At 37.6% G+C, this 69,579-nt stretch overlaps 1 protein-coding gene across 1 annotated transcript; it reads right to left on the reverse strand.

The window, feature by feature from the left end:
* Window positions 1-42,153: 42,153 nt before the first annotated feature.
* LOC114286871 (uncharacterized) lies at window positions 42,154-45,380 on the reverse strand. Its single transcript, XM_028230099.2, has 2 exons — window positions 42,953-45,380; window positions 42,154-42,753 (listed from the first exon to the last, which is right to left on the reverse strand). Exons 1-2 carry the CDS (start codon window positions 44,990-44,992, stop codon window positions 42,328-42,330), a joined length of 2,466 nt encoding a protein of 821 aa, XP_028085900.2. The 5' UTR covers window positions 44,993-45,380; the 3' UTR covers window positions 42,154-42,327.
* Window positions 45,381-69,579: the final 24,199 nt, after the last annotated feature.

Below are 69,579 nucleotides of genomic sequence, written 5' to 3' on the forward strand. Positions count from 1 at the left end.
TAATCTCTATCCAATTCAGTAGAATTCGACCCAAACTTAGTCAACTTCGACAAATACGACTCCTTAGGAACCTCAAATTGTGCTTTGGAACTAGCTAACTCCACCATTCGAATTAAGAGGAGCACTATCCTCTATAACCGCATCTGCTTGCAGAGGTAAAGAAATCCTCGCCATTTTGACCTTCTTCTTACTCCGAAGCAATAGATTAACCTCTTTCGTCAAAAAAGAACCCCCTGTCAAACGCTCACCCATCACAAAACCAGAAACCCTAGCAGAGCTTCTCTCTCATACCTCTGATTAACTAGCGTATTTTTACTTCACTTCCTTAGTAAATGCTCTTGAAGCCTTATCAACATTGGGACGGGCTTTGAAGATGGGTGTACCAGAGCTTGTTTACAATTGATCACATGCAACTCTCCTAGTCTCTTGGGGTGAAGTCAGCTACTTAACCTGACCAATATAGGTGACGGTAGGTGTGACTAACCACTAGTCTAATCTCAATAAATAAATTCCACATCCTGACATTCCAACATGTGACTCGCTGCCCGAACTTTCTTGTTTTTATGCCAGCAGGGGTGGTTTGGGTGGATAAGAAACATAGTCCATGAAGACTAATTGAGAATGGGCCCATGGACCAAGATCTAGACCCAGCCCAGAGTTAGGGAGGGAAAACCAATCTCAGAAGGAAAATCCGAATGAAAGGGAAAATTCCTTTGATTCTTGGTTAGCTAACTAAAGGCGGATGGGGCAGGCAAGGAGAGCGGCATTGCTATAGGTTCGATTCATCAATGTCGTCAGTCACAGATTTAGGTTGTCATAATACCCGCAGATGAAGCTTTTTTTTACCATAATACCCTTCAAGAGTTGTTGTTTCATCGAATGCTATTAGGAGAACTTTTCAAAACGTATGTGTGAAAACGAGTATGTGACCAAAACTTAGATCTTTCCCCCAAGCATGGGCGGTAGGTGAGGTAAAAAAAAAGTACGTACAAGATGTAGCACCACCATCACAAGAGGTATTGTTCAGATAGATAGAGGGCAACCTTATCTATGAAATCTTTCACAATGTCTGGGCAGATATCCAATTTCTTTAATATAGTCGACTAACGAAGCTAATGACTAGCTCTCACGATGTGTAAGAATTTGTCTACGATTTGATGGAAATTCAACCGAGAAAGTACGCTACAGAATAGCCCAATCTTTATTTTCTTTACACGTTTTGTGATCAAAAGGTAGGAAAGGATTTGTTAGCGATAAAAGCACACGAAGCGAGAACGCATCCCACTATAGTTCACTCCAAAAAGGCTTAGGAAGGAGTAGCACACTCTCCTAGGAAGGATTGCCCCGCCAACCATGATGAATGAGTTACACAGGCTCGTTAGTTACACCGTTCTGGATAAAGAGATGTGGGGTAGGCTCTTTCCTTCTTTCAAGCAGCGTAGATGCTCATGGTGCGGCATACTTTTTTACAATTGATTCTATGGAATGGTCAAAGAAAGGAAGTTGACTGATGCTACTCCGTCATCAGCCTAGGCTATCCCTTTCACCACCCTTGCTCTAGTCCCTGGAGTAGTTTTCCAGGAAGAAATAGCAGCTTAGGTTAAGTTTCCATAATAGAGTAGTTCTTCCATGGCATGATCAGAGCAGAAGACTCTCTCCATGCATTGGTCCGGTCAGTCAGGAGAAGGTTTTTCCCACCTATGCGCAAAACTTACATCATTGATAAAACCCCCGTGATTTTGGCCTAAACTCGATTTCCCTTAAGAAACGGCCCCTGAAAGATGCCAAAAAGTAAAGTAGTGATTTTGGCCATGGCGAGATCAAAGTTTTCCATTTCTGACATGTCGCTATAAGGGAAATTCATGTCGATTGGTTTTCCCGCTATATGAGACAAATCTTTCTCGAAATTTGATGCCTCTTTTGGAGAAATAGGCTTTAGTGATTTCACCTATAGGCGAGACAACACTTGATCGAGAAATCGATCCTGTATGAAGGAAGGTGCCATCCGTCCAATCCTGCGTTTGATCTTCCACTTGAGTCTGTGATGAATTAATGTAGTAAGGTGTCACGCTAACCTATCCACTGGATAATATGAAAGAAAAAGATAAGGCAGTGCATCTAGCCATCTAGAAGGAAGAACAGGTACGTGTGGAACGAAGGGAGAAGGAAGGCGCAGAGGACTCTTTGCCCTCGAAGTGTATCAAACAATTCAAGTATAGTTTGTTGCGGGTTGGTTTCCCTCTTCAAATACACGATATGGACATAGGCTTGCATTTAACTTCATACTGAATGAGAACTTTTGGTGCTGCTAGCATCCATGCCATTCCCTTTCGATTTCGTTCATATGTGAGACTTGATTGATCTTGTGTTTATGTTCAGTCAATGGTACCGACTTTGTGCTATCAGTTTCGTATGCCGCATCGTTAACAAACTGCACTGAGATAGGAGAAAGAAACGTCGATCAACTGTAGAGATATGCCGCACTTGACGAAGGACGGTTGATCACTACACAATGGGTTGCCTGCTCTATACTTTTTCATGTCCCACCACCTGACTCACCTATCTTTCCTATTTCTTCTCGTGTTTTTGGTTGTGTTTGTTTTGTTGGGAAGGTTTCCTTGTGAGTTCTTTCTTCTTGACAAGTAGAGCAAGGTGGTCGTAGATCAAAGCTGTCTCACTTTAGCAAATGTATCGCTATAGCGATTCTATAGAAGTGGAGTTGTCTCGCTTTGATAGCTGCTCTATGGCATCTATTATAGCAGTTGTATCATTATCCGAGCTATAGGTAGTTCATAGCTCAACGTAGTTGTTCCTATCCTACCGATTTTCTAATAAAGAGTCTAACTGCCTGCTTGAATTGCTGTACAAAAGGAGCTATGAATATTAGCTAACTACCTACTTGAAAGTGGAAGTTGATTTGCTAACTACCTACTCCCCTGCTTGGAAAGAATGAAAGATAGGATTGGGCAATTCTGCCGGTTCCATCGCCTGGAATCTTGTCATTTGAGAAGAAGATAACATTGGAGGACATAACTATTCCCACCATGTTCTGAAGTGCATTTGGAGAAATGTCATTCGGGACATGTGCTTCTTTCAGAATGGAGAGCAGAGTGTCCCTGTGTTTGCCTAAAGTAAGGAGTAGCGAGAGAATGTTGATATGAGCTGGAGTCTTCTTTAGTTGCTCGACGACATCGTACTCACTCTTCTTCAAGACCCTGAGCACTTCTGCAGTCTCTTTTCTGTTAAAGAGGGAATAGCTTCTTCTTCTTCCTTGGCTACTTCTCCTACTTGGTAGCTTTTATCACTTTTAAGTAAAACTTATTATTTTTTGATTGGCTTTTACGACAGGAATAGCCTTATTGTAATCCTTTTTCAAAAAAGTCTATCAAAATAGATTCAATGTTGTAGGGAACCGGCTCTGTATGCTGCTAGTGCACGGGATAGAAAGCCATCATATGAAGCATCTTCGTCTTGCCTTTTGTGTTGCGAGTGCATGCGTCCACCCCAGTCAATGGTTGGCAGGGCTTTCACAGGTACCTTGTACGTAGTTAAGGTGAAGCTTTGTTTGATTTGATCCCGAACCACTCGATCCCTATTTAGAAGCCCATGCCCCCTTTGCTCATGAAGACATACTACCAACTGGATTCCTTTTACAATGGACCCACTTGATAATGAAGAAAGAGGGTTGTAACCAAAGCCTCCAAATATTTATTCCTAAATTCTCATAATTTTAAAACTCCCTCTTTCTTACGTAGCAACCTTCTTTGATTGCCTTTCATGTTTTCTATTTTTCTTCATTTTCTATTTGTTTGATTAATTAAAATTAAAATTAATTTCATTACTTATGGATAAAGATTTGAATTTCAAAATTCCTCCATATAGATAAACATATTAAAACCAAAAATTAATTTTATAGTCTACAGATAAAGATAAAAATTAAACAATTAATTTCATAACTTATAGATAATTTAAAATTTCTTCCCATAAATAAACATGTAAAAGTTGATAAATAACTTATAAAAATTAATTTCATGGCCTACAAATAAAGATAAAGATTAAATATTAAACAATTAATTTCATAACTAATAGATATTTTAAAATTTATTCCCATAAATAAACATATAAAAGTTGATAAATAACTTATAAAAATTAATTTCATGGCCTGCAAGTAAAGATAAAGATTAAATAATTGATTTTTAAAAAAATGAAATTATTCCTTTCCCCCCCTTCATTTTGTACTTTAATTAATTTCATTATAGATAAACATATAAAAATTCATAAATAATTTATGAAAATTTATTTCATAACCTATAGATAAAGATAAAAATAAAAAAAATTATTTAAAAAAAAATTAATTTCATAACTTATATATAAATAAGCATATAAAAATTGATAAATAATTTACAAAGATTAATTTCGTGACCTACGGATAAAGATAAAGATTAAATAATTGATATACAAAAAATTAAAACAATAACATTTAGATAAAGATATGATTTGTTAATCTATATATCTATCAAAAACATATATATCTAAATCTTTATTTTGATTTACTCATATTTTTTTCTCCTTCTATCACATATTATCTTCTTTTTTTTTTAAAAAAAAATTATCTTATGAATCGCCCTTATCTATAATTTCTTGTCTCTTATTAAATTCTTAACCTTTTCTGGATAATTTTTATTATTCGTTATTATCTACCAAGTGATAAAGATTAAAAAAAAAATTATTTTCTCTGAATGAGAAGAGTATTAATAATGAAATTGGTTGGCTTTGAATGAGAATCCTCCATATAGATAAACATATAAAAACTGAAAATTAATTTTATAGTCTACAGATAAAGATAAAAATTAAACAATTAATTTTAAAAAATTAATTTCATAACTTATAGATAATTTAAAAAAATTTCCCATAAACAAGCATATAAAAGTTGATAAATAACTTATAAAAATTAATTTCATGGCCTATAAATAAAGATAAAGATTAAATAATTGATTTAAAAAAAATCAAAATTACTCATTTTTTCGCCCTTCATTTTGTACTTTAATTAATTTCATTATAGATAAACATATAAAAATTCATAAATAATTTATGAAAATTTATTTCATGACCTATAGATAAATATAAAAATTAAAAAAAATAATTTCATGACTTATAGATAAATAAACATATAAAAATTGATAAATAATTTATAAAGATTAATTTTGTAGCCTATAGATAGAGATAAAGATTAAATAATTGATTTACAAAAAATTAAAATAATAAAATTTAGATAAAGATATGATTTGTTAATCTATATATCTATCAAAAACATATATATCTAAATATTTTGATATACTCATATTTTTTTTCTCCTTCTATCACATATCATCTTTTTTTATTTAAATTTTTTCATCTTATGAAATGTCCTTATGTATAACTTTTTATCTCCTATTAAATTCTTAACATTTTCTGGATAATTTTTATTATTTGTTATTATCTACGAAGTGATAAAGATTAAAAAAAAAAAATTTATTGGCTCTGAATGATAAAAGTATTAATAATAAAATTAGTTGGCTTTGAATGAGAAGAGTATTAATAATAAAATAATGAAGGTTGCATGGGAGAAGGCGGCACAAAAATCTCACAAAATTAACTTTCGTCACTATATTTAATAATTTGATATTCTTTCTATTAGTTATTAAAAATAGTTTGCATTAGATCATTGTCATGTTTTTTTATTTTATTTTATTTTTTATAAGGCCGTCATTCGTTATAGTATTTCTTTAATCCCATCTTTAAATTCTCTCTTTGAAATTTTTGTTTTTTTTGCAATAATAAAGTTTAGAATCAATTTCTTATCAAATTTGTTTTCTTGGTCCTTATTTTATTGAAGGATCGAAACGAGTAAAACTTTTATATGATATATGAAATTAATGAATATAATACAAAGATGATAGGAGAGTATTACATAATTGTCAATATCTCTATGTTATTATTGATTTAGAGTTGATTTGCTAGATTATACTATCAATTTAGAGCTCATCATATGATTTAATTCAATGTCCCTTACTTTATTTGTATTCGACCATTTTTTTGTTGAGAAACCTATATAATTTTTTTTTGGTATATAATGATTAAAGCTATCATTTGTTATATTTCTTCAAGTACAATTCAAATAATTTTTTATCATTTTTTTTATAAATAAAATGGATTAAAATTATTTTCTCATATAATTTCTATAATCTTATGAAATTTTTATCTTGATTAATTTTTTTAAAATGATGTAGGAACTATGCGAGTATTATTCAAACAATGGAGATGAATTTACAGGTTCTGTTTAAGTGTGCAACCCCCTTAAAGTTGCACACCATATGCAACCCAATTGTTAGCCGTTAGATTACAATAATTGATCAAGACCATTGAATTATTTAATCGTGAAAAAGTTGAAACTGGGGCAACCGGTTAATGCTTGTATTTGCATGATTGCATCCCACTCACTCTCTGTATTTCGTCTCTATCTCTCTCTGTGTAAGGTTGAGTCAGTGTAACCCTTGATTTCCATTAACAGCGAGAAGCCCCTGCTGGGTTGGTTCCATTGATGAAGCTCTGTAGGGAACAGTATAACGGGCGATTTCCAACAACAACGGAACTATAAGGCTGTGTTGGTTCCATTGCTGAAGTGAAGCCCTTCTCTGTAACTAGATATAAGGTATGGAGTTGTCTCCCTCTCTCTGTATCCCTTTTTGTCTCTCTGGCCTCTTCACTTCAGCTATTTTCCCTCAACTAAACCCCCATCCTAACTTCAACCGCTCTACGCTTCGCTCAAACGGAAACCCCTCCATTGGCAACTAACCTTTCTCTTTCTCAAGCGAGTGTTTGTGTTTGCATAAACAACTAAACCGTGTGAAAATGTCATGTTTGTATTTGTGTTAACATTTTTCGGTCATCAAGTAATTGTTTGTACTAATGTCATGTGCAGTATGGCCCCAGCGGAAGTTAAAAGGGAAGGTGATGATTATGACATTCCAAATGAAGCAGATGACATTCGTTTGATGAATGAAAGTCGAGTGGAACCTTATCATGGTTACGAAGCTGGTCCGAGCAATGAAGAAGCAACCAACATGAACATTGAAGATGGCAGAACCGATGTGAAAACAAAAATGGTTGACGATGCTCATCGCAATGACATGGTTGGTGATGTTGAACGTGTTATCCTGGAACAGAAATTTGATTCGGTCGAAGATGGAGAAACTTTCTACAATGCGTATGCTAAAGCCAAGGGATTTAGTATACGAAAATCCAGATTTAACACAAATAAAGAGGGAAAGGTCGTTAGTAGGCTGTGGTTGTGTTCAAGGGAAGGTCAGAGATTACCAAAATACTTGGACCATGTTGTTGAGAAGAGTAGAGCTCCCAAGGCACTAACAAGAGTAGGTTGCAAAGCCCAATTTCGCATACGGTACGATGCAGATGCTGGTGAAGGGGGAAAGTATGTTGTGACTCACTTCGTCGCAGACCACAACCATAAATTGGCGGAACAACACTGTGTGATGTATCTGAGGTCATATCGCAGTTTAAACAGCGCTGACAAAGCTCAAGCAATGGCTATGCGCAACGTTGGTGTGAAGACTAGCCAAATCATGGACTATATGGTAAATCAATCCGGGTCTTATGAGAATGTTGGTTTCATCTGTACGGATCTGCCCAATCATATTCAAGCTGAACGTAGAGCAGAAGTTGAGGATGGTGATGCGCAGGGTGCGTTGGTTTACCTATGTGCAAAACTTGATGTTGATGCACATTTTTTTACAAGTATGATGTGTGTAATAATAACAAGTTACAAAATCTGTTATGGGCAGATTCGAAATCGCGGGCCGACTACGCAAAGTTTGGTGATGTGTTGATATTTGACTCAACTTACAGAACCAATGCATACAAGAAACCTTTTGTCATGTTGGCTGGTGTGACTAGCCACTTTAGGACCACGATATTTGCATGTGTTTTTCTAGCTAATGAGACAAGTGAGACATACACATGGGTTTTGGAAACATTTATGGAGGCGATGGGCAATAAAGCACTTGTGTCCATACTGACAGATGGGGATAAGGCGATGCGAGAGGCAATCAGAAGAGTATTTCCAGACGCAAGACATCGATTATGTAATTGGCATCTTGGGAAAAATGTTATTTCAAATGTTCACATAAGTGGCTTTGCACATGCTTTCAAGCAGTGCATGGACATGGAAACGGATGAGACAAACTTTGAGCATGGCTGGACGACAATGGTCGAAAAATTTGGACTTCAAACCAACAGTTGGGTGTTGGAGACATATAAGAAGCATCATATGTGGGCTGAGGCATATATGAGTGGACATTTCTTTGCTGGAATGAAGAGCACTCAGTGCTCGGAGTGTATGAATGCTTATTTCAATCCCTTCCTCCAACACAAATTAAAGCTATATGAATTTGTTAGGCACTATGATCGTGCTATTGCAAAGATAAGGTATAACGAGGTTGAAGATGATGCTGAAACAAATAACACTTTTTCGGTATTGATTACTCCATTGCGAGATATAGAGAGACATGGAGCTAAGCTATTCACCCGAAATATATTTAGAATGTTTCGTGATGAAATCTTAGAAGAGGGGAAGTTGAATGTCAAGGACGTGTTCCCTTTGCCGGATGGTCAGAAATGCTACTATATTCATAAGTACATATTGAAGGATAGCTCATGGATAGTAACACAGAGTCCAGTGGATGCTGCAATGAGATGTTCTTGCATGAAGTTTGAGTCGTTGGGGCTACCTTGCTGTCACATGATATATGTTATGAAAGCCGAAAATTTAACGTAAATTCCCCCAACTTGTGTGCTGCATAGATGGACAAGGGCTGCAAGCAAGGATGGCCAGCAATGGCCTCAACCCTCAATTGATAGCACTACAACACAGACAGCCCGGTATGGGATATTGAGTTCTTCCTACAATGAAATGTGTTTCTATGCCTCGCAATCAACGGAAGGTTTCAAAGAGGCTAGGGATGCATGTCTTCCGATGACGAGCCGGATAAAGGAGTTATATGAGAGGAATCTGAACGATGGGAATGGAGACAAAGGGAAACATTCATTCCCTTGACAATTTGGAGTAGAAGATCCTGATGTTGTGAAGACAAAAGGGAACCCGGGACGGGCCTCGTCCAACTGTCGAAGACCAAGAAAATGTGGGAATTGCAAATGCATTGGGCACACAAAGCGAACGTGCCCTAAGGTTCGGTTTAGCCGAACAGTGGGTAATAACTCAGATGCAGATACAACCCACATAACTGACCGTGAGTACAATACGGAGTCATTGCCCGTTCGCTGCAAAACTGGGTTGGTGGATCCAAGTACACCGCACATTAAGCAATGACGACTATTTTTCGATGCTTCTCCTGATTCCAAGTAGCCCATGGGCCAATACGTTAGTGTTGAAGCAGCAGTGTGCAAAAATGATTCGACCACAATTGATGAGGTGAATCAGGTAATTGTATAATTTGTATGATTTACTTATTCCCTTAGGTCATGTTTGATTCACAAGACTAATAGTGAAGTATTAATAATCCTATTAAATTAGTGTGGTATTCAATATCCAATTGGATTAATATCCATTGAATTAATAATCCCACCCCTACCCCATTACTAATAATCCTACAAATTTGTTGGATTAATTATCCATTGGATTAATAATCCTAAACCAAAATGTTAAAACAAACATAGGATAATTGGGCCCACGGATTAATAATCCCAATCCCATGCTCTAATCCACCCAATCAAACACACCCTTAATCTATTAGGTAGACAGTACTAGCTATTGAAAACATATGTAAATAATGTATGTAGTTTTCATTTTGCACGGATTGCTGTAAATTGGTTACGTACAATGCCAGGAAATGGCACAACGTTACTTATGTACAAGGCCACGAGTTGTAAATTTCCCATATTGTTTAGAGTGATGTTGTCATTTGTGTTTGCAGTGACTTGTGAATTTGAACACTAATTGAAGGTGAGATATATATGGGTTGTCTGTGTATTGTTTTGGGTGGGAAATTGGCTTATGTCTATATTCCAAGATTCCTATTGCGGGTTGCTTGTTTCTGTTCCATATTTGGTTGGATCTAACTGAAGGGTTTTTTGCGGTGTGGTTTATCAACTAACGATGTATTTGGCTTCGTATTGATTTGTTATGACTTGTTTCGGTAAATTAGTATTATATTTCGAGTAAAATACAAATTTTGTCCATGTGGGTTTGCAAAATTACATACCAGCACATGTATTTTGTATATAATCCAAATGACAGTTAATTTTGGGTGTAACTTGGAGAAAGTAACCCAACGAACTCGTTACTTTATCTCCATGCCGATTGCTATATGAATTACGAGTAACGAACAGGAGTTGTGAAATTATTTCATGTTAACTATGAAAGTGATAGGTTTATTGTTAGTAAAATTATGGTCGGCCTATATCGACAGCAACGAAGCAGTAATTTAAAGTTGACAAGTTAAAGAAGAAAATCAAGCAATTGTGGTATTGGTTCGAATGCCTGAAAAGGATGAAGACTTTTTTCGATGAACTGATGGTAACAAAGTAGAAAGTAACAACGTACAAAGTAGAAAGTAGAAAGTAAGTTGTTGTGCTGTTGTGTTGTTTGTAACAAAATAGAAAGTAGAAGGGAAAAAAACTACTCAGTAGTTACAATGTAGAACGTAAGTTGTTGTGTTGTTATTCATGTCCTCTCTCTCTGCAAACATTCTGCCCTTTATAGCTATTATTTCCCACGACCCCATGATCTGTAGATTCTGTAACTGCTTCTGTGCAACATCTGTAACTACACGGTCATTTCCGTGTCTTGAAACCATACAAAACCTTCACTTATACCTGTCGAAGTGCATATAATTGAAGTTGCCACCTGTGCCCAAGTCCTTTTAGCCTTTCCTCGACAGATACAGACTCCCAATTCGTTCATGTTTCCTCTTGGAGGCTGGCCACTAAATCCATGAGCACCGCTAGTAACTGCTCCAGCGTGTAAGTCAGGTGGCATGCAAAATTCAATGTTAGTTGATAACCCTTGTCTTCAGGTGGACTTGCTATGTGTCCTCAATTGAATGGAGCAACTGTTGGTAGGATGTGGGAAAAATAGGTGCAAAGAGGAATTTTTTAAAAATAATCAATCATAATTTAGCTGAAAATATGAGTGAACTTTTTTTAAAAAAAAAGTAGTTTCTATTTTTTTGATTATAAACCCCAGATGTATATTTTGTTTTTGATATAAATAAGTTGTGTATTTTGGTTACGTAAAATGTAGGACAATAATTGTGTTTAAGTCATTACAATATAGAAAAAGGTTATTTCAAACATATTTTCAAGTTTACCGACATTGAATATATTTTGATTAAATTACAGGGAAGGAAAATTCAATATTTGCCAAAGTTTGATGATTCAAAGTTAGGGACAGTAACAGTGAGTGGCCAAGTGTTGTGGTTCAGTGGCCTAGTTTGCAAGGATTGTGGTTGTGTTTGGTGGACAATATTCTGTCGATTTTTGTCTCATAATGATGAGGGACATGCCCCACAATGGTGAAAAGGAAGGTCGACAGGGAAGAGTCAATATTTGGCAGAGTAGACTTGAAGATTCGAAGTCAGGGGGTAGTTACAGTGGCAGTTATGGTGTAGACGTATGGGATCATGCAATGATGGGCCACAAAAATAGTATACGGGTATCGAAACCAACGATCTCCCTTCTAGGCTTTCCAAGTATACTAAACCTCCACTTCTATCTGTTGATCTCCCTTTTCTTGTGTTTATTTCATGGCCACCAACTGTTTCAAACTTCTGTCGACAGAGCAAGGCTCCTGCTTTGTCTCATGCTTCCTCTTGAAAGTGTGCCCACTAACTCATAATGATGAGGGACATGCCCCACAATGGTGAAAAGGAAGGTCGACACGGAAGAGTCAATATTTGGTAGAGGGGACTTGAAGATTCAAAGTTAGGGGGCAGTTACAGGGGCAGTTATGGTGTAGACGTGTGGGATCATGCAATGATGGGCCACAAAAACAGTATACAGATATCGAAACCAACGATCTCCCTCCTAGGCTTTCCAAGTATACTAAATCTCCACTTATATCTGTCGATCTCCCTTTTCTTGTGTTTACTTCATGGCCACCAACTGTTTCAAACTTCTGTCGACAGAGCAAGGCTCCTACTTTGTCTCATGCTTCCTCCTGAAAGTGTGCCCACTAACTCCATGACTGGTGCTAAAAATTTCCCCCATCACTTCTAAGTGACCCACATGCAGAGAGCCCACTTTCAAGTGGTGGACATTCCTTCAGACTTTGCCACGTGTCATCGATTAAGTGGACCATCTGTCGACAGAGACTGGCAAGACTTGGTGCAAACAATGGCCCCATTGTTCAAGTTAAATATCATATGAATTAACCTTGCAGAAGTTATTGAGACCCCTTCCAATCACCACCTGCACCACCACCCCACCCCCATCCCACACGCACGTGGGGGCTGGTGATTGCAGTGAGAAGGAAAAAAAGAAGAAGAAAAAAAAAATTTAAAAAACTGGCCAATTAGAGAGAGAGGGGGTCATGGGGGTGCCCCCCTTGTGGGGGTCCAAGTCATATGATATTGAACTTTAACAAAGGGGCCCAATAGCAAATTTCTTAGTACGGGCCCAAAACAAACATAAACTACAGCCCAATATAAGAGCATTTAAATATACTGGCCCCATCATAAGCTATAAAAGACCCACCTTTTCAACTTCAAACCACTTCATTTCCCTCTGATTCGAACTCCCCAGACTGTACTCCTTCTTCTCAAGCATTGCCGTTTAAAACCAGAGCACCACAAAACCCTAAGCCATGGCGCCGAAAAAATCTCAACCATCTCCATCTGAGGAGAACAATGAAGACCTACTCCGCTTCCCAGACCCTATCAGAGCACGTATCGCTCCTCTAAAATTTGGTGCAACCCTATTGCCCAGCACAAGCTCTGTCGCTAAGGCTACTCTAGGTCCTACCTTTGCGTCTTACTTCCCAAACGAGCTAGCTCCATACTATCCCCTTGGTAATGGTGAGAACCTTCTTCTCAACCAACCTGGACTTAAGTGGACTAACTGGAATGTCAGCAAAAACCCACTCAGATCGTGCAGGTCACCAGACTCTGTTTGGCGAAGCTAGGCCAGGAGAATTGAAGGTCATGACGCTGAAGTATGGAAGCACCAGGGCATTAGTGAAGCAATTAAACTGTCGACTAAAAATTAGGACATGGACAAAGGGCTGATTGCTGCTGCTGCATGCTTTTTGTCGCAATCTTGTAACTCCTTACTCCTCAATTTTGGTATGATTTCCCCTACCATCTTAGATGTAGCTCACTTGACTAGTCTCCCAATCTTGGGCAATCCAATTCATGCTCTCCTTGAGCCTCCAAAAGTGACATTTACTTTAAACACTGACATGTGCTATACAGATTTCGCCAAAAAATACAAAGGCGAGCCTGGTTCCCCTGTCTAGGACAAAAAAAGAACTGCTTTTTACTTACTTTGGCTTTGTGAGTTTGTTCTTTTGTGTCCCTGGGTACAAGATCACGAAGGAATACCTCCCCATTGCCTTGTGTATGCAAGATGGCCAACTTATGGCTTTAGCCCCTTATCTTCTTGCCACCCTTTACAAGGCCCTATTTTCCTTTGTGGACAAGAAGATTTCTGGTAACTGTGGTGGCCCCTTCTGGCTTTTCCAGGCCTGGTTGTATGCCTATTTCCCTGAGGCACGACCCCGACCAGCTAACACCTTGAAACCAGTTTTCCACTCGTATGCTGAGCAATTGCTCACTTATAACAGCCAACCCATCCTCACTTTCAGAAATCATCTTACCATGTTTTACAACATTCCTTCGAAGAGACCTTCCAACTTGTACATGCCATTTCAAAACTTTCAATTCTCCTCCAGTAAACTTTGTTTCCTCTTCACAGACCCTTCTGATTTACACAATGAGCAAGTCCAAGAACAAAATGAGACTTGGAGATGCATTCTCACCTCTAGACATGTCTTGGTTGGCTGTTCCATATCCTCTAACAAGATGTCCAACTGCAGTTTTGAGACATACTGCCCCAATCAATGTTCCAGGCAATTAGGTCTTTCCCAGGGTATCCCTTATCCTTATTTCCACCCAACCATCCATGAGGAGATTAGGTCCAGAATCTACTTCAAAGATCCTAGGCAAGCTGAATCCATTCTGACAGAGAACACCAAAAATTTCCAAGATTTTGGCCCCTTCTTCTTCAAACCTGCTTTGGACTGCTCCACTGCTTTTGACCATTGGTGGGGACTTATGACTGCCATTATTTTCTACAAGCCACTTGAAACCTGCCTTCACGATACTTGTATTCATAATCAGGGCCCCGTATCCTCGCCTTCCAATCTTAAGGCTACAGGTATCTTTCCTTCATATACTTCATATCCCTGACTGTGTCATGCATTTTTTTTTCTCTACAACACTAACTTGTTTGACCTTTGACAGCCAAAATTGGGCCTGCTGCTGAACCATTGGTTAGGGACCAACATAAAGGCAAGCCTTCAATGGATCCAACTACTCAGAAAAACACCCCCTCAGTTCCGAAATTGATGGCAGACTCTTTCTCAGCCTCGCAAAGACAAGCACAGAGAGGAACTACCACCCGTACCCCTGCCGAGACAGAGGTCACGGCGAAGAAGAGAGAAGAGCCTTCCACTGCTCCTGCTCTAAGTACAGACCTAAGTGATTAGGATATCCCTCTCAGCCAAATGGTTGGCCAAACAACATCAAATCCTTCAGGGCAGCTCTACCAAGTATACCTTCACTTCACATATTTACATCATCTCAATTTCCATTCACGCCCGACTGATCACTTACTTTTGTGCAGAGAAAAAGAAGGAGATTACTCCTTACTGCTGATGATGAGGATCCTTCCACTTCTCCTCAACACATTCATCCAATTCCCAGTCCCATCAGCAATGTACCCAGAGAACCCACTGTACAACCAACTCCACCACCACCTGAAGCATCTCAACAAACTTCCTTACAACCTGCTTCATAGTCTTTGCCACAACAATCTACACAATCTGCAACACAACATCCTTCCATTTCTCCTCAACACATTGATTCAATTCCTAGTCCCATCACCATCACCAATGTACCTAGAGAACCCACTATAGAACCAACTCCACCACCACCTCAAGCATCTCAACAAACTTCCTTACAACGTCCTTCACAGTCTTCGCCACAACAATCTACACAATCTCCATCACACAATCCTTCACAGCTAGAACCTCCTCCTATTGCTCTCAGGGATGCCACAGTTGGGGCTGTCTCGATGGAGGTTGATTACCTAGGGGGCACTGAGCCTATTATTGTCCCTTCTGTCTTTAGCCCTCAACCATCACCATCCAACCCCTCAAATTCCCAAACTTCAAACAAAGAATCAGAGAGGATTGATTTTGACATTTCAATCAACAGCCAATCCTCTCTAACAGATGACAATACAAATTCCCCTCAACCAGAAGTTCACAACAACCATGGTAAATAGAAATACAAATGTGACTGTTCGTTTGAAAAAAAAAAACTTCTCTTTAAGTAACTGGTATTGTTCTCCAATTTACAGGAATGGACATAATACACGACTCATCTGCACAACTAATGTGTGAGAAAGAACTTGAAGGTCCTCATGACTTTCCCCTGTTAGCAGAACTAGAAAAAGAGCCTGAAGGCGCTGATGCTGCCATTTCATTAGTACCCGAAACAACTCCTCCTGCTGCCACAACCACAGATGAACAAGGCCAACCGTCTGGGCGCACGTTATCAGGACAGGTACTACCATTTCCAACCTCATCCAATTTAATCTTTATTACTTGCAAGCATATATTCTCACCAAACTATTAATGTTCACAGGCCATCGTTCCATGTCAGGATATTTGGGCCGAACTTTCTGTTCTTCAACAACATCTAGACGAAATATCCCCATTGCCTCAAAGGCTACATCTCTTTCATGCTGAAACTCAACAAACCTTAACCACATTCGTCAACCTCATTAACACCCCAGTTGAAGAAATCATTCTCTACAAACCTGATGAAACCTTGGCCTATCTTTCTACTATTCTAAACCTCTCCCCTAATCCTTTCAACCCCATTCAACTAAAGTAATTGGCCAAGATCATCACGGAATGGCCAATCCTTTCAGAGATGGTTCAGACTTGCTCGAAGGATATTCAAACCAAAAAAGATTTCCTAAACGAAGCCCACACCATATCTACTTCACTCAAACTCAGCCAGCAAACCTCTGCAGCCATTCTTGAGCAACACTCAGCACTTGAACTTGAGGAAACCAAACTCATGGCAGAACTTGCCTCTGTCCGGCAAAGAAAGGCTCATCTACAGCAGCAACATGATCAGCTTAATCAAGAAGCAAGGATGATGCTCTCCCAAATTAGACATCGTTCTGCATCAATTCAGACAACTAAAGCTGAGTTGGACCAAGCCCAAGCCATGTTGGCGGATGCTCAATCAGAATGGGGTGTTCTAGCCATTCTCTTCCCCAAATCCTAGGCTAGTTTATATATGTATTCTTTTGTATTGCACAGCTAGGAATGATTTGGAAAGCTAGGAATGATTGCCTTTTTAATGATAAGATTGTTGATGGGCCTGAATTGGCTGAGATAGTGAAAGTGAGGGTTGCACTTTGGTATAAACAAAGTCATAGAGGCCTACAGTATTTAGTGGAGGGCATTGTCAATAATCTGGATAGGATCAAAGTCTGATTGAGGGGGTGGTGTTTGGTGATTTTTGCTGTAAGGGTGTAGGATTTTGGTCAATCTGTGGTATGCTGATGGAAGCAAGGGGAAGTGGGTGTATACCTGGTATTAGCAGATCTTCTTGGTGGCTAATTTTGCTCTGTTGTGCTTCAATTTTGCTATGCTTTGCCTTATTTTTGGGTTGTTGCTCTGCCTTAGTTTATGGGGTCAAGCATGCTCATTTCTGGTTGCTACTCTGCTATGCTTCAACTCTGCTTTGCTATATATGTACTCTGCTGCTGCTATATGGGATCAAGGAATAGGCTTAAGTCTGCTGCTGCATATTGGCCTTTTTGCAGTTGTTGGAATGATGTTTTGGTGTGCTGTATTGGAGGTCTGCTATTGGCCTTGTTGTAATTGTTGGTCTGCTGCTGTAGTTATTTTTTAGTTTTGGAGGTTGAAGGATCAAGCTCAAGTCTGAATGGTGGCTGCCGCTGTGAGGTTTGGATCAGGTCTAATGGATCAGGCTCCTAGCTGGTGTCTGCTGTGATCTGTGTGAATTCAGACTCAAATAGGGTGATACTTGGTAGGTGATTTCCTGGCAGTAGTATGTTTTTAGGTGATTTCCTGGTTTGGTTATATCCATTCAGTGCAGAAGTGCAGGATCTAGGTTGTGTAGCTTGAGTTGTAGGGCTGCAGTGCATGTCATGGTTCTTCTCTGCTGCAGCTCTGGTGTTGTTGGGCTTCTGTCTGGAGGTCAAACAACAGTTCACTGATCTGGAGCTGCTGTCAATGGTTCAAACTGCTGCTGTAAACTGCAGATTTGTGATGTTAACTGCAAATTAAAATCCAAACTGCTGCTGTATGTCTTTTGGTGGTTGCTGCTAAGTAACATATTTGGTCTGTTGTTTCACCTCTGCGTGCTTGTTTTGGTTGTGTAGCTGTTGGTATCTTGTTCATGATCTGAAGTTGGCCATGGTTTTTGTGGCTGCATTGTGCTCTTGGTCTGAAGCCTGGCCATATGGTCTGAAGTTTGTTCATGCTGCTTTGGAGTTTCATTTGGTTGCCCTGTTATGCGTTTTTGTGAGGATAGGCTTGGAGTTGCATTCTTATTGTTTTCCTTCTGGTTTTGTTTCTCTTCGTTGGTCTCTCACCAACTAGGAGGTTGGAGCTTTTTTAGCTCCAAGTTTCTCTTTATTGATGTATCATTCACACCTTGTATGTGCTTTTTCATGAATAAAGTTTTTTGTTTTGGCGATCAAAAAAAAAAAAAAAATGAATATCAATACTCTGTTTTTGAATGGTCTATTGTATGGTTTTTTTTATTTTTTGTGCACTTTTTCTCCGTTTGTGCATTGTTATGAAGTAATCAACTCCCCTTCAAAGTTTGCCACATGGTTGGATAATACTTCTTCACATATCTTCTGTTTATATATCTTCTATGTGGTTGCCCTTCCAAGGATTCGTTTATGTAAAGGATGTCATACTTCTTCACACCAGTATGTCTGTCATGTACAGATGTTTAGTAGTTTTTATTTAGTATCAAAGTCTGCATGTTTAGTGTGTAAAGTCAGTTAGTCAAATATTTTTGAAAATATGTCATCTACAATACACAACTGGCGTAAAACACTTACTTACCAACCGATATACTGGAAACAACTCCAACCTCATGTTGCGTATCTTTATTTAGAATCAAAGTCTGCATGTGTAATGCATAAAGGTCATTGACGAAAACATTTGTCAAAATATGTCATACACAAAACACAACGTAGCTTTAAACACTTACTTACCAACAGATATACGGGAAAGAACCAATCAGTATGCCTCTCATCATTGTGTAAATCCCTCTGTCGATTAGTCAATTGCACCACCACCAAGTTGATTGGCTGGAACATTGTATGTAAGACACAAGGCAAGTTGATTAGAAAGGTTTCTGAGTTCAGGGGTACTAAAAAACGCAGATTCATATGTGCGCAGCCAGCACTTACAGTGTCGGATAGCCACAACCCTGGTTTGAGCGTGCGCATGTCACGCCGGGTACCAACTTCACATGCCCGTCCATGAAGATTCATGGAAACAACAATGTCCCTACAAGCAATAATGATCCTTAGAACGATAGTTATTTCACAGTAGACAGTCATTTAAAATTTGCAAGTACTAAATGAAACAATACATTTCATTTTTGCTATCATCAAATACATAGTGGAGAAGTTTTTGTTCCTTCGTCGATAACAACCCTTTGCTATCCAACATCCTCAACGAGTCCTACAAAAATAAACAGCCAACTAACACTACACATTTCATAAAAAAAATTGAAGCTTACATTACAAGGTCGGTAGTCATAAAAAATAACGTGAAATGATGTATAAACTGTGAACCTCAGAGTTTTCCCAACTTGTGATGTTTGGTGCGGAGTTTGTTACAAATGTATACAAAGATATGCCAGCAGTCATAGCTGCAAACATGCAATTGTTTGACAACTAGTACAATACAACACAGATGATTGTAAAATTAGTGATTCACATTATTAATGTGGGCATGAATTGGGTATTCAGAACTTGTGGGGCATTAAAGGCAGTATTTGTACCTTGTTCACCTTATTCACACCATCAACATCCACAGGTGAACTGATGTCGTTAACTCCACTATTTGTTTTGCTATCGATGCACAATTGCATATCCCCGACCTCAGTGCCTTGAACTCCACTTCCGCGCATTTTTCCTTTTCCTTTTCCTTTTCCTCTTCGTCTTCCTCTTCCCTTTGCACTTCCTCTAACGATTCCAGTTGCTCCCAATGGTTGGCCAACCTTAGTAGGAGAAGTATGCACATCGCATGCCACGTTCTTCACGCCCATTGACTGAAGGTCTGGACTGTATTTATCTTCAATTTCATATATTTCCCCCGACTGAAGGCCTCCCTTCTTCTGGTTGTCCCCACCTTCTTCGATGTTCAGCTTGTGCCCATCATGGAAATGACTTTTGTCCCTTGCCAAGGTTCCCTTCAAATTTTGTTGTTGGTGATCCACCCCTTGTACATCTGAAATATTACACTCCATTGGGTTAACTTTGTCAGATGGTTTGACCACGCCATCGTCATGCGCCCTGACTCCAACAGCAGGGTCCACACCCTGTTTGTCCACGTCTGCCGGTTGTGGTCTAGAGAATATACCTTCGATGAGGTGGTGTAGCATTTGCTTCAGTTCACCTAAATTGGTTTGTTCAGTGAACAGTTCGTTGCAGCCCAAACTAAAACGTTGAAGCAGTTGCTTCAGCATTTCCTTCAGTTCAGCAACATTGGGGGAGAGGTTAATGATACACACATCATTGCCTTCCACCTAATCATACATACACATTCGTGAACTTAGTCTTATAAATCATCTTCAAATGATGTGGCTCAACTGTGTCAAAATTGCATAATGATTGGATAGATTACCTTATCATTGTCAACAACTTGCTTTCCTTGGAAATGTCGCAACATCTCCATTAAATATGTTTGGTTGTGGAGAACTTGTTTCATCATTTCCTTCAGTTCGCGAATGTCGGACTCTAAATTGCTCATACGGACTTGATCGTACTGTCCTTTTTGTTGGTTCTCGACATGGCATGCATCAATGTCAATATCATCGGCGTCGCTTTCGTCGTTACTGTAATCAAACTCCACCTAATCATAGAAACGCATAAATGAAGTCTGACATTGTATGTTGAAGACAAGTGGGTCGATGGTGTGAAATGTGCATAGTGGTTGGAGTGCTTACCGCAATTGTTGGGAAATTTTGCTTCCTTCTGATACATCGCAACATCTCCCATATTTGGGTATCACCCTAATCATGAAGCCGAGGCGTGGACCGCGTTGTAGCCAACGTACTTATCGAGCTCAGACAAACACAATCAAGGTACAATAGCTGTGGACATTAAGGGGCACACTATAATTAATTTATTCTTCCCACAAAAATCAACTATATTCAGTAAAATTGACATTCATTCTTCTAAATTTTGCAGCGGAACGTACATAGAATACCGATTTTGTTTACAATGCCGTCAACTTTATAGGCACATATCATGCAATGTTTTTTGGGAAAAAAAATGTACAGCAAACCAAGGACTTTATTGATGAAACCAAGAAAAAAACGTTATGTACATGTTTGTATATATGAATGGCTGCAACCCAAAAGACCTTTCCCAAAATCAATACGTTTGGTTTGGTAATGGTCCTATCAAGGTTTCTTCTATATATTCTTCTTCAACTCTGCCTACAAATGTGTATAATATTTCCTTTGTCATTTTGTGTCTGATTGATTATTCCAAACCGATGAAGATCAATCAATTATGTTCCCCTTTTCGCAACGTAGGCAAATTGGTTCCTCCATTGAGGTCTGTCATACTTTTTGCCCAACACTCTTTGTTCTTAAATTCATGATGGTACTCCCACAAAATATATTTCTGCGAGTACCATACTTGGTCAGGAAGAGTGTTATTTGTCGCACTCACAAAGTAGGTAACATTGTATGTTCCAATCAAGGCCAATTTGTTGAATCATGAAAGAACAATGCATGAAACATATGAACGGGGGAATGGAAAAAACAATCGAGTTATTGGCATACCATTAGCAGCAAAACACTTCCAGTTGCACCGCGATGACCTTTATACTTGCGAACACCGTTGTGAAGGAATTGCAGTGTCAACTTTGCCCAATTACAAGCTCGCATACCATTCACGTCCTTCACGGCATGAATGAACAATGGATTCAAGGCGGTCATTGTGGTAGGACACAATATGGCCCCCAAGACGTACAACGCAAATTTCCTCCGAAACTCGTCCTCCGCACCATCAGTCTCGGTTAGATAAAGTCTCAACTTGTTCAAAGAATGACTCCGTTAACAACTCCAACCTCATCGTAGATATTGGGATATGCTTCTAATGACCTAGCCAACTGCACGTTATCGCCTTCACACCATATTCCCAATAAAACATTAACTGCCTTACAGGTGAGCCTGAGTTGACGACCATGAACATTTAATGAACTACTGTCAGGATCGAAGTTCTGTACCAACCATGCGCACAAATCGTGATCTATACGTGTACACTTCATCCCCAGGAGGCCAGCAAACCCAATGTCAATGACTGCCTGCTTTTGTGCTTCGTTGAACCGGTTAACTAGCTCAACAATTGACTTCAATGATATGTGGAGTTGCCTTTTACCCTGCACATTTTTTACCCTTAAATTAATACAAAAATACAACCAACAATGCCAGCAAAGCAGGACCTAGCCAAATGTATTTACGAAAACATGAAGTACGTAATGACCTTTTCAGACTTCGGTGCACATGGTACTACTTTGGCGTGTTCCTCGGCGCTCGCCTTAGCCAATTCCGCAAATCTCTTTTTCTCATCAGAGGGGAGTGCCTTCCACCTTTCCCCAATCTCCTTTCTACTCTTTAACCACGAAAGTGACAGACATACAAGACAAGTAACAACTATGAGTCCAAAATAACTGTAACTACAACTTTATGCCAAACGCAATCCGCGTGCATTGTTGGTAATTAAATAAGATTGCAAATACAAATAACAGTTGCAGGAAAAAGTCAGCGATAAAACATAGCTCTACTTTTACAACGAATTGAAATTTACAAAAACAATAGGAATGTGACATTAATACATGCTACAATCCTACAAACGTGAAACAATCACAAGCCCACTACGACCATTGAATACAACATGTGGATAGCAACCCAGCCATGTGTTTCCATAATAACGTATTATAGAGAATACAGATTTCGACACTTACCATTTTTCATCGAGTGTTGTCTGGCCCTTGCATTTCCTTGAATTGTTGCTGGCTGCATGCAAGCATCGTGAAGCTTATCATCACTGAATCTTAAATATGAATACATATATATATATATATAGGCAAGTATTTATGTCAAGCTGGCCCCGAAATCCACACAAGACACCTTTCGTACATCCGGGACTGAATCGACACCAATTTAACCATTTTCAGACATGCGGAATGAAACCAATTTCAAACATCACAAACTGAACTTCGCCAAGGCATGTAGTTTCACTACAAAAAATGTAATTCCAGATTGTCAAAATGAACAATCAGTACCTGTAACAAATGAATGGTGCAACTGGCCGCTTTCGACAAGACCCAGCGATAGTGTCAGACATTTGGATATGTTGTTCGGCAATTGTCTTCAATCTTTTCCTTTCCCTTTATGAAAGAGAAAATCATACAAATTAGATTGAAGGGAAAATTACAGGGGTGGTGAACACATTTTGTCCGTTGTCTATTTTGAATCGATGCACTTTAAACTCCCTCAATTCTGACACTCCATTTTAAATTTCCTGGACAATTTTGGTCAAATTACTAATGTCGTTTGTGGTTTTTATAACAAATATTGTAATGTCAATTGATTGAGATTATGTAAGTTCAGTAAAGTTATAAGTTGACTACAATAAAAGGTACAGTTGCCACGTATTGTAATCAAATGGACGTAATTGAAACAAAAGTTCACATGCAGATGATGCAAAGCGAGGCCATTCAAAATTTGTGCAAAACAAATAACACAAACACAAAAGTAGATGGGCTGCTGTAAGAATTGATCCAAAAAAAAAATTCATCGTATTCCTTGGTGATGGATTTCGTTTGTTTACAACACATATGTACGAAACCAACTGGTAGCAAGTCTTGAAGGAGAAAACTAACATTGTTGGTGCGAGGTGACCAATATCCATCAGATGCAATGATGACAATTCCTGCAAAGTATTCCAATCAATATTTACAAGAACACAAACAAATGGCTGCAACATGCGGCTATTAACCTGAAAATTTTGTGTAAACACAAACAACAATACGCAAAATTTCCCAACACATATACAGATTTTGAAACGGACAAAAAAAAGGACACACATAAAAATTTTGCATTTAGTTCACACAGCTTACAATTGAAATAATTATGTGTACAAGCGATAAATGCATAATTTCCCAAAAATTGAAGAGGAAGGACTACATTTTGTTTTTCATTTAGGGCTGAAGGACTACATGCACATACTTTTATGAAGGCCCGACTACAAAGGACAAAGAAGTAACTGAACTATTTCATGACGGGGTTAAACAATCTGGACAGGATTTTGCTGTCACTGAAATTGGTGCTCATCCCAGGCACAAAAACCAGATGAAACCCCATCAAGTCGAGGGCTTCAATTTCCTACTGAGCAACCTGGTTGCAGAGAATCGAGGTGGCTGCATCCTGGCCCACACTCCATTACCTTCGGGTGCTCAGACAGTGGGCAGATCAGAGAATAATACTTTTCCGGGCGTACAAACAAGTTTTTTCAATTGTATGTGACAATGAAACAAGCAAGACTGCCGTTGCCTGCCAAAAAATATTACTAACGTACCCATCCATTCTCATTCTGGACGAAGATCATACTCCCACAAATGAAAGTACGCATTTCATAAACTCGCTCAATAAAATCGAGACAGCCCGCAACTCATGAATGACAGCTACCTTTCTCTTGAAATGTAACTGCTATTCAATAAGAAGATGATAATTTCAAGAGACAGGTAACCGTCATTCAAGAGTTGCATGTGTAGACACCCCATTTTTGACCGCCCTTAAGACTTGGGCACTATTGATGGTTTACTTGGTGGAGAAAGGTGTGCAGGGCAAAGGTTCAGATTCTTCAGCAATGAGAGAGTCAAATCTCAACTTTATACCCCTTTTGGACCAAAACAATCTTGATCAAAAGATTTTAGACCTTAAAACCCTCTCTTTCAAGATGTTTTGAAAATAAAGTTCCTACGATGTTCCGACGCTCGCATTTCGTTAAATGTTGTGCTTTTCGGTAAACCGAGCAAGGACAAAGTGGAAATGAATGAAAGAGAGATGAAATATTTGAAAAATATTTCAAAACACTTTGTTTGGGTGTTTGGAGTTGAAGAAAAGAGGAGAAGAAGGAAGAAATCCAGTTGGGGGGAGAAAATGGGCATGAACCGTTAAGAGAGAGTCAAGCAGCCCTCGCTGAATCGGGCCTATTCATTTGCATACTTGGATTTCAGCTATGAGGCCACCACCATTGGAAAGCTTACTTCCGGGGCTTCATTTTTCACTCAAGAATCTCCTAAAGCCAATTCCGGACGGGGGAGATATGGTTGGTTGAAGTAGGGCATCAATCCAGTTGGACCGAATCTGCGCGGCTTCACCAAAACAGGCATAACTTTTTGCACAGTTGGAATTTTAATGCAAGGCTGGCGCCATTGGAAAGCTAACTTCTGGGGGTTCATCATAGGGGATGGCTGACCACCTTGGACCTTTTGACCTGGTTGGCCGACCAGGTTAAGTGGTCGGCCGACCACTTGAACTGGTCGGCTAGCTCTCTGCAGCTTTGTCTCTGTGAGTTGGTTCCAGCTGTGCCAACCGGAGGGCACAGACTGGATCCTCCATACACGTGTATGGAGGATCTTTGGCCTTGCTTCTTGGCTTCTTGGAGAAGCTTTGGTCTCCTTGGTCTATAAAGAAATCCCTCCCTCTCCAATGCAAGGGTTCAGATTTTGGTGAAGGCTCATAGATACATCCCTCTTTGTATCTCTTCCTTTGAGCCCTAAAAGAGTGAGCTCTTGACCCCTTTGCGTACCATCTCCTAACCTAACCCCTCTACCATCACTCTAAGCATCTTGGAGGCCATTTTCAGAGGCTAAGGGATTGGTTTTTGGGTCCAGAGATTGCTGGTTCTTGCTGTGCCACAAGGGTAACCATTTTCTCCTTTTTTGGGCATCATTTTTTATCATTATTTTAGCCATACTTGCAAGCATATTTGAGCTTTGGTATAAACTGAAAAAAGTCTTATTTTGAGCTTCTTAACAAGTTCATTTAAGGTCATTTTTCTGTTGGGGGTCATCTACCCCCTTGCATGCTTGCTTTCATCTTGTTTTGAGCCATGCATTAAGGCCTTTGTATTGTGCTTTGTTTGGCCTTTTATCCACTGAAATCCAGTGGATTTTTAGTGGCTAGAATGCTGTTTTGAGCCCCAAAATCAGAGAGGGGTGACCCTCTCACCCTTGTCTTGTTTACTAGCATTTTTTGCCTAACAAGGGAGCCCATGTGTGCATGCTTCCAAGCCTCATTTTAGGCCCTTTTCAGTGAGTTTTAGGGCCTGCATAACCTCTTTCCAGAGGTGGTTTTTTCATATTAGGTGTCCCTCTTGCATGTGTAGAACAACCCTCTTTATAGCTTATCAAAGGAGCCTATCATTCTTGCATGCATTGACCATGTTTCAGTGGATTTTTAGGGTTTATTTGGCATGTCATACCTCTAAGTTTTTCTGGTTTGGTAGCCTCTTTATTGCCTCACATACTTGTAGTGCAAATCCTCTTTACTAGCTTGTGTTGCATGCTATTTTGGTCCTTGATTCTAGCACTTTTTGGCCATGCCTTAACCTGATTTTGTGCATGTTTTGGACTTCCTTAGCTCTATTTTTGTGCATGTTTTGGACTTCCTTAGCTCTGTTTTTATGCCTCATGGTCGAATAATGCTTGCTATGCATGGTTGTAGTTCAATACTCTTGCCTAGCTTTGAGTTTTGGGGCCTATTGCATGCTTGTGTTGAGGTGTTTCCATGTTTTGGGGCCATTGTGTATCATATTTCAGAGCTTATATGCATGCCATATTCCCATATTTTCCACTCTTTAAATGCGTTTGAAAGTTGTGCATAAATGCCTCGTTTTCAGACCATTGCATGAGTTTCATTTCTATGCATGTTGAGCCATCATTTTAGGCCATTTTCCCACTATCTTGGACCTGCCTAGGGTCTGTTTGGGGTTAGTTTTGTCATTTGTGCATTGCTTTGTGTACTTCTAGTGTAATCCGCTTTACTAGTTTCGGTATTCGGGCCATCTAGCATGCATTGTGTGACATATTTGCATGATTCGGGACCATGGTGCATCATGTTTCAGAGCTGAAAAATGTGTGTTTGTATGCCATAATTCATCCTTTGCCATGCTTTGGTAAAGTTGTATTTGGTGCCTTAGGATCGGTCCCTTGCATTGGGCATGTTTGCATGAGTGTTCTTGCCTTTAATTTCACCATCATTGGCCACTGATTTGATTGTGGCCGAGGCCCATTCATTTTAGTTTAAGTCCATCTTGCATTATGTATGCCATATCCATGTTGTCGCATGCTTGATCGTTGCATTGTGTATGCCTTGATTATGCCTTCGTGTATGCCCAGCGTCATGTGCATTGTATATGCCATATAGCGTCATGTGCATTGAGTATGCCATTCGTAGTTCATAGCATTGCGTATGCTAGCTGCACCTTTGCATGCCATTCCTTGCATGTTTGCATGTCTTAGTTGCATTTCGTTTAGGATTGCATGCTAGTTGTTGCATTGTGTTTGCATGCCATGCCATTCCATGTATATTGCATTGTGTTTGGAATAGGGTTTAGTCTAAACACGGGAAACGAGGGATGTTTCGTGCTCCATGTGACGAAACGTGCCTCGATTGTCGGTCGCCGACACTCCGGATTACCCATGATGGAGTTTAGGCCTTATTGTGTTCATTTGTGCATTCATTTTACATCAAGTCGTGCAATCCGACTCCTCGGCCATCATGCATCGGGATGCGTGATTGATGGCACGAGGATCGAGGACTACACTCCCTGGAGCTTGTGCAATGATAGAGAGAGTGGTCATGCACACATTTGTTGAAAATACCTTGCTATGCCTCTCTTTTGCTTTGTGTTGCAAAAAACCAAGAACAGGAGGCAGAAACTGGTCGGCCGACCAGCTTTTCTGACAGGCCGACCACCTCTTTTGGTCTCCACCAAAAAAGGTGGTCGGCAGGTGGTCTCCAAGGCCAAGGGCTGGTCGGCAGCCTTCCCACAGCTTCCCAAGGTGGAGTTTCAGCCTTCTGGAACTTTGTGCAAGTTTTTGAGTTCAATTGCAAACAAAGGCGAGACGGGGTATCGCGATGGATTTCTCGGCAAGGCGACTCGAGCATGCATGCATCCATTATCATCCAAAATAGAGCGGAGGCAGCCCACTTTCATTTAATTTACATGCTAGTTTAGTTAATTTGTTAATTAGCTAGTATTGTGTAATAATTAGTTACTTTGATTCTGTATTATTTATTCGGACCCTCTGAGGAGGGCAATGTTGTAATAAGTGTGCGTGCGTGTGTGAATGTCTTCTAACCCCACAACTTTCTCCCTTTTATTTACTAGCTTTCGATGATTAGTTTAGGGCATGTTTCAATTAGCATACTTATACTCGCATGTTTGCATCATTTATCTGTATTGCATGCACCGGGCTCGGCGCATCATACTAACTGCATTGTATTTCAATTCCAAGTTGAATACATGTTATCTGTTGCATTTCATATGCCATGTTTAGAATAGCCGAGCCTATCTTAGTTGCATTTTGCATGTGTTGCGTTAGCCATCTTAACATGAAATAGAATCATGCATTGATTACTAACTAGTTTCTATTTTGGCTTGGAGTACTCGGTAAATGTTTATGCTTTAGCATCCTTGCATGTGTGTGAGTGACTGCCATGATAGCATGCTTGCCATGAGGCTATGTGCTTATGTGATATAACTGTCTGAATGCTTGTGGGTGAAGGTTGGGTTGCTTGAATTGGAATAATTCGTCGAAACCCGTGTTTTAGCCTACTTGTGAGTAGCAAACTTCAATTCATTTTCAAAACAAACGGATATGCGATGCTTTGTTCCAACTTAGGCAATCTAGTCTATACTTGTTTACTGTGCGCATCACGTAGTAAGATTAGCTAATTAACCAGAATAAGAACACATATGTTTTCAAAAAAAGGATATCATGTTTAGTAGAGGCCGATCTTTGATCGGGCGAGCGGGGGTGCTCATAGCTGACCTTCCCTAATCGTACCCAAGTTCCCGAGCTGAGGCAACTTTGGTGATGATGGACACGTGACCTTAAGCAACAAGTCAGGGTTTCCTAAATTCTCCCAAAATAAATATTTAGGTGGCGACTCTGTATCTGGCAAAGTAGTCCATGTTTGGCACTTCTTTCTAAAAATCAGTTTTTCAAAAACGATTTACTGGATTTGGACTCTTTGATGATTCATCGGTCTTGCATTGCACTCTGCGAGATTAGATACAGGACCGTGACATTGAGTCCTGAACTGTAGTAAGCCCCAATGGACAAAACGGGATTTCTCCCGGGACGTTCGGGGACGTCTGTAGGCGCGCCCGTGGGCCTCATGCTACAGCTCGGACTCAAATAGTCACGGTCCTGTATCCAATCTCGCAGAGTGCAATGCAAGACCGATGAATCATCAAAGAGTCCAAATCCGACAAATCGTTTTGAAAAACTGATTTTCGGAAATAAGTGCCAAACATGGACTGCTTTGCCAGATACAGAGTCGCCACCTAAATATTTTTTTTATGGGGAATTTAGGAAACCCTGACTCGTTGCCTAAGGCCACGTGTCCGTCATCACCAAAGTTGCCTCAGCTCGGGAACTTGGGTACGATTGGGGAAGGTCAGCTATGAGCACTCCCGCTCGCCCGATCCGTAGATCGGCCTCTACTAACCATGATATCGAGTTTTGAAAACATTATGCGTTCCTATTCCGGTTATTAGCCTAGATTTACTATGTAATGCGCACAGCATACAAGTATAGACTGGATCGCCTGAATTGGAACAAAACATTTCATGTTTGTTTTTGAAAACGGTTTGCTACTTGTAAGTAAGCTAAAATGCAGATTTTGCCATCCTCGAGTGGGCTTAGAAAACGCGGTTTTGCCACTTTCAAGTGGGTTTAAAACTCGCATTCAATGCATTGTTCCAATTCAAATGACCCAACCTTCACCCACAGGCACTCAGACAGTTATATCACATAAGCACATAGCCTCATGGTAAAGCATGCTATCATGGCAACACTCACACGCATGCAAGGATGCTAAAGCATAAAAACTTACCGAGTATTCCAAGCCAAAACAGAAACTAGTTAGTGAACATGCATGAATCCTAACTATGCTGAAATGCTTAATGCAACACATACAAAAATGCAACCTAGATAGGCTCGGCTATTCTAAACATGGCATATGAAATGCAACAGATAACATGTATTCAACTTGGAATTGAAATACCATGCAGTTAGTATGATGCGTCGAGCCCGGTGCATGCAATATAGATGAATGAATGCACGCATGCATAGCATAAGGTATGCTAATTTAAATATGCCCTAATACTAACCATTGAAAGCAGGTAAATAAAAGGGAGAAAGAAGTGGGGGTTGGAAGACATACACACACTCACACACACTTATTACACAATTGCCCTCGCTCGGAGGGTCCGAAAGAATAATACAGGCCAAATAATGAATCAACTATCCTAGCTAATTAATTATTACAAAACTTCTAATTAATTAACAAATTAATTACAAAAACAGCCTAAATATGAAACTAAAGAGACCGTCGCAGCTCTGCCTCGGAATGCGTGGATGATGCATGCTCGATTTGCCTTGCTCGAAAACCCGTTACCATGCCACTGTTGCCTCTGTTTGCACCGTTCTGCACCTCTGAGGGATGTGAAAATTCTTGAGGCACCTCTGAACCATTCCCTGATCATTTTGGAATGCCACCGGCCAATAAAAAGCACCACCGACCATGTAAATGTGATCATTGACCATAAATTGGGTCATCGGTTGGACTCTGATGGTCGGTCGGTACTGAAAGTGGCCGGCCGGCCATTTATTCCTGCAGAATCCTGTTTTTGCTGCAGCAGTGGACAGACAGTGCATGGCAAGGAAATTTCAAAGCAATGTATGCATGGCCACACTCCCTATCATGTTATGGACTCAAGGGAGTGTGGCCCTTGGTCCTCGGGCCACCAATCACGCATCTCGATGCATGATGGTCAAAGGCACCAAGTTTGCCAATCAATGTAAATGAATGTAACAAAATGAATGAATGCTTCACGCCCTATCATGTTGAGATCAAGGGCATCGGCGACCGAGGATTGAGACGTGTTTTGTCACTTTAAGTACGAACACATCTCATTCCTCATGCTTGGTTTGACACCCCAAACCAAGCAAAATGTAATGCATGTATGCAATGCGGCTCAAGTATGCAACGTGACTCAAATATGCAACATGAGGTTAAGTTAACAAAGCATGCCAAATGCGGTGCAACCTATCCTGCAAGTATGCTATGTGCCAAACATGCAACAATACGCGATGGAATTAGCATGTGACAACACACAATGAACCAAATATGCAACAAACATGTAATGGTGGGCTTAAACCGCAAAGGGCAGACCTCAGCCTTGCCTTTAACAGTGGCCAAAAGTGATTGAAATGATAGATAAATGCTCTTGCAAACATGTACACCAATGGGCCTAAAGCTAAGGCACAAAAGGTAACTTTCAAGAACACTCAAAAGATGATAAACATGGACATTAGACCAACATGTTAAACTCTGAAAGTGTATAGAGGGTGATGCCAAATCAACCATGTTATGCAAGTAAGGCATGCAACAATGGCCAAAACTTGGAGCCAACAAAGGGGTCCAAACCATAGCTATGTCAACCAAACTCCAAAGGACCAAAATGACTTAAAACAGTCCTAAGGCACTCCAAAATAAGACTAAAGCATGCATAGATCATGGTTAAAACATGCTAAGAAATGGATGCAAAACAAAGGGGGATTTAAGGCCACAAAGAGGGCACTCTACTATAACCACCCCAACCACATATGGCATGGACTAATCAATGCAAAACAGAGTTTTAACATGCAAAAAGGAGCCTCAAAACCCACTGATATGATAGCCCAAAGCCTCAAACACATAGGCATGCACAATGACTCATTTTAAGGCACAAAAGAGCATCTCTTCAAAGCATGGGAAGGATTATGAATGCAAGCATACAAGCATGGATTATGGACTGAAATAGCATGGAAAATGATTCCATATCACTGAAACAACACAATTAAAGCATGCTAATGACTCACACACTCAAGCCTCACAAGCCAAAATGCATGGTGGCTATACCAAACATGGCAAACATGATCAAATCAGTACCCAATAGACCTCAAGCATGATGAAATATGACCAAAAGCTTCATGAAGTCAAGCTAGAACATGCAAGCATGGAGAGGCAAATGCATGGCACATGTTATGACAATAAAGGGGGTTACTAGGCAAGTGTATGATGCATGTAATGGACCATCAATCCAACCAAAAAAAGAGGTATAATGTGACCAAATAACACCCAAAAACCTCTGAAATGGAGCTAAGTAAAGCTAAGCATGTATGCTATCCTTGTGAGCAAAAAACATGAACAAATGAGACACAAAGGGAGAGGGGTGTCCCTCCCCTATACAAGACTTCAAGACCCCTTCACCACCACTAAAAATCCACTAGATTTTAGTGGTGAGAAGGCCAATACACAAAAGGTTCCAAAGCTCAACAAAGAAGGCACAAAAGGGGCCAAACAAGGCCTAAGAGGGGGAGGTCGACCCCCAACACCAAAATGACCTTAATGAAACATCTTAAACATCAAAAAATAGAACTTTTATCAGTTATACACAAAGCTCAAACCAACATGCAAAGTGGGTTAAAAGCTAGTGCAAGAATGGGGAATATAAAGTAATTATGCTCACCCTTGAAGAACACTTGAAGAACAGCAACCTCAGGCCCCTTTTCTGATCAAAATCAGCTTAAAAGCTCTAAGAACAACCTCCCAACACCTCAATAACCCAAGTATGGTGTAATACTAGGTGCCTTAGTACAAAACTAAGAACAAAACACCCTTTTAGGCCCTCTAACACACACAAATGAAGAGAGAGAGGGAGATATAGAGAGAGAAAGTTGTATATATCATATATCTCTAGTTTTTGCTGAACCTCTCTAAAGGAGAGGGAAGGATCTCTTATATAGAGCAAGATAAAGACCTAAGCTTCTTAAAGAAGCTAAACAAAAGGGGTCAAGGGGGTCAAGCTTCTTAAGGAAGCTAAGGCAAAGGGTGCAAGCTTCTTGAGGAAGCTAAGACAAAGGGTCAAGCTTCCTCAAGAAGCTAAGGCAAAGGGTCTAAGCTTCTCCAAGAAGCTTAGAGCAAAAGGGTGCAAAGGGTGCAAGTCTTCCATACACGTGTATGGAGGACAAGTCCGTGCACTCCAGCTGGCACAGCTGGCATGCACAATGCCTGAAAAAGGCAAAAAGGAGGCACCGGCTAGAAAAAGAGACAATCGGCCAAATAAATGGCCGATCGACCAAATATCTGTGCCGACCGACCAAAAAATTGGTTGGTAGAAAGAAAACAAGGCTGGTGGCTTCATGCCACGGCCGGTGGGTTTAAGAGATGGCTAACAAGCCACTTCCTACCCTCAGGTGCAAAAACCACAAGTCCTTGGTCCACAACCAAGCACAAAAATAGCCAAGTCGAGAGATCCTAAGGCAAGGCGCGCAGTCGAGTCCTTCGGGATCTCCAAATGAACACGAACATGGATAATCACCGAGTGTTCAAACGATGACATCTAAGTCTTGAGGACGGTCAAAAATGGGGTGTCTACAACGTCTACAGCGTGCAATGACAGGCAAGGCTTACCATTTCTACGAATGAGATTTTTTTAATGAATTGCCTGGACTTGTTGACTTTTCTGCATTTCTTCACCTCAGCCCTACAACAGTTCGTGAAGTTGAAGAACTGAACAACTTAGTTAAGAAGCTGAACATCAGCTGGGATGGGAGCACACTCTATGTGCACGCACAGTTGAGATCTCTCCTAAAGAGTTCATCTACAGACACGTCAACCATAGAAACAGAGGGCATTGACGATGCCCGGATGGACCATATCTTAGAAAAGTTGGATATTAGAGAAGGACTGAAGGCAAACTTCTTCCTTAATCTGTTAGGCTTGTCCGAATCAGGTGGGGAGAAGGTATTGGCTTTCAGCCATCATCTCCAGCCGCTTAAGTTGTTGGTAAGGCTAGCCATGAAAGTGAAGGGTTCGACTCTGGAAAAAGAATTGGGTGTGGGAAACGAATAGCTCTCTACAAAATTTGAAAAAGAATTAAGTTCAATACTGTCAACTATGCATGAACTTCAGCACTGAAACAAACAGTTGTTTCCTGTGTTACACGAACTCGGGTACGGGTGCCAGTGCGGGTATGTATGTACAGGTCCAACTCATTAAACCTTACATTCAACGGTACGCGGTCTGGGGAAAAAATATCATATTTTTAATCTAATATGTGACATAAAATGGTACTATATGTAACTTACAGTGTCAAAATGACATTTATAGTAATTTGACAATAATTTGAACATATAATAATTGTGTTATATACAATTATATAAGAAGTGTCCGTTGAAAAGTATCCGACACATATCCCATACCCTTGTCCGACTCTCAGGTGTCCGACATGGGTATTTGATCTATTTTAAAGACTCCATATAACACAGATTGTCTGTAAACATAAGTTCCGGCAATATAAAGTCACCGAGTACTACAAAATTGAAAGCAAAATTCAACCGAGTGTGCTAGCCGTTGCGGAATCAAGATTAGTCATTGTCTGTTTATTTACTTTCTTATTTTTGTTTTTTTCGGTACTCTAAAACAAAATTTGTTTTTTTCGTGCCAACATTACACAATTTTTTTGTTAAGTCTTCTTTGGTTATATATAACCTAACCTAACAAGTTCTCCATGTAAATGCAGAACACCTTTTATGCTTGTTGGTAACTACTATGATACCTATGTTCAACTTGCAGCACTGATAGCAGAGGGAAGACTTCTTATTCGAAAGGGAGAAAATACAAAAATATAGTACAGAACAGTTCCTAATGGGTCGATTTCGGGTAGCAGAGGGAAGAGTTCCTATTCGAATAGCACAAAATACGAAAATGGAGTACAGAACAGTTCTTATTGGGTCGATTTCGGGTTGGGTGTGAAGGTATATGCGAATGAAAGAAGACAAACAAGGAGAGAGAGAATGTACCAGCACGAAATAAAAGAAATACCAACCGGAACAGACAAACCGACGGTGGTGCTCGATTGACCCTTGCAGTTGTGCTCCAACGACAAAAATCAACTTCAAACAAGAATTTATGCATCCACTTCCATGGCTAGCCTTCCCAAGAACTTAAATGATTGATGTTCGCCAAACTCAAGTAAATAAGCTTTGTTCTTTCAATATGATTTTTGCCCTAAAATATTTTTCTCTGTAAAACCCTACAGCTACAGGGAAATGGAACAACAGAGAGACGGGGAGAGAGAAAGACAAACAAAGAGAGAGGGTCCGAGATGGAAGAGAGACGGACGGGCCGAGGGAACTTATACCTTTTCTGAACACTTCGCATTTTTGAAAATTTTATACTTTTTCTGACAACTTACACCTTTTTATGAAAAGTTACATCATCTATAAATTAATTTTGTTCATAAAAGTTACACCTTGGAACTTACACTTTTTATAAAAACCAAACTTCATTTATAAATTAATTTTGTTCATAAAAGTTACACCTCGGAACTTACACTTTTTGTAAAAACAAAACTTACACATTTTCTGATGTCCCTTAAAGATTTTGTGGAAAAACATACGCCTTTCGTGAAAACTTGAATTACACGTTTTATGAAGTGACTTACACCTTTTGTGAAAAAACATACACATTTTTAGAAAATTTAAACCTTTTGTGAAATAAATTTTTTCATACAATTTACACATTTTTAAAACATTCACCTTTTCTGAAAACTTATATGTTGTAGTGAAATTACTTACACCATTCCTCAAAAGTTATACCTTTTGCAAATATTTTTATCCAAAAAACTTTTCACATTTTGTTCGAACTTACACATTTTCTGAAAACGAATCTTACACCTTTTGCCAATTTACTTACATCTTTTGTGGAAAAACATACACCATTTCTCAAAAATTATACCTTCTATGGAATACTTTCTTTCCAAAAATATACATCTTTTGTTCAAACATACACCTTTTCTTAAATCTTACACCTTTTTCTGAAAATGGTTACTCCTTCTCTGAAAAGTTACTTCTTTTGTAAAATAAACTTTGCATAAAATTTACACATTTTGTCAATCGAAGACTTGGACTATTTTTGAAATCATTAACACCTTCTGTGAAAAACATAAACCTTTTTTGAAAAGTTGCACCTTTTGTGAAATAAATTTTTTCATAAAATTATACATTTTGCTAAAAACATACACCTTTTCGTGCAAATACTTACACATTTTTCTGAAAAGTTGCTTCATTTGTAAGTTAATATTTTCCATAAAATTTACACCTTTTATGGAAAATTTGGTTTCATAAAATTTATACCTTTTGTGAATCCTTACACATTTTCTGAAAGTTTAAACCTTTCAGTGGATGTACTTACACCATTTCTGAAAAGTTTTGTAAATATTTTCCCCAAAAGGTGTACACTTTCAGAAAAAATGTAAGTTTTTAACAAAATGTGTAAATTTTATGAAAACATATTTTCATAAGAAAGTGTAAATTTTCAAAAAACCGTGTAACTGTTTTCACAAAAGATTTAAGTTATGTCACAAAATGTGTAACTTTTGATTTTGGAAAAGGTGTAAGTCATATAAAAGGTATTTCACAACAGGAGTAACTTCTCAGAATGGGTGTAAGTTTTTAAGAAAAGGTAGAAATTTTCAAAAAAGATGTAACTGTTTTCACAAAGGATGTAAGTTATGTCACACAAAGTGTAACTTTTGTTTTCAAAAAAGGTGTAAATTCTAATAAGAGGTGTAAATTTAATTGAAAAAATTATTTCACAAATGGAGTAACTTTTTAGATAACGTGTAAGTATTTCCAACAAAAGGTGTAAACTTTAAAAAATGGTTTAAGTTTTTTTGACAAAAGGTGTATATTTTATGAAATGTAGTTTTCCATAAAAGGTGTAAATTTTTTTAACAAAAGATGTATGTTATTTGACAAAAGGTGTATGTTCTGTTTTCAGAATGGTGTAACTTCAAATAAAAGGTGCAAATTTTTTTATTGAAATTATTTTACAAAAGAGGTAACTTTTCCGAAAAGGTATAAGTATTTGAACGAAAATGTGTAAATTTCCAAAATAAATTATTTCACAAAAAACTGTAACCTTCCAGAATTACTGTAAGTGTTTTCACAAAACATGAAATTAACTTCAAAAAAGGTGTAAGTTCCGTTTTTTTGCAAAACGAGTAAGTTGCTACAACCCAATCAAACTGTAATTGTGTTGTTCATGGTTCGATATCGATATAGACAGACAGAGACGAAGGGAGGGAGAGAGACGGACGAATATCGACAGACAGAGACCGAGATAGGCATGGTTGGACAGAGAGAGACAAACCCAGATCGACACAGCCAGACCAAGATCGATACATACAGAGATCGGCAGACAGAGAGAGCCCAGATAGACATGGTTCGACAGAGAGAGAGAGGGACCCAGATCGACATAGAAAAACCAAGATCGATACAGACAGAGATCGGCAGACAGAGAGAGAGAGACCGACATCGACAGAGAAGAGCCAGAGATGGACAAAGAGAGACCAAGATGGATAGAGACAGAAAAATCCTTTGATTTGCACCAGCGGCGGTGGCAGTGGCGGTGGCGGTGGCAATGTCAGTCGGCAGTGGGCAACGGTGGGCAACGGTGGGCCGCAACGGTTGGCTGGTCGGTGGTGATAAAATTTTCAACGTATAAGTCGTCGATAAAATTTAGAGCTTCTTTGGGAACTTATATCTTTTATAAAAATGAAATATTCAGCTTGAGAGCTTATATCTTTTGTAAAAACGTAGCATTCAGCTTGATTGTATCACAAAGTTTACACCTATTCCTAAATTTTACACATTTTCTAAAAATTTACACCTTTTCATGGAAATATTTACAATTTTTTTGAAAAATTACACATTTTGTGGCAAAACCTTTTTCATAAAATTTACACTTATTATTTGAAGTTACACCTTTAGTGAAAAACAAAACTTACATCTTTTCTAAGGTCATTTACACCTTCTTCGGAAAAACATACACCATATTTGAAAAGGTTATACCTTTTGTCAAATAATTTCTTTTAACAAACTTTATCAAAGTATATTTTCCATAAAACGTGTAAGTTTTCAAAAAATGTCTAATTGTCTTCACCAAAGATGTAACTCCTATTTAAAAGGTGTAAATTTTTAAAATAATTTTGTTTCACAAAAGAAGTACCTTTTCAGAAGAGGTGTAAGTTTTTAAAAGAAGGTGTGAACTTGATGAAAACATATTTTCCATAGAAGGTATAAATTTTTGAAAAAGGTTTAAGTGTTGCTGGCAGAAAAGGTGTAATATCCCATAAAAAGTGTAAATTTTATGGAAAAAATTATTCACAAAAGCAATAACCATTCAGAAAAGGTGTAAGTATTCCCACAAAAAGGTGTAACCATTTAGAAAAGATTTATGTTTTTAACAAAATGTATAAATTTTATGCAAATATTCTTTCCATGAAAGGTGTATATTTTCAAAAACTTGTATGTGGTTTTCACAAAAGATCGAAGTTATGTCACAAATGGTGTAACTTCCCATTAAAGGTGTAAATTTTATGGAAAATATAATTCAGATTTTCATAAAAGGTGTAAACATTTTCAGAAAAGATGTAAGTTATGTCACAAAAGGTGTAAGTTCTAATGAAAGGTATATTTTCTTGAAAAAATTGTTTCACAAACAGAGTAACTTCTCATAAAAGGTGTAATTATTTCCACCAAAAGGTGTAAACTTTCAGAAAACATTTAAGATTTTAACAAAAGGTGTAAACTTTATGAAAACATATTTTCCATAGGTATAAATTTTTTCACACAAGATGTAAATTATTTGACAAAAAGTGTAAGTTCGGTTCTCAGAAAAGGTGTAAGTTCCAATAAAATGTGTAAATTCTTTTAATAACATTCTTTACAAAAGTAGTAACTTCTCAAAAAATGTGTAAGTATTTCAACGAAAAGGTGTAAATTTTACAAAATAAATTATTACACAAATGTGTAACCTTCCACAAATAGTGTAAGAGTTTTCACAAGAGATGTAAGTAACTTCGCATGACGTGTAAGTTCCGTTTTTTCACAAAATGTGTAAGTTCCTAAAATCCAATCAAGCTGTATTTGTCTTGTTCAAATAATGGCAATGTGAGAAAGAATGGCGTTTCGGAGGGCTTGGCCTTTCTCTCAGTAGAAGTCCGTTTCAGAGAAGACGAGTTTGGGAGGGCTTGGAATAGCGACTCCAAGTCCAAATCCAACCAAGTATGTCAATATAAAAGAGAACCGTCAGAGAGAGAGAGAGAGAGAGAGAGAGAGAGAGATGGACTGAGATCGACAGACATAGAGACCTAGATGGACAGTGATCAACAGAGACAACCAGACCGAGATCGACAAAGAGGGACCGAAATCGACAGAGATCAACAGAGAAGAGACCCATATGGACACAGACAGACCAAGATCGCTGGAGACAGACCGAGATAGACAGGGATCGACAGAGAGAGACCGACATCGACGAAGAATAGGCCGACATCGACAGAGAGAGACCAAGATCGATAGCGAGAGAGAAAAAAACCTTTGATTTGCGGCAGCGGTGGTCGTAGAGGTAATGATGTCAGACGGCAGTGAGCACCGGAGGCCACCGACGCTTAGGTGGTCAGCAGGGGTCAGGATTGGTGGTGACTATTCTGTGTGCGTGTGAGAGAGAACAAAGAAGGTGTTGGTGGGAAACAGAGAAGAGGGGGGCCGATGGTAATAAAATTTCAAACCTTTAGCGACTAAACTCTTATTTGTCGATAAAATTTACACTAAACTAAATGTTATACTTTTTCTGAAACATTATACCTTTTCTAAAAAATTTTCTAAACTTATACATTTTCGTCAAAATACTTTCACCATTTTGTGAAAGTTTACACCCATTTCTGAAAGTTTATACCCTCTCGTCAAAACCCTTGCACCATTTTCTGAAGGTTTACACCTTTTACTGAAAGTTTATAAGTTTATACCTTACACCATTTTGTAAAAGTTTACACCCATTTCTGAAAATATTTTCACATTATTTAATTAGTTTACCTGCAAGGGACCCGTTTAGCAGGTCACCAATGTTTTTAGCAGGTCACCAATGTATAAACTTTCAAGAAAATGTCGTATAACCCAATACCCAGAAGGTGTAAATGCAAAGTAGAAATGGCGTAAATGCCTTGCATACCATATGCAAGGCACACTTAAGAAAAGTCCTATACTTTGATATGATATATGTGTATCATTGATAGAGGAAATCAAAGATAGGGAGTTGCTAACATAATCAATTAATGATTTGTTTGAGAAATTCTTTTTATGAGCAAGGCGACAAACTTAGATTAAAATTTTTTAAAAACTACTTATAAAGTATAATTAAAAGTTGATATTTATTTATAATTTGATCCCACAATAATAATATACACCACTGATTTAAAAGTCTAAGTAAATTTATGATAACTTTTATGAGTTTATAGAATTTCTCTCTTTTAATATTTGTTTAATTTGATTCAAGTTATTTATGTTATCAAGTAATTGTGATACTATTATTCTTAACAATTTTTATAATTAATAATTTTTTTATGCATAAACATAATTTAAGATTAAAATAATTATTTATCACAAAATATATATAATTTTTTTTTTCCGTGCAACGAACGAGTGACCGCTGGTTGCATGTGATGGGAATGGTCCCAAACAAAACGACTCAAATTTAGGACCTCGCAAGAATGAAAATGACTCAAACTAGGGATTTCTACTTACAAAGTCTCTTTTTATTTATTTATTTTTTGTTTCTTGGTATTTTTTCTTTTTTTAGATGCTAGGGAAAATATATTGATTATTTTTTCTTTTATTTATTTATTTATTTATTTATTTTTGTCTCTTCTTAAAAATGTGCACACAGAGCAACACATCACCTGTTTAAAAATAGCTCATCATATACTTTCTTTTTATATAGAAATTTTATACATAATTTTTATCTAAAATAATATGGTAGTCTTGAATTTTACAGTATCATTTTAAAAACAGAATTCTATCAATGTGATTTCTACTAAAAAAAAGGGGGTAAATTATATTTTGGCCCTTTATATTTGACTACTTTCTCACTTTGACTTTTGTTGTTCCCACTCTGCCCCCTCATGTTTCAAGTTTTTCGCACTTTACTCTTAAAACTAATTTATGTCCAAAATTAAATAGAAAATAATACATTGACAGTCACGTGATATAAAAATATTTTATTATATATAACTCACACTTCTGACATAATCTTAAATTCTAATATAATAATATATTTTTTATGTAGTTATTATGACATTTTCTGTTTAATTTTGAATAAAAATTAGCTTTATGAATAAAGTGAGAAAAATTTGAAACATAAAAGGCCAAAGGGAGAAAAAATAAATTTTAAGGACTAAAGTGAGAAAGTGATCAAACATAAAAGAAGCAAAGTGTAATTTACCTAAAAAAAATTATTATCATATTCTAGTATAACTTTATTTCAAAATTCTAAATAAGACATGCAACCCATGAAGCCATGCATATATATATGTTTTTTAATATGAATAATGGATCAAATGATCTGTCACCACTTGTCAGGAAGCTTAAAAGATCTGTAACTTAGGGCAAGACGTCATGATCCCAATGGGCATCACAAACACCAATTCAACATGTTGACTTAAGATGTTCTTAAATTAATATAGTTATTTTTTATTTGGGTTAAATTAGACAGAATAAATTATTCAGGAATTACTATCTATAGAAAAGTTACTTGAAAGAAGATTTTGTAAATTTTACAACAAAACTGTTATCTCAAATAAGTTGTCCCCTCTACTCATGGGATAAAATAATCTTTGGATTAGAAAGTTTGAATCAAATATACAATTATTTCATATGAGGGTAATTTAATTGAATCCCACTCCTTTATCCATGAATGAATCAAATTCATATGTCCTACTTTTGTAGTGTACATTCTAGTTATTAACAATCTAATAAGGAGATTGTTTTATACATGTAACCTGCAACCTATGTTACATGGACTCGGGTACGGGTGTCGGGTGCGGGTATGTATCTAGAGGTCGGATTCATCAAATCATAAATTTAAGGATACGCGGACTCGGCAAAAAAATGTCATATTTTTATATTTTTAATCTAATATGTGAGATAAAATAGTATTATATTTAACTTATAGTGTCAAAATGACATTTATAGCAATTATATAACAATATATACATATAATAATAGTGTTATATACAATTATATATGAAGTATCCGTTGAAAAGTATCCAACACATATCCCATACCCTTGTCCGAGTGTCGGGTGTCCGACACGGGTATTTGATTTAATTTGAAGAGTCCACGTAACATAGCCTGCAACTATGACATTCTCAATAGAAATAGCTTGATTATTGAGATAATAGAATTTCTGGTACTTACTACATTATAAAAAAAGAATCTCCTATAATCTTCATGCATCCATATTTACCAAATTATTGCATTTTTCTGACATGCTGACGTGATATATTGTATTTGAAAAATCTGTTCTGCATTACCATAAATTACGTATCTTCCAGTAACTTCATCGCAGTTTCGACTAGCGAGTGAATTGGTGTGATGTGCCGGCTCAATCCAACGGTACCAGAGAAAACATTGAAGTTTTCAAGCTCTGATGTGGTATCTGTTACAGACACCAGTTCCTTCTCCATTCCCAGACCCTTGAAAATTTGAACATTTGTTTCCTCATCTCTCATCAGCCAAATCGCCAACTCTAAGACAAACCTCCTAATCCTCGGAGTCTTGGTTGCTGGATACTTGTGTTTCTTCAGAATCTGGACTAGTACACTAGCTAATTCAGCCACTTGAATTCCAGCTCTCTCGAACGCAATGCTCGATGCATCAGTAGTCATAAATTTGAAAACATGTGCTGCTAGTCCGATCATCACTTCTTGCAGTTTGCTTTCTTCTGACATTATTGATTTAAACACCTGCAATGGGGTTGAATTTATAGATTATTATCCCCATTACATTCTGTAGTTTACACAGGAGTAAAGGAACCCTATCTTCTGCATTACTCTGAAATTGAATGTTTGTCGTGTGTCTGTGTCTGTACTACTTAGTTGAAAAGATACAATCCTATTGTGTTGCAAGAAATTGAATGTTCTTTGGTGTTAAATGAGAACTTACAGTGGGTGCTGCAACAGTGACCCCCTTTAACTTCATGAAGCAGTCTGCTCCGACGTAGGTGCACAAATTTGTTAAGATTCGTGCTGCATTGATGCGTAGCAACGGAACTTCCAATGCTTCAATGAGCTTTTCAATTTTCTTCAATTTCAATATCTGATGACAATTAATCTTGCTTTCTAATGTCAGCATTGCTAGCGCTTCTCCAGCTGCAATTCCTACATGATTCTGATTTTCAGGCATCTCCATTTTGAAGAAAATGTTGAACAATTCTTTGACGACTCCGCCTGTGCTCCCAATCCTCGCCGTCGCGTCCTCTTCCATTGCCAGACTGGTTAAAATCTCTATCCCTAGTTGTTGCAGCATTGGGTGTTTCTCACCATACCGTAGTACATCTCTGATGTTGCTGATTGTGAAAACTACCTCTGAAATCTCTCTTCTGAGCTGCTTACCGTTGGTGCCTGTTGTTTTGGCAAGCATCTTAAGCACTTGAAGAGATCGTCTCACCGTCAAGATCTGAGACGGTGTAGCAGTTTCGTCCTTCAATAACCTCTCCCCTGCGTGAGTAAAATCTATTATTTTCGATAAGAGTCCTCTCGTGTTCCCTATCTTTCCGCAATTATCATGGTCTCGAGCAAGTTTCTTTAGAATGACAAGTCCCAAATGATTGAATGTCGAGAAACTGTAATTTTCATGGTCGTGGACGATTCTTTTCTCGGAGATTTCATCGGCTATACTATGAGTCCTTTGGTTCTGGAGCAGAGACGATATTGATTCCATCGCACCAGGTATTCCAGCAACCCGCAGAGAGTTCTGTTTTTTACCTGCTAGCTTTGTCAATATCTCTGCTGCTGATTTCCTGATCTCTTCTTCTTGTGGATCTTTCCAATTCAACATCTCAACTAACCGTTCAATCACCGGAAACGTTATTCCAATTTTTTGCAGTGTATCATCCGAAAACCGCTGATTCATTGAGAATTTGTGTAAAATCCTAACTCCGATTAGCTGTTCATCCAGCGAATTCGAATCCAAGAGATCAATAGCGAATGAAACCATATCCATCTTTAGGCCGTCAAAAATGCTTCCATTAACACACCTCGAATACGAATCGTAGAAGAATCGTTTAATCGAAACCGTACCCGAAGCCCCCAATTCACACTCCTTGTTCACCTCATCCAACACTTTATAGTAAATCACATTCCATTCCCAGTAAGCTTTCTCCAATAAAAACAGCAAAGCTTCTGCCAATGCCAAGGCGTAAAAAATATTCAGAGCCGACCTGCGATTCCGCTTATCGGTATTTCCTTTCGCTATTTCGCCATAGTTATGTCTAATGAGCCTCATTAATGATAAACCTGTGCAGGTTAATGCAGAAGCAATCTGGAGCCAATACAGAAGTCTGCTGACATGTTTTGCTGAGAAAAGCCATAGGGCAAATGGAAACAGAGGAACATCTGAAGCCACCCATGTTCGAGTCGGCGTCTTTTTCTGATCCCAGTTTTTGCGGCTCGCCAGGTGAGTACTCTGATTAACTTCTCTGCCCCTACGACTTTGCTTCCGAACCAATTCGATGGGTTTGAAGATTGCTTTTATAGTTTTAATTATCAAGTGTGAGCTCGATCTTATCAATCGGAAACTGTTGATTCCGAACCATGTAGCTTGATGTTGCCATTCAAGCTCATGGCTTCTGCTGAAAATCCGAGTCCCCTCTATTAACAGAATTATGGAGACGACCCAGAAGTCTGTCTTATCGAGGGTAATGGCAAAACCGCCAAGTAGGACAACTGTTGCCCAAATAAAGGCTAGTGTTCCTAGGCCTGTCGCCCCTTTCTCAAGCACCGCGAGGTGGAGGGCGAAGAGAGTCAGCTTCTGTTCTGGGGCGTGGGCTTGGGTTTGGGTTTCTGATGGAGAAACAGGATTAGCATTGCTACTATCTCTTGTTTCCATACTGCTTTGGGGTTCAAAAATTGTTGGACCTCCATTGCCAAGTTCATCAATTTGTAAATGAACACTTCTGCCTTCTACATCTTGCCCGCGATCCATCTTACTGGAGCAAGATCAAAATCACAATAAAAATAAAAATGGGTAATAGATTGGATTGGAATTTGTCTTTTGAAGTGGTAGGTTAATGTTGAGTTTTTGGATTGGAAATCTTGTTGTTCTTGTGTTTGGAAGGTGAGAGAGAATGGAGGAGTGGTGGTTATATAGGAAATGAGGAAAATGAGCATAGGGAGCACTTTTAAGCCATGGAAATGGGGAGGAAAGAGAAACTTTAAGTTACTTCTCTTTCCCCAATTTTTTTCTAGGAAGGCTCTTTTCTGTTTTTGTTGTTGCCTCTCTTCTGTAACTTCAGCAATACACTTCTCTCTGTCTCTCTCTCTCTCTCTCTCTCTCTCAAGCTGTGCTGTCTCCCTCTGTTTCCTTGGTGGATAAGTTCTGGATTAAAAGCTTTTTTTCTTATAACAAAAAAGCAAAAGCTTTTCCTTTATTCATATTTTTGATCTACTCTTTTCCTAAACAAACCCATTTGTGAAATGACCATTTTGCCCTACTAAGTCTCTTACGTGGACTATTCATATAGAGGCGGTGCAAAGGTCATGTTTGGTAAACTACTTGTTGGATTCTTTTATCTTATTTTGATCTTTCCATGGTTTGTTAATTGGAAGCATTGATCTTGAACTATTTATATAAAATTCTTCTTGGAGGTACAAGTTGGAATTATTTTGCGCAATCGAAACTCAATTAGGTTAGGATCGGCCAATCTTACCCAAGAGATTAGCATAAACAAGATCTAGAAATTTTTATACAAACGTGTTTAGAATATCATATTTACGTTCATTTTGAATAAGACTCACACTCTATTAAGGTTATCAATCTGTGAGAAAGTGATTATACATTATAACTTAACATATCATAACTTACAGCTGCGAATATAAGTTGGTAACCTGTTTGGTGCAGCTGTGAGATTAATGGATTTAAGCAGCAGAGTAGTGTTTGATAAATAAGTTGTAAAATAGTTTTTTGCTGTATAATTGTCATTTTTGCCCTTATGAGATATAAAATTTGTGATTTTATTTATAATACATTTTTTTTCTTTTTATTTTTCATTTTATTTTATTTTATTTTCTTTTTCACCTTATTTTCTTTTCTTTTTTTTTTAATTTTTTTTTCTTCTCTTCTTTCTTTGCTAATTTTTTTTTAATTTATTAATTCATTAAAATTAATATTCATGTTCTAATTTATATTAATGTTGTGATTTTATTACATATTATTTTCATATATTCATTTTAATTATTTATATCTGTATTTCTTTTCTTTATTATTGTTATTAATTGTGATTTTAGTATAAAAATTATCAATTGCTCATCAATTATTAAAATTAGTGTCAATTATTATTAATTATTATTATTATTAGTTTGTTCATCAATTATTAAAATTAGTATCAATTTGTCCATCAATTATTATTATTATTTTTCATATTATTATTCTTTATTATTATTCATTTTAATTATTTTTAGTAATATTTCATTTTTTCATTTTTAGTAATTCATTTATTCATTTGACAAATCCTTTCATTTTTTTCAATTTATATCATTTTTTTAGTGATATTTCTTTTTTTCATTTTTAGTAAAATTATTTCATTTTTTCATTATAAATTAATTAGTGTCAATTAATGGATTAATTAGCATCAATTAATACTAAATTTTTTAATTAGTATCAATTAATATAAAATTTATTTCATTAATGGATAAAATGCTTAATTATTATTATGATTTTTTAATTAAAAAAACACTGAAAACTTTAAAAAAAAAAAAAACAAACAAACAAACAAAACACACTAAAATCCATCGCCAGAGAGAACTGTAGCCGATCGACGACGGACTGTTGATCGTCACCGTCGATCGCAGTCGATCGTGACTCTAGGGTTTCAGATCGCGATCGTGATTTGAAAGAGATCTGGTTCGAAGAGATCCAAAAGAGTCGATCGTGACTCTAGGGTTTCACGCAGTTGATGTGGTTAGGGTTTCGATCGCTGAGAGAGAGAGAGAGAGAGAAAAGAGATCTGGTTTGCCTCTCGCCGGAAATCGCAAAGCTAGGGTTTTGATCGCTAAGAGAGAGAGAGAGCACTGGTTCGTGCGGTTTCGATCGCGAAGCTAGGGTTTCGATTGCGAAGCTAGGGTGAGAGCACTGGTTCATGAGAGAGGGAGAGAGCTAGAGCATTGGTTGGCCTCTTGCCGGAAATCGCATCTGTCTCTTTCTCAGAGAATGAACAGTGATGCTTGGTGGTTTATATAATGACAACTTGGTAATACTTCAAATTAGTAAAGGACATTTAAGTAATTTTGTCCCTCAATTTTATATCTTCTCGCTTAAGCTGATGAGTTAAGCACCCCAGAGACCACTCAGCCAAAAAAGTAGTTTTTTGGCTTAATTTAAGATACAAAAAGTGATTTTAAGTTTTATCAAACACACCAAAACAGCTTAAAATAATCTATAAGCTGATTTAAGCTGCTTATAAGCTCTACCAAACGAGCCCTAAGATGAATATAATGTTGTTATGTTGCATTCTGACACTAATTTTTTTTTTTGTTAGTCATATAACATTATCGAGAGATTAGTTTGCTCAACTCTAATTGGATGTTGAAATGTCATTGCATGGGAATCATCTACATGTTATCCATAACATGAGCATGAATTTGTCTTGCGAGTCAATAATATAGAAATTAGTAAGGATTTAGTTTGTCTCTAGTTAGGTTTTTCAACTAGAGTGTCTTGTTGGATCTCTATGGGCTCATTACGAAGCTACATCAATAATTTAAATTATTTAATGTATAGGGCTCGTCACATATTTTATTTTTGCAAAAAATCATGTTGATCGTATATTAATAGTCACTTGATCATATCACATTTGTGTTAATAATTTATTTTTAAATTCATAGTTATGCTAACACAAATTTGATATGATCAAGCGACCATCAATATCTAATCAACGTAATTTTTTACAGGAATAAAATACTCGATTAGTCCTAAATATTGAATAATTCAAATTATCGATGAATTTTGTGGTGAACTCACAGAACCTAACAACACGCTCTAGTCCGAAATTAGACTAGAGAGAAGCTTGAGCTAATTAATAACATTTATTATTATTTTTCATAATATAATTAAATATCTTTTTTTCTGACTTTTCTATCTTGATGTGGGTCGTAGAATCCTAGATGTGACCAAGTATTGTGTCAAAGCCGTTTTATGTGCAAGAATAGCAATTTAGCTGGTGGTGGCTTGCAGGCTTGGCCAAAAGTTTTCTTGTGTTTAGGTTAAAGGCAACAATGGGACCCACGCTCCCCTACTTCATCGTCCCTTAGAGTGTACGATTGTTTTTGTTGTTTTGATCACATGACATTACTTCTTGCTTTTTTTTATATGTTTTATTTTTTTTTGATGATTTTTTTTTAAGAAAATATCATGTATTTAATTGTAACCTTAAAAATAATGGTGCTTTTTGTAATTGTTGTGACAAGGATAGTGATGGCAGTAAAAGGTAGTTATAAGAATTGACAGCAGTAAAGATGATAATAATTGATTTAAGGAGAAATTTGTCTAGGGTCCCTCTCTCACTTTTCGTAATGAAAGAGATTCACAAAATTATTTTTTGATGTCTAAGGTCTCTAAACATATCTCTTCTTTGTCTCTCCTTTCGTGCCCGATCTAAACGAAGAGCTACCATCGGAAGCTTTGGACAAACAACTCTCTCTCCCTCTGCACCGAGCCAGCACCACTGCAAAGTATCGACCAACACCAACCTCAACACCACGCGCAACCATGGCAACAAGTTTCTGATCAACTCTCTTTCTTTCTGCAGTGTCGAATTTGAAAAATATATAAATATGCATGGACCAACTGCTCTTCTTCGGAGGAGCAGACACTCCGCCAGCGTCGGCGTCGGCGTCGGCGTCTGATGAGGAAGGGTTTTGAAATTGGGCATCTAATGTCAAAGAAGATTGCGAGCTGAGAGAGAGGTGGGTTCGGGGTCAGAGGGGTTTGGGGAAAAGGAGAGAGAAGAGAAGGGTTTGGGTGTGAGGAGAAGATTTGTGCAGCAAAAACTTGAATATGAAATTACTATGGGCTTTGAACTTTCTATAAATACCAGGTCTGTGTTTGTGAATGGGGTTGTTCATTGGGTTGCATTTGATCCAGCAAAGGAGCATGGTTTTGGGATCTTGATTGTGGCATTTGATATGGGAAATGAGGTGTTTAGGGAGGTCTCTTTGCCAAACTATCAACCTAATGGGAGGCTTCATACAAGCACGGCTGTTGCAGTATTGGGTGAGTCACTTGCTATATTGGGTGAGTCAAAGTGAAGCTGGTTTATTCGAAGTCAGAGAAATTTGTGAAGTCAGATAAATTTCCTAGATCAATGTACAATCACCAAGGTCTGTTCATAAAAATATAACTCTACTGCAAATAGAGAGAATTTCTCTGGTTTCAATCTAGAGAATTTCTCTGATCTGTCTGGTTTGAACTGAAATTTCTTTGGGTTGGTCTAGAGAAATTCTCGGATTTAAACTGAATTTTCTCTGAATTGGTCCAGAGAAATTCTATGGGTTGAACTGAAATTTTTCTGGGTTGATCTTCTATGAGCATATCAGATTGCACAAGTCCTCAAGCAGATTTGATAGCATTAACAGAAGTGGAACCCCCATCCCTCATGCAGATGGATTCCCAGAAGATATCAGAGTAAGTGAAAGACCTGAATCTGTTGCAAGTCATGGCAAAAGAGAGGATTGAATCTATGGGTAAGAGTATGAAAGTTGAAAAGAGATGGTCTTGAGCTATGTTGGTTATGGGTGACCAAGGTTGTTTTGTCCGTTTATCAAATTTTTTCCCCAGTGAAAGGAATTGTCATATTGTGATGTGAAACTGTCAATCAATCTATTTTTCAATTAAAATCATCTATAGTATTTAGATGATCATGTTAAAGGGAAATTTTCTCTGAAAGGTATTAAAATCATCATGAAAGGAATTATCTATTTCTCAATTTTCTCTGGGTTGTAAAGGAAAATTTCTCTGGTTTTGAGAATTTTCCATCGTCAACCTCTATGTCATGTTGCATCTCCAAACCGCCCCCTGATGTTGAATCACAAGCTTTGCCCTTCATGATCATTTGCTTCCTAGAATTGTCATAAATGTATTCTCAACATTTTCAACTCAGAGAATTTATCTGGACCAGAATTTCTTTGGACTAATTTTCTCTGGACCAGAATTTCTCTGGAACTAATTTCTCTGGACCAATTTTCTCTGGGCTAATTTTCTCTGGACCAATTTTCTCTGGATCAACTTGAGGGACCTTAGACATTATAAAAATATTAGATGTCCTTTATGCTATAAAATCTTAATACAAGGGACCTTAAAAAAAAAAAAACCTTGATTTAATTATAGATATAAGAAAAAATAATGTAACCCAATTAGACCATACACATGGCTTAATGTGTGATCACAATAAATCATCAGGGCACTTATCTTAAAGCACTAAAATTTGTTACTTGGATTCAATTTGACCGATTTATGATTAAATATGCAATGCGATGAGATTTGTGGCCATTTTATTAAAAAAGAGAAAAAAAAGAAGAGGACGACATATATTGCCCCAACTAGTGCCTTCTCAAAAGTTAGGAGATCTTCGTGTCCTCTGTTGTACCCTTTTTTTTAAGATTCAGTATTTTTTGTTTTTGTTTCATCAAAAAAAAGAAAAAAAAAAAGAAGTTCGGAGACGACAATAGGATGGGAAGGGGGTGAATTTATAGTATTTCACCCTTCTCCCGTGTCAGGTCAGTATAGAATAAATCAAAAGGATATTGAAATGAGTTAATTTTATAATTTTAAGAATGATAATATTAATAAAAATAAAATATAATATGATATATTACAAATTATTGAATAAGTAAAATTAAATATCAAGTATAATATGTCATTATTTTAATCTTATTGTATTTAAAAACAAATTAAATTATATATGGTATATATTCTGTGAGGGTATATGTGAGATAGAACATAATAGTGGAACAAAATCCGTCTTCAGACAAAAAATATAAGACAAAATAGAATAGAGCGGGAAGCCACACCCTAAAGGCCAAAAGAGAGGCGGCTTCTAATAAACTATTTAGCATTTTTTGCTTCTGCATATGCATTGTTCAATAAACACAAAGGTTCCGTTTGTTTTGAGATATGAGAGGGGGATTGTGATTAGGATAGTTGTGGGGTTCATTTAATGTGTTATTTATTTACAGAGTTGAGGAATGGGCTACTAAGCTGAAGGGCTTAGGATAGGCCTTATAGATGAGATTCAGATGGGCCTCTAGGACTTGGTATTGGAAAAATAGTCCGACGGATTAGAAATTTTTTATTTTTATTTATTTTTTATTTTATTTTTTACATGTCGGGTATTTTTTTGAACATTAATGTTTAATTTTTTGTTAAGTAAAAATCATTATTTTATTTATTTTATTTTTTTCTGAAATTTTTTTATTTTATTTTTATTTTTTTAAAATTTTTTACATATTGGGCATTTTTTTGAAAACATTAATGTTTAATGTTTTTGTATTTTTTAATTTGTTTTATTATTTTATATTTTTTTCATATAAAAATAATTTATTAATCTCTACACTAACAACTATCATCAAAACAAACATAATTTTACTTAATTCCCTTACTAACAATTCTCTCACTATTAATTCCCTCACTATTAATCCCTTCTATTATACCTCTGAAAACAAACGGGACAAACATCTTTGAATAAAAGTGTCGGTTTTGTTAGTTTGGAATGTTCCGACATTTTTGGGTACCTATTACGGTGCCATTGGTATGAAGGCATTTGGAGATGTATACACATGGAATGAAAGAATGAATGATTGATGCAGAGACCTCATTAAGTCGTGTTTTGTGGAGTTAGTAAAAAATTAATTTTTTTAATTTTTTAAGTTTATTTTATCTTTTTGTAAGTAAGAAATATAAGAGGTGATGAAATTTAAAATTAGTAAAAAGTTAAAAATTAGCTCTTCTTTTTTTTTTTTTACTTCCCAAAAGACCCCTAAATAATAATTATTAGGTCCCACATGATTCATCAAATGGGTGATCATGATCCAAAAGAAAGAGGGACTATTGAGTAAGGGTTCATTTAGGAGGTGAGTTGGTTTTTTAGTTTTTTTTTAATATGAGATTAAAAAGTCTTGTTTGAGATAGGATTTTTGACTTTTTTGACTTTTGTGAAAAAAAAATGAAATGATTATTGTAACGTCCTCAAAATAATACATAAAACCTGCCATTCTTGACATGCATTAATATTAAAGAAATAAACATTTTTCCATTCATCAGAGTAGTCCTTACAAATATGTTACATGTTGACAACAAAATTAAATGCCCAACGGCTTACAACTTTCCAAGCCAACACTTGGTTACACAAAAGAGAGTACTAACTCATATCATATTATGCTCTTGGCCTGAATTTACATGTAATACAACAAAAGATAACAAAACAACAAAAAGAGTTTTCAACTCCCAAAAACCTTCCAAGTTATGTCCTTGGAAGTGGCATATCACCTGGACCTGAAAATGATGTCTCATATAGGGTGAGTCATAGCCCAGTAGAGATATACTAAACCAAATATAAGCAATGGCTAAAACAATAGCATTTGATAGATGGTTAACACTTATAAACCAGTTATATCACAATACAGTTCCATCACACTTATGTCCATGTTACATTCCACTTTACTTTACATATCAACTTATTTCATAAAGCGTGGCTCAGAACCTAGCCAGATAATTTAAATGAGATTACATCTCATATTAATAGTACATTCATTTCAATTGGGATAACAATTCACATTACACACTTCTTACTTCACAATAGATACACATAATTGCTGTATCAATCTTAAACAAAACACTTCCATACTTCATATATGATATACAGATTTGCTATATCAATATTTCAATAGATACACATATTTGCTGTATCAATGGAGTACATCCCCTATCTTCTCCCAAACAATGTCCGGTTTAGGAGTCCATCCCCCATCTTTCCCTAAACCGTGGAGTACATCCCCTATCTCTTTCCACACAACACAATGTATATAAACACATATCATATACAAGGTCAATCAATACATAAATTTGATGTATTATTCCAACCGCCATATTTGATGACATAATCAATTGATTAGTTTTAGTTTGTTTAATCATCATACATCGTCTACAACATTCAAGACTATCCTCCATCGATAGCCCAAAACAGTTATTTCTAAACAGAAAATAAATGTATCAAATGAATATAATATCAACATTTTCTTAAGTGAGTGATAAATTAATCCAACTACACCATTTAATCCCATAATTTTCCAATTTCAATATTATCAACTCAATTTCTTATTTCCCAAAATTAATTATACAAATTAATTTATCATAATAATTAGGGCATTTTTCCCTAATCCTCAATATCAACCCTAAGGTCCAATTTCAACAATACAACAACATTAATTCCATTTTCGTTGGTCTCAAACACCCATAGGATTTAACACATTAAAAACCCCATTTTTATAATTTACAAATCAAACCCTAACTTTTCAAAAAATTACCAAACAACCCCAACATATCAAAATGCCCAAAGTTTATGACAAAACTCATAAGATGGAGTAGGGTATCCCTACCTCGAAATGGAGAGCTCAAATAGAGAAGATGACCAAAACTCAAAGTGCTCCAAATCCAAGATTTTTCAAAATAAAAAGAAGCCCACACAACCCTCTACCTTTCTTACAAAGAGATTAGGGTAGGAACTCACTAGAAGTAGATCAATCCCTAGAGAGAAGGTAAGTATAGAGAGAGAGAGAAAGCTCGAATCTAGGGTTTGCAAAACAAAAGAGATGAAAAAGTGAAGTGTTTGCCCGCTGCTGCCTACTGATATAACACAGGCTCGCTCGAGCGAAGGATTGGTCGCTCGAGCGACCAGACACAAAGAACCATCGCTCGAGCGAAGAAAGTCTCGCTCGAGCCAACAATTCGAAGTTTCAGGTCTACAACCCAGAAGCACGCTCGAGCGACAGAATGCTCGCTCGAGCGAAGAAACTCAAAACATACACCTCGCTCGCTCGAGTGAAGGAAAGCTCTCTCGAGCCAAGAAATGCAACTCTCAGGTCTGCAACTCTCAGCCCACTGCTTACCGATAAACACTGATTACCGTTGAACTGAACTGATTATGACTAATAACTGAACTGATTATGACTAATAACTGAACTGATTATGACTGATAAGTGAACTGAATAAAGTACTGAACTGATTGACTGAAAACTGGAACTGAATCGACTGAGTATGTATGTTAATTTGTATTCTATCTGTTTGATTGTTTATTTGATCTGTTCGTGTTTTATGTTCAAACTGCTAATTAGAGGCCTTATCGGCTGCTGAACCGGGAATTGATTGATGTTTTATGATCATCATAATTTATGTGATTTTATGGTATATTTATTTGAAAACTGATTAGGTATGATTAAATTAGATTAAATATTGATGGATTGCAAGTTTTGGACTTAATTACCAAACTAACCCTTAGTGGACCTCTATCTCACACACATTTGAGCCTTATACTTGATATGAACTTTTTCTCAATCATTTCTTTTGAGCACATCATCGACTAGAGAGAGGGAAATAAGGAGTTAGAGTGAATTCATCTTGAATTGCTTGGAGAATTGAAGTATAGATTACATATTTGAGCTCCTAGTCTTCTAATTCAAGACTTAGGTAAGGATTTCATCTTCTCATTCTTGTGTTTGAGCTAATTCTTGCATGGTCCATGTTAAATTATAGAGCTAAGCCATGTTTTAGTTCATACATGTTGATATAGAGCATAATCCATGCATGCATGTTTGAATTGTTGGATTTTGAGTTGAGTTCATGGCAAATTGTTACATGCATGTCCATGATTTTGTAATAGTCCATGTTTTCATCTTGTTTTTGGATCAATTGGCTCCTTAGAGCATCAAATTGAAGCTTCAAAATGATTTGAATTCATGCATGTTTGCATGTTCATCTTGTTCTTGAAAAATGGTTTGAAATTGAGTTTGAATTAAACGCCCTTGGGCTTTGATTTCTCAAATTGAGTTTTGAATCATGTTTAACTATGTGTTTAACAAATGTTTTCTGGAAATTCAGCCCAAGAGGTCAAGTTTTGAGTTGTTAAAACTTGGTTTTTGGCTTGGAGGTGCAATCTGGGTTTTCCAGATTTTGCACTCCCGCTCGAGCGTGGAAGTGGCGCTCGAGCGTGGAATCCGAGCATCCAGTATTTTCTCTGCACTGTTTTACAGTCCGCTCGAGCGGAGGATTGGGCGCTTGAGCGGAGGCATATGTCTCACGATCGAGCGGGCGTCGAGCGCCCGTCGAGCGGAGATTTCACCCATCCAGTACTTTTACAGTACGCTCGAGCGAGAGAGTTGACGCTCGAGCGTGTACCTTTGTTGCATGTCCGCTCGAGCGGGTAAACCTGCGCTCGAGCGGGACTCTGTTTTTCTGAAACTTCTGAAACTGCTTTTTGAGTACATCTTTGCATCCTCATCTCATTCTAGGCATTCTTAGGCCTAGTTTAAGGTATCTTACTGAGGATATAGATGTAGAACACACCGAGGCATTAGGGGTTAAGTTACTATCTTTCCCAGCTGTGTAGCTTAGTGTGTTCAATCTGTTAACTGTGTAGGGTTGGCGACTGGGGAGGCACGCTCTTGCATACCGTAGCCCAAACTCTGTGAGTAACGATTGTGTAAAGATATGTTCACAAATGATTATCTTCTGAACAACTGAACTGTACTGTTTTCTGAACTGATTACTGTTAATTGAATGAATGTATGTCCTATATTCTGAACTGTATTGTGGCATCCTTAGCACCTACTGTTTACTGTTACTGTGACAGAATTCTCTGTCGGTTCCCTTGTTGGAACCACTACTGTTTACTGACTGATGGCCATTATTACTGTTCGGTCTTTTAAGACCTACTGCTTACTGTACTGTTATGCTAATGGGTGTACCACATATGACTGTACTAACTGAACGACTGAAATACTGACTTAATGAACTGTTTTCATTACTGCAAGGACATTCATTCTTAACCCCTTTACGCATTATGTTATTCACTGGGCTTTAGCTCACTGCTTATATATATATGTAGGTGTACTGGCACCAGACCACGGCTAGGAGCGTCAGGGTTACTCCAGTTTTGTCAAGCCAGCCTATGTGCCTCACTGCGAGGTTCCGAGCCTATCGTGTTAAGGCTTAGGGGTGTTTTGCAATTCCCCCTTCTGTACTGTCTTACTGTTTTGTAATAACCGAATGGATTGCATAGACTACGTGTTTACCGCACTGTTATGTAAAGGGTTGAGTCCCTAGTCTGAATGATTGTACAATTTGTGCATACTATTCTGTACTGATTACGTACAAATGTATGAAAAGTTTTTTGCATACAGACTGTCACAGCTCATTGGACATTGTTTCTTTACTGTTTTGGCTTCCGCCAGGCCCTGTACTCTGTTTTACTGTTCTGCAGGCCTTCGATAATCTCGGATTACTGGCCGGTTATGGTGCTAAACCCATAGGGCCGGGTTTGGGTCGTGACAGAGTGGTATCAGAGCGATACTTACCACGAGTTATACCGCACACACGTGTCCAAATGAGCTATAGGGTGTCCTAGAAAAGTAATTAGGGCATCTCATGAGCATGATAAGTGTGTGATATGACTGACTGATACATGCACTGACTGAATATATGCTAATGTGTTAAACTGTTAAACAAATGACTGCTTATGTTTAAAACGGTTATAACTGCTTATAGTGAAATGGATAATGCAAACACTGCAAATGAAACTGAAACCTCATCCTCTGAGGCCAGAATGGCCAGACTGGAACAAATGATGGAACTGATAACTGCAAGACTGGACCAACAACTGAATCAACAGCCCCTACCTTCTCCTCCTCCGGTCGTACCGGAACAAAATGCGAATGTGAATGTACAGAATATGAATGTAAATGATGGGGACATAATTGCTCTCACCCAGAAGTTCAACAAAATGAAACCGCCATCCTTTCAGGGAGGTCTTGAACCGTTAAAAGCTGAAGCTTGGGTTCTGGAGACTGAAAAATTGTTTGAAGTTTTCCCGTGCTCTGAAGCACACAAAGTACTGTTAGCCACCTTTACATTGCAAGAAGAAGCTAGAAGGTGGTGGAAGCTCATCCGTGATGGAAATACCGTTCTGACTTGGGCTCAATTCAAAGGAGCCTTCTTTGAAAAGTACTTCCCTCAGTGTGTAAGGGACAGAAAGGTGACTGAGTTTGAACAGCTGAGACAAGGAGCAATGTCTGTGGCTGAATATGAAACGAAGTTCACCGAGCTTGCTAGATATGCACCGCATATGGTGGATACTGATTATAAGAAGGCCAGAAAATTTGAAGAAGGCCTTAATGTTGCAATTCTTGACCGAATAAATGTTCTGAAACTACCGAATTATGTAAATGTCCTTGACAGAGCCTTGATGGCTGAATCAAATATTGAAGCACTGAAAACTGAAACGCCAGCGCCTGAATGGTGGGGTAAAAGGCAGGGTTTCAAGTTCAAGAAAGGCAAGCATAGTCCATTGAACAAGAAACAGAATACGGGGTCAACGACTACGTCTAGTCAAGGAAACCGTACAATACCGCCCTGTTCTGAGTGTGGTAAAAATCACAAGGGAGTTTGTTACAAGATATCAGGAGCCTGTTATAGGTGTGGCAATGTGGGCCATATGGTTAAAGACTATCCCTCTGCTCCACAAACTAGTAGTAAAGCTACACCAAGCGTAGCGGCATCAACTGTTACACCGAAATCGAACCCCAAAGCTACCGGGAAAGAGCCTATGAGGCAGGGCCGAGTGTTCGCCCTAGTACCGGGAGTTGTCCAGAATACTGGGACCGTTGTGTCAGGTATTCTCTCTATTTGTACTCAGAATGCTTATGTACTGATTGATTCGGGGTCTACGCATTCTTATGTGTCGCATGCTTTTTCGCGTAAATTGAATAGACCCTTAGAACCTATGAACTATCTGTTAGCTGTATCCTCACCCGTTGGGGGATCTATGACCTGTGCATACATGTATCCTGCTTGTGAAATTATTGTTGGAGATGCACATCTGTTTATTGATTTACTGCCATTGAACATTGATCATTTTGATGTAATATTGGGGATGGACTGGTTAACGAAATATCATGCCACCATAGACTGTGTAACGAAACAAGTAGTTTTCCATCCACCTGGTCTACCTGAATTTGTGTTTAATGGGGTTGGAGTAGTGCCTCCCCCGTATCTGATTTCATCTGTGAAAGCTGTAAAATTGATTAGAAAGGGCTGTAAGGGATATCTGTGTTCCGTATTGACTGTGTCTACTAATGATAATGCTAATGTGAACTGTATTCCTATAGTCAGAGAATTCCCAGATGTTTTTCCAGATAATCTTCCAGGAGATTTGATTGACAGGGAGATTGAATTCACCGTTGATGTGGTTTCCAGAACACAGCCAGTTTCTAAAGCTCCTTACCAAATAGCTCCAACTGAACTGAAAGAACTGAAAGAGCAACTGCAAGAACTGTTAGACAAAAAGTTCATCAGACCCAGTACCTCACCATGGGGTGCACCTGTTTTGTTTGTAAAGAAGAAAGACGGCTCACTAAGACTGTGCATTGACTATCGTGAACTGAATAAGGTAACTGTAAAGAATAAATACCCATTACCGCGTATTGATGACCTGTTTGATCAGTTATAGGGTGCTAAAGTATTTTCGAAGATTGATCTCAGATCCGGATACCATCAGTTGAAAGTTAAATCAGATGACATTGATAAAACTGCTTTTAGAACGAGGTATGGACATTACGAATTCTTAGTTATGCCTTTCGGAGTTACTAATGCACCAGCTGCATTCATGGACCTCATGAACAGGATCTTTAAACCGTACCTTGACAATTTTATTGTTGTATTTATTGATGACATACTGATTTACTCCAAAAGTATAGAAGAACATGAACATCATCTGAGACTTGCCCTACAAACCTTAAGAGAACAGAAACTGTATGCTAAACTGTCTAAATGTGAATTCTGGCTTGACCATGTTATGTTTTTGGGGCATGTTGTTAGCAAAGATGGAATTTCTGTTGATCCGCAGAAAATCGAAGCTGTAGTGAACTGGCCTAGACCAACCAACGTGACTGAAGTCCGAAGCTTTTTGGGTTTGGCTGGATATTATAGAAGATTTGTCAAAGATTTCTCCAAAATTGCTTTACCATTGACTCAACTAACTCAGAAGGGGATATCATTTGACTGGACTGACCAAAGAGAATCTGCTTTCCAGGAGTTGAAAACTCGACTAGTGACTGCACCTGTTCTGACCTTACCTTCAGGTACGGATGGTTATACTGTGTTTAGTGATGCTTCTCATAAGGGTTTGGGATGTGTTTTAATGCAGAATGGGAGAGTAATTGCCTATGCTTCCCGACAACTGAGACCGCATGAAAAGAACTACCCGACGCATGATCTGGAACTTGCCGTAGTAGTATTTGCACTGAAAATCTGGCGTCACTATCTGTACGGGGTGACATGTGAAGTATATACCGACCACAAGAGCTTGAAATATTTCTTCACACAGAAGGAACTAAGCATGAGACAGCGGAGATGGCTAGAACTGATTAAAGACTATGACTTACAGATATTGTACCATCCGGGAAAAGCCAATACCGTTGCCGATGCATTGAGCCAGAAATCAATTGGAAACTTAGCCTGCTTACTCACTGGACAAAAAGAGCTGCTTCGTGACCATGAAAAATCTGAAATTGAAATTGTTTTGAGAGAACAAGGTGGAACCTTAGCTGCTACTTCTGCTCAACCGGTACTGATTGAAGAGATTAAAGAGAAACAACAACTGGATGACTTCTTGAAGAAGATCATCGAAGAAAGAGAATCTAAACCTAGACCGGGATTCAAATTTGAGAATGATGTACTGAAATTTCAAGAAAGACTGTGTGTACCGAATGATACTGAACTGAAAAGAAGAGTTCTGCAAGAGGGCCACAACTCAAAATTTTCTATCCATCCAAGGAATACGAAAATGTATCAAGACCTGAAATTGAATTTCTGGTGGCCGGGAATGAAGAAGGAAATCGCTGAATTTGTATCGAAATGTCTTCATTGCCAACAAGTTAAAGCCGAACATCAACAACCCGCAGGCTTATTGCAGCCCTTACCGATACCAGAGTGGAAATGGGAACATATTACTATGGATTTTATTGTGGGATTGCCTCGCTCCAGTAAAGGTATGGACTCGATTTGGGTTATTGTTGATAGACTGACTAAATCTGCTCACTTCTTACCTGTTAAGACAATCTATAATGCGGACAAATTGGCTATACTCTATATTGATGAAATTGTTAGACTGCATGGAGTGCCTGTGTCCATTGTTTCTGACAGGGATTCGAAGTTTACATCGAGATTTTGGCAAAGCCTACAGACTGCACTGGGTACTGAACTGAGACTGAGTAGTGCCTATCATCCTCAGAAAGATGGCCAGTCAGAAAGGACCATCCAGACTCTAGAGGATCTACTGAGAATGTGTGTCCTTGATTTTCAGGAAAACTGGGAAAGCCATTTGCCATTGGCTGAATTTGCTTACAACAACAGCTATCACTCGAGTATTGGCATGGCGCCTTTCGAGGCGTTGTATGGCAGAAAATGTAGATCTCCGATTTGCTGGGCAGAAGTTGGAGACGGGCCTTTGCTTGGGCCCGAGATTGTGTATGAAACAGCTGAGAAAGTGAAACTGATACAACAGAGACTGAAAACTGTGCAGAGCAGACAGAAGAGTTATGCTGATGTCAGAAGACGAGACAGAGAGTATGAAGTGGGTGATCACGTATTTATGAAAGTGACACTGATGAAATGCCAGACTCGTTTTGGAGTCAAAGGCAAGTTAGCACCGAGATACGTCGGACCATATGAGATTATTGAGAAAATCAATCCGGTGGCGTATCAAGTTGCACTTCCTCCTGAAATGGAGCATATGCATAACGTCTTCCACATTTCTATGTTGAGAGACTACCTCCAGGATCCTTTCCATGTAATAGAGCCTACTCGTGTAGTGTTGAGTGATGACTACACTTACGAGGAACGACCTATATAGATTGTAAACAGACGAATCAAGAAGCTGAGAAACAAAGCGATCCCACTGGTGAAAGTCGACTGGCAAAACCATGGTGGTGTGTATGCCACTTGGGAAAGGGAAGAGGACATGGCTAAAAGATATCCTGAACTGTTTCCATTGAATCCTGTTTTCTTCCAGAACGACGGTAACTCGAGTTTAGAGGACTAAACTCTTTATAAGGAGGGAAGATTGTAATAACCCTCAACACTGCTTACCGATAAACACTGATTACCGTTGAACTGAACTGATTATGACTAATAACTGAACTGATTATGACTAATAACTGAACTGATTATGACTGATAAGTGAACTGAATAAAGTACTGAACTGATTGACTGAAAACTGGAACTGAATCGACTGAGTATGTATGTTAATTTGTATTCTATCTGTTTGATTGTTTATTTGATCTGTTCATGTTTTATGTTCAAACTGCTAATTGGAGGCCTTATCGGCTGCCGAACCGGGAATTGATTGATGTTTTATGATCATCATAATTTATGTGATTTTATGGTATATTTATCTGAAAACTGATTAGGTATGATTAAATTAGATTAAATATTGATGGATTGCAAGTTTTGGACTTAATTACCAAACTAACCCTTAGTGGACCTCTATCTCACACACATTTGAGCCTTATACTTGATATGAACTTTTGCTCAGCCATTTCTTTTGAGCACATCACCGACTAGAGAGAGGGAAATAGGGAGTTAGAGTGAATTCATCTTGAACTGCTTGGAGAATTGAAGTATAGATTACATATTTGAGCTCCTAGTCTTCTAATTCAAGACTTAGGTAAGGATTTCATCTTCTCATTCTTGTGTTTGAGCTAATTCTTGCATGGTCCATGTTAAATTATAGAGCTAAGCCATGTTTTAGTTCATACATGTTGATATAGAGCATAATCCATGCATGCATGTTTGAATTGTTGGATTTTGAGTTGAGTTCATGGCAAATTGTTACATGCATGTCCATGATTTTGTAATAGTCCATGTTTTCATCTTGTTTTTGGATCAATTGGCTCCTTAGAGCATCAAATTGAAGCTTCAAAATGATTTGAATTCATGCATGTTTGCATGTTCATCTTGTTCTTGAAAAATGGTTTGAAATTGAGTTTGAATTAAACGCCCTTGGGCTTTGATTTCTCAAATTAAGTTTTGAATCATGTTTAACTATGTGTTTAACAAATGTTTTCTGGAAATTCAGCCCAAGAGGTCGAGTTTTGAGTTGTTAAAACTTGGTTTTTGGCTTGGAGGTGCAATCTGGGTTTTCCAGATTTTGCACTCCCACTCGAGCGTGGAAGTGGCGCTCGAGCGTGGAATCCGAGCATCCAGTATTTTCTCTGCACTGTTTTACAGTCCGCTCGAGCAGAGGCATATGCCTCACGATTGAGCGGGCGTCGAGCGCCCATCGAGTGGAGATTTCACCCATCCAGTACTTTTACAGTACGCTCGAGCGGGAGAGTTGACGCTCGAGCGTGTACCTTTGTTGCATGTCCGCTCGAGGGGGTAAACCTGTGCTCGAGCGGGACTCTGTTTTTCTGAAACTTCTGAAACTGCTTTTTGAGTACATCTTTGCATCCTCATCTCATTCTAGGCATTCTTAGGCCTAGTTTAAGGCATCTTACTGAGGATATAGATGTAGAACACACCGAGGCATTAGGGGTTAAGTTACTATCTTTCCCAGTTGTGTAGCTTAGTGTGTTCAATCTGTTAACTGTGTAGGGTTGGCGACTGGGGAGGCACGCTCTAGCATACCGTAGCCCAAACTCTGTGAGTAACGATTGTGTAAAGATATGTTCACAAATGATTATCTTCTGAACAACTGAACTGTACTGTTTTCTGAACTGATTACTGTTAATTGAATGAATGTATGTCCTATATTCTGAACTGTATTGTGGCATCCTTAGCATCTACTGTTTACTGTTACTGTGACAGAATTCTCTGTCGGTTCCCTTGTTGGAACCACTACTGTTTACTGACTGATGGCCATCATTACTGTTCGGTTTTTTAAGACCTACTGCTTACTGTACTGTTATGCTAATGGGTGTACCACATATGACTGTACTGACTGAACGACTGAAATACTGATTTAATGAACTGTTTTCATTACTACAAGGACATTCATTCTTAACCCCTTTACGCATTATGTTATTCATTGGGCTTTAACTCACTGCTCATATATACATGTAGGTGTACAGGCACCAGACCATGGCTAGGAGCGTCAGGGTTACTCCAGTTTTGTCAAGCCAGCCTATGTGTCTCACTGCGAGGTTCCGAGCCTATCGTGTTAAGGCTTAGGGGTGTTTTGCAATTCCCCCTTCTATACTGTCTTACTGTTTTGTAATAACCGAATGGATTGCATAGACTGCGTGTTTACCGCACTGTTATGTAAAGGGTTGAGTCCCTAGTCTGAATGATTGTACAATTTGTGCATACTGTTCTGTATTGATTACGTACAAATGTATGAAAAGTCTTTTTACATACAGACTGTCACAGCTCATTGGACATTGTTTCTTTACTGTTTTGGCTTCCGCCAGGCCCTGTACTCTGTTTTACTGTTCTACTGTTCTGCAGGCCTTCGGTAATCTCGGATTACTGGCCGGTTACGGTGCTAAACCCATAGGGCCGGGTTTGGGTCGTGACATCCATCCCCCATCTTCTCCTAAACCGTGGTGTACATCCCCTATCTCCTTCCACACAACACAATGTATATAAACACATATCATATACAAGGTCAATCAATATACAAATTTGATGTATTATTCCAACCGCCATATTTGATGACATATTCAATTGATTAGTTTTAGTTTGCCTAATCATCATGCATCGTCTACAACATTCAAGACTATCCTCCACCGATAGCTCAAAGCAGTTATTTCTAAACAGAAAATAAATGCATCAAATGGATATAATATCAACATTTTCATAGGTGAATGATAAATTAATCCAACTACACCATTTAATCCCATAATTTTCCAATTTCAATATTATCAACTCAATTTCTCATTTCCCAAAATTAATTATACAAATTAATTTATCATAATAATTAGGGCATTTTCCCCTAATCCTCGATATCAACCCTAAGGTCCAATTTCAACAATACAACAACATTAATTCCATTTTCGTTGGTCTCAAACACCCATAGGATTCAACACATTGAAAACCCCATTTTTTTAATTTACAAATCAAGCCCTAACTTTTTAAAAAATTACCAAACAACCCCAACATATCAAAATGCCCAAAATTTATGACAAAACTCATAAGATGGAGTAGGGTATCCCTACCTCGAAATGGAGAGCTCAAATAGAGAAGATGACCAAAACTCAAAGTGCTTCAAATCCAAGATTTTTCAGATTAAAAAGAAGCCCACACAACCCTCTACCGTTCTTACAAAGAGATTAGGGTAGGAACTCACTAGAAGTAGATCAATCCCTAGAGAGAAGGTAAGTGGAGAGAGAGAGAGAGAGAGAGAGAGCTTGGATCTAGGGTTTGCAAAACAAAAGAGATGAAAAAGTGAAGTGTTTACCCGCTGCTGCCTACTGATAGAACACAGGCTCGCTCGAGCGAAGGATTGGTCGCTCGAGCGACCAGACACAAAGAACCATCGCTCGAGCGAAGAAAGTCTCGCTCGGGCCAACAATTCGAAGCTTTAGGTCTGCAACCCAGAAGCACGCTCGAGCGACAGAATGCTCGCTCGAGCGAAAAAACTCAAAACATACACCTCGTTCACTCGAGCGAAGGAAAGCTCGCTCGAGCCAAGAAATGCAACTCTCAGGTCCAGAACCAGACGCAGACGCAAGCTCGAGCGAAGGACTTCTCGCTCGAGCCACCAGATACAAAACTCAATTCTCGCTCGAGCGAACAAACCCTGGCTCGAGCGAAGGATCTAAAACAAAGAGCTCACTCGAGCGACAAAGTTCTCGCTCGAGCGAAGACACCAAAATCTGGGTAGCAACCATTTGTTCCTAAGCACACCAAACCTGTAACAAACTTGCCCAACACATCCTATAACTCAAAAATAAGGAATTAAAGGATGACAACAGTATATATACAACAACGAGCTCCACAGAACCTAAGTCCGGATACAACAACCAAATGGGGAAGGACTGGGATCGCTATAATTATGGGTTAAATGTGATGTTTTGTCTTAGGCCTCGTTTGGCAACATCATTTTTTAGTTTAAAAGTCAAAAAGTCACTAAAAAAATCAAGAAGCCAACAACCTGTACTAAAAAGTCAAAGATTTATTTTTCTCTTAACTTTTTGCACATTTTTTCGTAAAAAATCAATAAGTCATCCCAAATATACTAATTTTTTTATCCTCATATTTTAACTAAAAAATTAAAAAATTAATAAAATAGTATATTCTCAAACGAGACCTTAAGTGTGGACTTTATCATGTAATTAGGTCCCACATGATTCATCAAAAAAGGATGATCCAAAAGAAATAGGGACTAATTGGTATGGCTTGACTCCACGCAATCTAAGGTCTTTCAATACCCCATTTGTTATCCAAACTCTACGGAATTAGGTTACATGGTGTAGGATGTTTATGGATCGGATTAATATGATTTTAAAGTAAATCAAGAATGAAATTGATTCTTATTGTTAAGATAGAAGTAAAAAAAATAATAAGTCTTTGTTTGGAATGTGAGTTAATTATTTGATTTTTTGGCTATTTTAGTCTGGAGTTAAAAAGTTTTGTTTGGAATGGACTTTTTGATTTTTTTGACTTTTATGAGAGAAAAAATAAAATGATTATAATTTAGATGTGACATTTTGTCTTATTAATTTTTTAATCTTTTTTTTTTTGTGTGACTATTTTAACTCAAAATTTTTATGCCAGACATAGCCTAATTTTGAAGGCTTAAGGTGTATTTAGCTTGTGTTTGGGAAGGCAGTTTGAGGCTAAATTAGCCACATACAGACAAAAGTGGCTAATTCAGCCACATGGAGACAAAAGCATGGCAGGAGCTTGGCAACAACCATTTCACAGGTAAATTTACAAAACTACCCCCACATGAAAGAGGAACTAATTTAGCCTCAGCGTCAGAAATATTCAAAGTAAAAAAAAAACCTTTTTCCAAAAAATATATTTTCCCAGAAAAAACAAAGAAAGTTGAAAAAAAAAATTAAAAACATTTTTTTTTTGTTTTTTGTTAAAATATTTTATAAGAATAAATTCAAACTCTATTTTATAAAAATATTTTAATTTTTTTGTTATGTATTTAGTTATGATTTGAGTGTAGAGTTGTGAAAATAGTATGGAGTTTCAAGTTATGTGTTTGGTTATGAGTTTTAAAAATAATTTATTAATTGAGTTTTATTTTACGTGTTTGGTTACGATTTGAGTGTAGAGTTGTTTTTAAATTTAAAATATTAACATTTTAAATTATTTAAAATTTTTGAATATTTAAATTATTTACATTTTTTTGTTAAAATAATTTTTTGAATATTTAAATTATTTAAATTTTTACGATTTAAATTTTTTGAATATTTATTTTAAATTTTTGCTTATTAAATTATTTACATTATTTACATTATTTAAATATTTACAATAAAATTAAAATTAATTTATTTAAAATACACAGGACAATAAAATAAAACCTCACTTTTTATCATTTCACAGAAAATGAAAAAAATAAAAAAATAAAAAGCACATGAAAAAACCATTTGCAAAAAAAAAAAAAAAAATACATAAATTATTTAAAAAAAATACGCCTCATTCAAAAATATTTAAAAATATTTAAAAAATTACAAAAACGTAAATTCAAAAAAAAAAAGAACGACAAAAATACGCCTCATCCAAAAAGATAAAAAAAAAACAGAAATTACCATTTGCCAAGTAATTTACAAATAAATAAAACACATGAAAACCCATTTTTGAAATATAAAAACAAATTAATGTGTACTAATTAAAAAATGACAAAAACGTAAATTAAAAAAAATAACGAGAAAAATATGCCTTATTAAAAAATATTTTAAAAAAAATATAAAAACATAAATTACCATTCGCGACGTAATTTAAAAATAAATAAAACACATGAAAACTCATTTTTGAAAAATAAAAAAAAAAGTTATTGTATACCAATAAAAATGAAAAAGATAAAAAAAAATACGCCAAATCCAAACCCAAAATAAAAAAATTAAAAAATTTAAGTAAAATACGCGAAATCCAATCCCAAAATAAAAAAATAAAAAAAATTAAGCAAAATACGCCAAATCAAAACCCAAAATAAAAAATAAAAATAAAAAATAAAGGAAAATACGCCAAATCCAAACTGAAAAAAAAAAAATTTCAAACAATTTCGGTCCTGCACATGGTGCTGACGTGGAGGACCATTTGAGTGTGAGTTGCCATGAGAATCATGTGTCAAGGGCAGTTTGGTAATTTACCATAAAGACACCTCACCAAAAAGTCAGAAAGTCCAAAAAGTCAAAAAGCCCTTCCCAAATCAAGCTTTTTAACCCTAGATTAAAATAATTAAAAAAATTAAAAAATTAAAAAGTCAAAAAATCAACCTACTTCCCAAACGAGTGCTTAATAGCCTAATTTGTTCTCACATAATTGAGTTTGTTGATAAATTATATGCAAAGTCGTTAAGAAGCCTTTTATGAAGAATGACAACCAACAAAACCTCTTTTATCTTACGTATGCAATATGATGATTTTGTCTTAGAAAAAAGTGAGACATCTTTTCTTGGGGTGAGATTTGTATTGCAAAATGAAAAACATACCTTGTTGAGTATCTTCTATAATGGTTTTTGTTGGAACAATCTTCTGTGTAAATAAAATAACTAGAAATAAATTCAAACAAAATAAATAAATAACATACCGGATTTATTTTGTCGAACCAAATAAAATTACAAGACCAAGTCGAGTGTGTGACACTCTGTCCTTAAGACAGATTCGCCCCGCTATGGTACTTACGGTTGAATGGCGTCTATCTCCCAGGATACAATGATCTTCACAAATTTATAGAAGCACTTCAAATAAATTTGTTCGGCGAACCAAACCTGTGATCTATACTCTCTTTAATTTATTCTAAAACTAAATATGAAGAATAAAGGACGCAAGAGAGCAAAATGAAGGCAAGGAAAATGAATTTTCGGAATACTCAAAATTGGAATGGGGCTGCCTTTATATAGGCTTTGTTGGCACCTATTCAAATTGAATTGAAAAGGTATGAAGAAGGGACATACCCCTTCATTTAAAATAAAGAGACACCATGAAAGGTTTGCACCCTTTCATTCAAAATAGAGACCCTTCTTTTAAAACAAAAAGACACCATGAAAGGTTACACCCTTTCATTCAAAATAGAGTCTATTTCAATTCACAACTACCTCTTTATAAATTTATAAATTTTCCAACAATCCCCCACATGAATGAAATTGACAGAGAGAAAATGCAACAACATGATGTAAATACAGAGAGTACAGAAATTGAAAATATTCTGCAAAGGATAGGTAGCTTTTGGCTTTGAACCTTCCCTTGTGAGACACTATCGGATTTACTAGCTAACCAGTGAACATGATGTCTTGAACTGTTCAGCCGTTTGTGTAAACCAAGACAATAGAACTCACACAGTATATTCCCAGACACAGTTTAGTTCTCACTATTGTGTTCATTTTGGCCCTGAACAACCTGGTCTTCATGAGTGCTTTAGAGAATTGTAGCCCTTCACAAATCTCATAGAACCGGCCCAGTTCATACTCATATAGGTAATTCTTATGAAAAGTATCATGCCATACTCCACTAGGTTTACCTAGATATAAGAATCATTAAAAGTATTACTTATCCTAAATCGCTGCAGACATCACTTTTTCATCATAGAAATGGGTAGGAGTTGGACTCCACAGTGATCCTTCTGAGTCAATCACAACTCGGTTGTCCCTTTGAACCTAGATCTTGGGATCTCCAGTCAACTAGGTTGGGTTGCCGTTGTGGTAACTCTTATTAAATAGGCTTTAGTCCCATTCCCCTCGATGAATTCTCAACTAACTCTCTTGCTAACCCTTTGGTTAGTGGATCCGCTATGTTGTCTTTAGACTTAACATATTCTATGGAAATAATTCCATTAGAGAGTAGTTGTCTTACGGTATTATGTCGACGACGAATGTGTCGAGACTTACCGTTATACATATGACTCTGTGCTCTACCTATTGCTGATTGACTATCACAATGTATGCATATAGCAGGCACCGGTTTTGGCCAAATTGGAATATCTTCAAGGAAGTGGCGAAGCCATTCTGCCTCTTCCCCTGCTTTGTCTAAAGCTATGAATTCAGATTCCATAGTAGACCTAGCAATACAAGTCTGTTTTGAAGATTTCCAAGATACAGCCGCCCCACCAAGAGTAAAGACATACCCACTGGTGGA

The sequence above is a fragment of the Camellia sinensis genome, chromosome 7 (assembly GCF_055761805.1).
Source record: "Camellia sinensis isolate YWXY chromosome 7, ASM5576180v1, whole genome shotgun sequence".
Lineage (NCBI taxonomy): Eukaryota > Viridiplantae > Streptophyta > Magnoliopsida > Ericales > Theaceae > Camellia > Camellia sinensis.

Coding starts and splice junctions, on each gene's coding strand:
- LOC114286871 (XM_028230099.2), bottom strand. CDS start 44,992: ATGGATCGCGGGCAAGATGTAGAAGGCAGAAGTGTTCATTTACAAATT. Junction 42,754..42,952: donor TCACTGTTGCAGCACCCACT/GTAAGTTCTCAT, acceptor ACCCCATTGCAG/GTGTTTAAATCAATAATGTC.